The sequence below is a fragment of the Oncorhynchus masou genome, chromosome 14 (genome assembly GCF_036934945.1).
Source record: "Oncorhynchus masou masou isolate Uvic2021 chromosome 14, UVic_Omas_1.1, whole genome shotgun sequence".
Classification (NCBI taxonomy): Eukaryota; Metazoa; Chordata; class Actinopteri; order Salmoniformes; family Salmonidae; genus Oncorhynchus; species Oncorhynchus masou.
Genome location: NC_088225.1, coordinates 34,066,752 through 34,138,840, shown reverse-complemented (window position 1 = coordinate 34,138,840; position 72,089 = coordinate 34,066,752). Strand labels below are relative to the sequence as shown.

General features: G+C 41.9%; 2 protein-coding genes and 1 pseudogene across 2 annotated transcripts; all 3 read right to left on the bottom strand.

Moving 5' to 3' along the window:
* Positions 1-10,525: 10,525 nt before the first annotated feature.
* On the bottom strand, positions 10,526-14,584 carry LOC135554785 (metalloproteinase inhibitor 2-like). The gene is made up of 5 exons (XM_064987214.1): positions 14,297-14,584; positions 12,546-12,616; positions 11,662-11,764; positions 10,958-11,082; positions 10,526-10,811 (listed from the first exon to the last, which is right to left on the bottom strand). The coding sequence occupies exons 1-5, from the start codon at positions 14,424-14,426 to the stop codon at positions 10,638-10,640; spliced, it is 603 nt and encodes a 200-aa protein (XP_064843286.1). The 5' UTR covers positions 14,427-14,584; the 3' UTR covers positions 10,526-10,637.
* A 12,143-nt stretch (positions 14,585-26,727) lies between these two features.
* Positions 26,728-30,892, bottom strand: LOC135554786 (metalloproteinase inhibitor 2-like). Its single transcript, XM_064987215.1, has 5 exons — positions 30,611-30,892; positions 29,885-29,955; positions 29,208-29,304; positions 27,250-27,371; positions 26,728-27,073 (listed from the first exon to the last, which is right to left on the bottom strand). The coding sequence occupies exons 1-5, from the start codon at positions 30,738-30,740 to the stop codon at positions 26,918-26,920; spliced, it is 576 nt and encodes a 191-aa protein (XP_064843287.1). The 5' UTR covers positions 30,741-30,892; the 3' UTR covers positions 26,728-26,917.
* Positions 30,893-53,604: 22,712 nt separating this feature from the next.
* On the bottom strand, positions 53,605-57,565 carry LOC135554787 (metalloproteinase inhibitor 2-like; annotated as a pseudogene).
* Positions 57,566-72,089: the final 14,524 nt, after the last annotated feature.

The following is a 72,089-nucleotide window of genomic DNA, read 5'->3' as shown; positions in this document are numbered from 1 at the left end:
CCTCTCTTCCCTTTCTGCATCCTTTGACTCTCTATGTCCCCTATCCTCCAGGCCGGCTCGGTCCTCCCCTCCCGCTCCGTGGCTCGATGACTCATTGCGAGCTCACAGAACAGAGCTCCGGGCAGCCGAGCGGAAATGGAGGAAAACTCGCCTCCCTGCGGACCTGGCATCCTTTCACTCCCTCCTCTCTACATTTTCCTCCTCTGTCTCTGCTGCTAAAGCCACTTTCTACCACTCTAAATTCCAAGCATCTGCCTCTAACCCTAGGAAGCTCTTTGCCACCTTCTCCTCCCTCCTGAATCCTCCTCCCCCTCCCCCCTCCTCCCTCTCTGCAGATGACTTCGTCAACCATTTTGAAAAGAAGGTCGACGACATCCGATCCTCGTTTGCTAAGTCAAACGACACCGCTGGTTCTGCTCACACTGCCCTACCCTGTGCTCTGACCTCTTTCTCCCCCTCTCTCCAGATGAAATCTCGCTTCTTGTGACGGCCGGCCGCCCAACAACCTGCCCGCTTGACCCTATCCCCTCCTCTCTTCTCCAGACCATTTCCGGGGACCTTCTCCCTTACCTCACCTCGCTCATCAACTCATCCCTGACCGCTGGCTACGTCCCTTCCGTCTTCAAGAGAGCGAGAGTTGCACCCTTCTGAAAAAACCTACACTCGATCCCTCCGATGTCAACAACTACAGACCAGTATCCCTTCTTTCTTTTCTCTCCAAAACTCTTGAACGTGCCGTCCTTGGCCAGCTCTCCCGCTATCTCTCTCAGAATGACCTTCTTGATCCAAATCAGTCAGGTTTCAAGACTAGTCATTCAACTGAGACTGCTCTTCTCTGTATCACGGAGGCGCTCCGCACTGCTAAAGCTAACTCTCTCTCCTCTGCTCTCATCCTTCTAGACCTATCGGCTGCCTTCGATACTGTGAACCATCAGATCCTCCTCTCCACCCTCTCCGAGTTGGGCATCTCCGGCGCGGCCCACGCTTGGATTGCGTCCTACCTGACAGGTCGCTCCTACCAGGTGGCGTGGCGAGAATCTGTCTCCTCGCCACGCGCTCTCACCACTGGTGTCCCCCAGGGCTCTGTTCTAGGCCCTCTCCTATTCTCGCTATACACCAAGTCACTTGGCTCTGTCATAACCTCACATGGTCTCTCCTATCATTGCTATGCAGACGACACACAATTAATCTTCTCCTTTCCCCTTCTGATGACCAGGTGGCGAATCGCATCTCTGCATGTCTGGCAGACATATCAGTGTGGTTGACGGATCACCACCTCAAGCTGAACCTCGGCAAGACGGAGCTGCTCTTCCTCCCGGGGAAGGACTGCCCGTTCTATGATCTCGCCATCACGGTTGACAACTCCATTGTGTCCTCCTCCCAGAGCGCTAAGAACCTTGGCGTGATCCTGGACAACACCCTGTCGTTCTCAACCAACATCATGGCAGGGTGCCCCGTTCCTGTAGGTTCATGCTCTACAACATCCGCAGAGTACGACCCTGCCTCACACAGGAAGCGGCGCAGGTCCTAATCCAGGCACTTGTCATCTCCCGTCTGGATTACTGCAACTCGCTGTTGGCTGGGCTCCCTGCCTGTGCCATTAAACCCCTACAACTCATCCAGAACGCCGCAGCCCGTCTGGTGTTCAACCTTCCCAAGTTCTCTCACGTCACCCCGCTCCTCCGCTCTCTCCACTGGCTTCCAGTTGAAGCTCGCATCCGCTACAAGACCATGGTGCTTGCCTACGGAGCTGTGAGGGGAACGGCACCGCAGTACCTCCAGGCTCTGATCAGGCCCTACACCCAAGCAAGGGCACTGCGTTCATCCACCTCTGGCCTGCTCGCCTCCCTACCATTGAGGAAGTACAGTTCCCGCTCAGCCCAGTCAAAACTGTTCGCTGCTCTGGCCCCCCAATGGTGGAACAAACTCCCTCACGACGCCAGGACAGCGGAGTCAATCACCACCTTCCCCAGACACCTGAAACCCCACCTCTTCAAGGAATACCTAGGATAGGATAAGTAATCCTTCTCACCACCCCCCCTTAATGATTTAGATGCACTATTGTAAAGTGGCTGTTCCACTGGATGTCAGAAGGTGAATTCACCAATTTGTAAGTCGCTCTGGATAAGAGCGTCTGCTAAATGACTTAAATGTAATGTAAATGTAGTTTATTTTATTGCATTTTTAGAAGTGACCAGTAACTACTTTTATTTAATATAAATAATAATATTTTTTTAATATTAATTGCAGGCATCTTTAAATAACAAAGCAAATGGCCTGTAAAGTATAAGGTGTACAGTATATTGGTGTACAGTAATGACTAATTCCCATCACACACACCTTGCATTTGCAGCCTCTTAGGTAACGGCAAGTCAAGCTCTTCTTTTGCGCGGCACTCAAGTCCTCCCAGGGTTTATTATAGCCACACAGTGTTACATACATCCTTCCATACATCCTTCCATACATCCTTCCAGTTTGTTGCTTTCAGGGGGAATAAATCTCCTGGGGTAACTTTACAGCAGAAGAAAAAAAATGTCCTCACCACTCTGGGACCTGTGGTGCCACCTCTTTGACCAATCAGATTCACAGAAATTACAGGTTGTGCAGAGTGCGCTCTGATTTATATAGACATGTGCCATCATCTTCCCACTGGTATTATTTTAGCAAACAGGAAAATAACTCACTCCCAATAGACAAGCAAAAAGTCTTCAGAGAAATGCTGTAGCAGCCTACACCTAAACATTAGTGATCTGACCTGGAGTATCAGTCTGATCAACTGTTGGCCTCTATACGCCCTGTCCCATCTGGCCAGAAGAAACAAAGTGGTAACATTATGTATTTATGGCCTAAGACAATTTATTTGTGTTTGGAGAAAATATAACTTTTTGGTCAAAACTTGTGTTTGGAGGACAAAGAATGCTGAGTTGCATCCAAAGAACACCATACCTACTGTGAAGCATGGGGGTGGAAACATCATGCTTTGGGGCTGTTTTTCTGCAAAGGGACCAGGACAACTGATCCGTGTAAAGGAAAGAATGAATGGGGCCGTGTCGTGAGATTTTGAGTGAAAACCTCCTTCCATCAGCAAGGGCATTGAAGATGAAACGTGGCTGAGTCTTTCAGCATGACAATGATCCCAAACACACCGCCCGGGCAACGAAGGAGTGGCTTCGTAAGAAGCATTTCAAGTTCCTAGAGTGGCCTAGCCAGTCTCCAGATCTCAACCACATAGAAAATCTTTGGAGGGAGTTGAAAGTCCATGTTGCCCAGCAACAGCCCCAAAACATCGCTGCTCTAGAGGAGATCTGCATGGAGGAATGGGCCAAAATACCAGCAACAGTGTGTGAAAACCTTGTGAAGACTTACAGAAAACGTTTGACCTCTGTCATTGCCAACAAAGGGTATATAACAATGTATTGAGATAAACTTTTGTTATTGACCAAATATTCTTTTTCCACCATAATTTGCAAATAAAAAATGTTTTAAGTGGGAGAACTTGCACAATTGGTGGCTGACTAAATACTTTTTTTGACCCACTGTATGTCTTCCAATAGGAATATACAGTATATTATTCACACACCTACTGCAGTTTTGAAATATTTCCCTGAATTCCCTACCACCCCACTCAATGTGTCACTACTGAAACATAGTGAAAAAGTTGCAATAAAGGAAGAACCACATACAGTAGAGTTAATTTTAATTAACCTTCTATTACAGATGAACATATAAAAATATATTTACATACCAAATTAAAAACATGATTTTTAACCTGATTTTCAAAACCTTTACATTTCATTTAGAGAAGTATAATCTCTATTGTGTGTTAATTTGCATTTCGCTGTGAAGTGTCAATCATAGAGATAAATGGAGGACTCTAGATGGATATAACTCATTTTGGGAAAGACATTGCCATCGAGGGCTTCCCCCATTTAAAAGTGGTCAACTGGGAGGGGATTCCTATGGGTTGGGAGTAATCAGCCTATGATCAGAAAGTATTGTCTTCTTCAAATTGGGTTGCCTATGGTGTGTAAACCAAAGACTAAGATAATATCCAGGAGCGAAGACCAAGATTTATACCAGGACATTTGTCCCAAGACCCAGACCCAATAAGTTGAGACCATGACAAGTTAAAGAATGAATTGATGTGGTCTCAAGACCAAGACCACTCGATCAACAGTCCATGGGCCCTTTCTTCAATTGTAAGAAACTCAAGTACATTAGAGTAGAGTAGAGTAGAGTACAGCAGAGTAGAGTAGGGTGCAGTACAGTACAGTACAGGACAGGACAGCACAGCAGAGTAGAGTAGGGTACAGTACAGTACAGCAGTGTAGAGTAGGGTACAGTACAGTAGAGTACAGTACAGTACAGAACAGCAGAGTAGAGTACAGTACAGTACAGCAGAGTAGGGTACAGCAGAGTAGAGTAGAGTACAGCAGAGTAGAGTAGGGTACAGTACAGTACAGTACAGCACAGCAGAGTAGAGTAAAGTACAGTACAGCAGAGTAGAGTAGGGTACAGTACAGTACAGTAGAGTACAGTACAGTACAGTACAGCAGAGTAGCGTACAGCATAGTAGAGTAGAGTACAGCAGAGTAGAGTACAGCAGAGTAGGGTACAGCAGAGTAGAGTAGGGTACAGTACAGCAGAGTAAAGTACAGTACAGTACAGTACAGTACAGCAGAGTAGAGTAGGGTACAGTAGAGTAGAGTACAGAACAGTACAGCACAGCAGAGTACAGTACAGTACAGTACAGCAGAGTGGGGTACAGCAGAGTAGAGTAGAGTACAGCACAGCAGAGTAGGGTACATTACAGCAGAGTAGAGTAGAGTACAGTAGAGCACAGCAGAGTAGAGTAGAGCAGAGTAGAGTAGGGTACAGTGCAGCAGAGTAAAGTAGAGTACAGTAGAGCACAGCAGAGTAGAGTACAGCAGAGTAGAGTAGGGTACAGTACAGCAGAGTAGAGTACAGTACAGCAGAGTAGAGTAGAGTACAGTAGAGTACAGCACAGCAGAGTAGAGTATAGCAGAGTAGAGTAGGGTACAGTACAGCAGAGTAGAGTAGGGTACAGTACAGCAGAGTAGAGTAGGGTACAGTACAGCAGAGTAGAGTACAGCACAGCAGAGTAGAGTATAGCAGAGTAGAGTAGGGTACAGTACAGCAGAGTAGAGTACAGTAGAGCAGAGTAGAGTAGGGTACAGTACAGCAGAGTAGAGTACAGTACAGTAGAGTAGAGTACAGTAGAGTACAGCACAGCAGAGTAGAGTGTAGCAGAGTAGAGTAGGGTACAGCAGAGTAGAGTAGGGTACAGTACAGCAGAGTAGAGTACAGTAGAGCAGAGTAGAGTAGGGTACAGTACAGTACAATAGGGTTCAGTAGAGTAGAGCAGGCTCCTTTAGAGTACGGTACAGCAGAGTAGAGTACAGTAGGGTACCGTACAGTACAGTAGAATAGGGTTCAGTACAGTAGAGTAGGCTACAGTAGAGTAGGGTACAGCAGTGTAGAGTACAGTAGGGTACCGTACAGTACAGTAGAAAAGGGTTCAGTACAGTAGAGTAGGCTACAGTAGAGTAGGGTACAGCAGTGTAGGGTACGGTACAGTAGAGCAGGGGTTTATTCCCCAGGGTCTGCCTTTTCACATACAGTACAGTACAGCACAGCAGAGTACAGCAGAGTAGAGTAGAGTACAGCAGAGTAGAGTAGGGTACAGTACAGCACAGCAGAGTAGAGTAAAGTACAGTACAGCAGAGTAGGGTACAGCAGAGTAAAGTAGAGTACAGTAGAGCACAGCAGAGTAGAGTAGAGCAGAGTAGAGTAGGGTACAGTGCAGCAGAGTAAAGTAGAGTACAGTAGAGCACAGCAGAGTAGAGTACAGCAGAGTAGAGTAGGGTACAGTACAGCAGAGTAGAGTACAGTAGAGCAGAGTAGAGTACAGCAGAGTAGAGTAGGGTACAGCAGAGTAGAGTAGGGTACAGTAGAGTAGAGTAGAGTAGAGTACAGTACAGTACAGCAGAGTAGAGTAGGATACAGTACAGTACAGCAGAGTAGAGTAGGGTACAGTAGAGTACAGCAGAGTAGAGTAGGGTACAGTAGAGTAGAGTAGAGTACAGTACAGCAGAGTAGAGTAGGGTACAGTACAGTACAGCAGAGTAGAGTAGGGTACAGTAGAGTAGAGTAGGATACAGCAGAGTAGAGTACAACAGAGTAGAGTAGGGTACAGTAGAGTAGAGTAGAGTAGGATACAGCAGAGTAGAGTAGGGTACAGTACAGCAGAGTAGAGTACAGTAGAGCAGAGTAGAGTGGGGTACAGTACAGTTGGGTATGGTACAATAGAGTACAGTAGAGTAGGGTACAGCAGTGTAGAGTACAGTACAGCAATGTAGAGTACAGTAGGGTACAGTACAGTACAACAGGGTTCAGTAGAGTAGAGCAGGCTCCAGTAGAGTACGGTACAGCAGTGTAGAGTACAGTAGGGTACCGTACAGTACAGTAGAATGGGGTTCAGTACAGTAGAGTAGGCTACAGTAGAGTAGGGTACAGCAGTGTAGGGTACGGTACAGTAGAACAGTGGTTTATTCCCCAGGGTCTGCCTTTTCACATATTGAGATATTAATTACAACACCAGCATGATTTTGTTCAATTTGAGGGACCTTGGAAAATGTTGTTTTGAAGCTTATTTCCTGCATTTCGACATAGTTTAACAAGACTCCTAACATATTTTAGATAGGCTATTTAATAATGATGATGGATATGGGAAAATAAATCCTCGACCCGGTTTCCCCAACTATGTTTTATGGTCATTTATTTGAATCATACATACTGTATTTTATTTGGCAAAGTGAACAGATCAATTGATAGCAACATAGTCACACATTGTAGAAGATTGATGCCGTGTTCACATGCTAGTCAGAACTAGGAAACTCTGACATTTTTGACTTGCTATCTGGTTGTAGTTAATCACGTGCCACATTCAACGAATTAGCAAGTTGGATATTTCAGATTTTGCTAGTTCTGACTGAATGTTGAAGTGGCATACTTCACAAGCAACATCCAATTTCTTTGATTCTTCGACTTCAGGTCGTAGCTCAGCTTCTGAATGTCAGAGACAAACCAAAGATATTCCCATGTGCATCAGAGTTGCAGTATGCAAAAGTACAGTACACTAAAGTAGAGCACAGTACAGTATATTCCAGTACTGTATGGCACATTATAGATTTCTATGTTTTGGCCAAATACGTTTCAATGTTTGGGGTCTTGGAGGGTTGGAATCCCCCCTGCTGTCTATGCATCTCAATACTCTCCACTGGGTATGGTAGTGGGTGCCAGGCGCACCGGTTTGTGTCAAGAACTGCAACACTCCTGGGTTTTTAATGCTCAACAGTTTCCCGTGTGCATCAAGAATGGTCCACCACCCAAGACACCCAGTCAACTTGACACAACTGTGGGAAGCATTGGAGTAGACATGGGCCAGCATTCCTGTGGAACGCTTTTGACGCCCAGTAGAGTCCATGTCCACATGAATTTAGGCTGTTCTGAGGGCAAAAAAGGGGGGTGGAAATCAAAATTAGGAAGGTGTTCCTAATGTTGGGTATACTCAGCATATACAGTGCCTTGCGAAAGTTTTCGGCCCCCTTGAACTTTGCGACCTTTTGCCACATTGCAGGCTTCAAACATAAAGATATAAAACTGTATTTTTTTGTGAAGAATCAACAACAAGTGGGACACAATCATGAAGTGGAACGACATTTATTGGATATTTCAAACTTTTTTAACAAATCAAAAACTGAAAAATTGGGTGTGCAAAATTATTCAGCCCCTTTACTTTCAGTGCAGCAAACTCTCTCCAGAAGTTCAGTGAGGATCTCTGAATGATCCAATGTTGACCTAAATGTCTAATGATGATAAATACAATCCACCTGTGTGTAATCAAGTCTCCGTATAAATGCACCTGCACTGTGATAGTCTCAGAGGTCCGTTAAAAGCGCAGAGAGTATCATGAAGAACAAGGAACACACCAGGCAGGTCCGAGATACAGTTGTGAAGAAGTTTAAAGCCGGATTTGGATTCAAAAAGATTTCCCAAGCTTTAAACATCCCAAGGAGCACTGTGCAAGCGATAATATTGAAATGGAAGGAGTATCAGACCACTGCAAATCTACCAAGACCTGGCCGTCACTCTAAACTTTCAGCTCATACAAGGAGAAGACTGATCAGAGATGCAGCCAAGAGGCCCATGATCACTCTGGATGAACTGCAGAGATCTACAGCTGAGGTGGGAGACTCTGTCCATAGGACAACAATCAGTCGTATATTGCACAAATCTGGCCTTTATGGAAGAGTGGCAAGAAGAAAGCCATTTCTTAAAGATATCCATAAAAAGTGTTGTTTACAGTTTGCCACAAGCCACCTGGGAGACACACCAAACATGTGGAAGAAGGTGCTCTGGTCAGATGAAACCAAAATGTAACTTTTTGGCAACAATGCAAAACGTTATGTTTGGTGTAAAAGCAACACAGCTCATCACTCTGAACACACCATCCCCACTGTCAAACATGGTGGTGGCAGCATCATGGTTTGGGCCTGCTTTTCTTCAGCAGGGACAGGGAAGATGGTTAAAATTGATGTGAATATGGATGGAGCCAAATACAGGACCATTCTGGAAGAAAACCTGATGGAGTCTGCAAAAGACCTGAGACTGGGACGGAGATTTGTCTTCCAACAAGACAATGATCCAAAACATAAAGCAAAATCTACAATGGAATGGTTCAAAAATAAACATATCCAGGTGTTAGAATGGCCAAGTCAAAGTCCAGACCTGAATCCAATCGAGAATCTGTGGAAAGAACTGAAAACTGCTGTTCACAAATGCTCTCCATCCAACCTCACTGAGCTCGAGCTGTTTTGCAAGGAGGAATGTGAAAAAATGTCAGTCTCTCGATGTGCAAAACTGATAGAGACATAGCCCAAGTGACTTACAGCTGTAATCGCAGCAAAAGGTGGCGCTACAAAGTATTAACTTAAGGGGGCTGAATAATTTTGCACGCCCAATTTTTCAGTTTTTGATTTGTTAAAAAAGTTTGAAATATCCAATAAATGTCGTTCCACTTCATGATTGTGTCCCACTTGTTGTTGATTCTTCACAAAAAATACAGTTTTATATCTTTATGTTTGAAGCCTGAAATGTGGCAAAAGGTCGCAAAGTTCAAGGGGGCCGAATACTTTCGCAAGGCACTGTATATATATATATATATATATATATATCTTTATGGTGTCAATTGTTGCAGTTGTGAGAGTTTCGTTTTGGACAATTTTGACTTAGCCAGCTATGTGTTATCTTTCAATTGGACAGATGTACAGTACCAGTTAAAAGTTGACACTTACTAATTCCAGGGTTTCTTAATTTTTACTATTTTCTACATTGTAGAATATTTGAGAAGACAAACTATGAAATGGCAAATATGGAATCATGTAACCAATAAAACAAAAACATTAAACAAATATATTTTATGAGATTCTTCAAAGTAGCCACGCTTTGCCTTGATGACAGCTTTGCATTCTCTCAACCAGCGTCATTATATATTTCAATTAACAGGTGTGCTTTATATTAATTTGTGGAATGTCTCAATGTGTTTGAGCCAATCAGTTGTGACAAGGTAGGGGTGGTATACAGAAAAAATATATTTGGTAAAAGAGCAAGAACAGCTCAAATAAGAGAAACGATAGTCCATTACTTTTAGACATGGTCAGTCAATCCGGAACAGTATTTTTATTTCACCAATAGTCTGAACCAGTTTCCTATTAGAAATGTTAAATATACAATTGAGTATTTGCATATTACCAATTGGTGCTGAAAAGGAGGTGAATATGCATGCATTGGGGGCTCCCGGGGGGCGCAGCGGTCTAAAGGCACTACATCTGTTTTAGAGGCGTCACTACAGACCCCGGTTTGATGGCCCAGCATTGTCCAGGTTACGCCGTCATTGCAATTAAGTATTTGTTCTTACTGGCGCACCTAGTTAAATACATTACATAGCTTACAAAAATATTCTGAATGGTTATCTATAGTCTATCCACTCAGCACAGATGTCGAGATAAATAAAGGATTGAACTACTCAAATCCAAAAATTAGTTTCACTTTGATGCAAGTGTTGAATACATTGCCCAGTGGGTAGTGAGTCCGAGAAAATATTGAAAAATGTAAGAACAAACTTAGTGACAACTTAAGAATCAAGGTTCTGAAAACTCAATCTTTGTCAGCAAGTGAGAGTGTTCTCAGCAATTTCATTAAAATGCATTCAACGTGCAGAAGGGAACCACACCTGCATTTTTATCAAGGAAGACCATGTAAAAAACATTTATTCTACAATATTGTGTCCAGCTGAACACGACCCAGGCTTTAGGATGGTATTTCAGGAACAATGTTCGAGTCAGAAACACAGACATCACACTTTTGAGTTTCAATAACACCTTTGGTTTCAGCTTAAACTGATGAATGACAATAAATTAATACTTGGAGCATTATATTTGAGGAGTAGTATATTTTTATTGCACAAGTAACCAGCTTTTAAATTGCAGGCATATTTAGCCACTGAGCAGTGAGTGGAAGGCCTGTAGAGTTATGGAGTAGTCAATATCCAGGAACTACTTCTTGGATGGATCCATCTCCCTGGACCAGTAACAGGACCCATCAAAACTCATGAGACAGGCAGAGTACTTGGCCTGGGGTCCGCTTTGGCCATCATGCAACAACCAGTCTGTCCAAAGGCACTCATCTGGGGCGCTGACGGGACAGGGGAGGGAAGAGCAGCGGATGATCTGTAGCTCAGAGCAGGGAGAGAGAAAGACCCAGATCACCAACTGATCATTACCCCAATACTATAGCTCTTGTGTTTAGCCAATGTGACAAAGTAAAAATTGAACAAGTGGTGTAAAGTAATTTTACTATAATTCGTGTCACACACCGTGCAAGCACAGCCGGTTCGGTAGCGTTGAGTCAAGCTCTTCTTTTGTGTGCCATTCAAGTCGTCCCAGTACCGAATAAAGTTACACATGCCTATACGCATCCTGCCATCGGTACTTAGGCTGCCTGAAGACAGAAGACAGTGAGTCAACAACCTGTGGGGTAAAAGGTAACCCCCAGATGCTGATATTTGATAAGTTCCCCTTCTTTCCCCCACAAATGGTTAAGATTAGAATTGGGGGAGGGTGAAACAGATCCTAGATCTGTCCCTGGGGGTAACTTTACCCTGGAGCAGGAAGACATATTGATGCAGCCTGGAACACTAGAATTTAGCATAATAAATAAGTGATGCATTAGTTGTAAACATTTCTAAGCATTAAACATTTAAATTCTTAACATTAGGTATTATAAAGTGTAACAGGAAGAGCCAGGCTGTATCACATCCGGCCGTGATTGGGAGTCCCATAGGGCGGCACACAAGGGGCCCAGCCTCGTCAGGGTTTGGTCGTCATTGCAAACAAGAATTTGTTTTGAATTGACTTGCCTAGTTAAATAAACTTTAAATTAAAAAAAAGTATTTTTTCTGAAGCACTTGACTTGTACAAGATGAAGTCAATAGTTCAGAATAGGCCATGATGCTGCAAGCATAGGTTGAGCAGGTTAACCAGCGATAACAATGAACTTGGGTAACAGTGAGAACCACACCTGTGAAGAGATACTCCTTGTTGATTTCCAGGGTCACACCACACGAGGCTGAGGAGGATGAAGTGAAGATGGCGTGGATAACCCGGTCAGGACCTTTGAACATCTAGCCAATCACAAGGAGAGAACAAAGGATCTGTCAAACATCTAAATATACACTTTAACCTAACTGACTACAGCTCTCAGGCACTAAGTGTTTCCTAATTCCCTCCCTATACCCCATCCGGATGTTTGCAGATCAAAAAATATTGCTTAATCTAACCTTCATTTTTATCAGGGTGTCACACAGAGACCAAGGTAAGCAGAAAAGTCCAAAACAATTCTGAGTCGCCCTAAAGGCAACTACAAGTCACATTTAGAACATTTAAGATCGTTCCGCAAAAATATTTCAAGCAGATTCATCAAACTCAGGAGAGCCCAATGAAATATCCAGAGTTAAACATCCCTGATCTGAGAGACTAACTATAATGTCTGAAGGTCAGTAATAATGTTAGGTACAGTGAGAGTTAGTAAAAGTGCTTTATAAAAGAACATCTGGCAATTGATCAACTAAAGTAACAAAGAGCCATCCAACTTCCTGGTAGAGAATGCAGGGATGAGTACCAAACCCCCCATCACCAGTAATAAAGTGCAGTGCATGATGTCACCATAGTCTAGGACTGGTAGGAACAGCAACTGAATAATGTGCTTTCCAGCAAGAGGCATTTCTACTGAAGCTCCTTTTTATATGGTGGAAGCTCCACAACTGCACTGTTTATGCCAACCCAGATCTGCAAACACTGAAGGGGAAAGGAGAGAACTGGGCCCAGCTGTCAGACTGGGGTTCAGGGGGCTTCAATGTGTCAGTGCAGGAAGGAACAACCACTTAATAAAAAGGCTGATCATACCTTGATCTGTTGGATGTCATACTTGGTGTTACCAGACACAACTTCCACACCAACCACCTTTGCCCTGATCACTGGAAGAGAGAAACGTGGTTTAACTGACAAGCCCCATTTTCCTTTCAATGGTCAGTTAGACACTGATGATTTAAGGGTGTTATGAGATCTAAGACAACAGAACACGTCACAGACAAGATATTACAGTCTTAAAAATGTTGTGCATAAGTTCACCCTGTTTGGGCTCAACAGACAAGTCCATTATCCCTCCAGGTCCTAGATTCCTAGCTCTAGTCGTCTGCCTTTAATTCAACACGCCTAGTTTAACTAAACCCCGCCTGGTCTGCAGATGTTCAGGTGCCAACCAGGTGCTGGTAGGAAGACTGAGGCACAGACCTTATGACACCAGCTCCTCCTCCACCCACCTGTCTGGGTAGAAGGTGCTGACAGCGACAACCTCTTCACTTCAGTCTGATTCAGAAGATATTCAAACGATTCATCCTTGCCAAACAGATCAACTACTCCTGTAAGGTTAAGTTCCCTCTATTCCACAGCTGTCTATCATTAGGACCAGTACACCACAGATGCACGTGTTGCTTTATCACTGGAATTACAGTGTGTTCTGCAGACATCCTGATCTAATGAAACGACAGTAGAAAAGGTTTTTACTAACAGCTGTACCAGTTAAGGGACGTTACACTACAAAAGCCACATTGGGCAGATGTTTCCGACCTCAAGATGTGCAGAGAAATATGTGTGTCCTTAATTCAAGTACAATTCAGGTTGAAAACATTCCTTTTAAGGAGCACATGAAAGAAATTAACTGTCCAAGGTAAGTGATATACAGTGGCCAAATCTTAATTTAATCATCCCATTGCATGAACTGCAAACTTGTGTATTCAAGGTTTAAAGCCACCTAAAAAGTTCACTTAAATGCCAGACTTGATTTGCACAAATGAAAAATATATATTATTCCACATAACAATACACATTGCTGCAGGACTATGTTCCTGGTGTGAAACTGGCTCAAATTAAGTCACGGCATCTGTAGCCTACCACTAGTCGATATAAATAAGTCTACACTACAACTGAGTGCCTTGGGTTAAATGTAGAAAGAGTATTAACTTGTTTGGTGTATATAAAATTTAGCATTCAACTGTAGGCATAATGTGTAGGCCTAGAGGCAAATATAACACTTGGTGTAGCAGGAGTCTCAGGCAGTGCTACAGCCAGGGCTCTCAAACCCTGTTCCTGGAGAGCTACCCTCCTGCAGGTTTTCAATCTAAACCCAGTTGTAACAAACCTGATTCAGTTCATCAACTGGCTAATTATTAGAATCAGGTGTGCAAATTAGGGTGGGATCACAAACCTACAGGATGGCAGCTCTCCAGGAAGAGGGTTGGAGAGCCTTGTCTGTAGCCCATCTTACTGTTGCCTACTTATGTAAATACAATGATCATGTTCATGTCATGGTAATTATTATAACCACAGAATCTTTAAAACGTTTGCATGTTGCGCATTGATAGTGTAGTAGCCCAGTGTTCGCCAACTCCAGTCTTCGAGTATACCAAACAGAACTGTGTTATATCCCCAGACAAAAACACTTGATTCAACTCATTGAGGGCCTGATGATTGTTGAATCATGTGCTATTGTCCAGGGCTACAATGAAATTGTACCGTTTGAGTAACTCTAGGACCGGAGTTGAGAACCTTGGCTGTAGCCCATCTTACTGTCAGAAATATTGCCAAAATGTCCTTACCGACGTCTGAGTTGCAAAAAGCCTGTTGAAGATGCACAGGAGCGCATTTGCAAGCTTCTGCAATGTCCTCGATCCGCCAAAGGAACAAAACAACCAGAGTGATGAAACAACTGCTTACAGACACAGTCATTTTGGAAAATATATCTATAGCGTAAAATAAAATGTTTCCTTCAGGAGCTAAAGAACAGTTGTATTGTAAACTACACTAGAACATGCAAAGATGTTCCCAGACAGACTAACACCTAGAACTCTGTTTTCATTCGATGTAATCAGCCCATTTTATTGCAGGCTGTGAGCTCCTCCCACAGTCAGAACCAAGCCAGTGGTAGGCTGAGAATTATATTAATCCAGAACCATAGCAACTCCATTGGAAACAAATGCCCTCCTTAATTAAAAGGGACAACCTCAGACCAGGCTCAATTTGCACAGTTGCCATAAATTATCTGTCTTTCGCCTAAACAATGGTGATGAACCAGAAATATCAATTTTAGGATATGCCTGTTTGAATTCCTTTTCTTAAACACCTGGGGCAACTTTAAAGCAGGCTCAACTTGCTTTACTGCTCAGTTCAGTTCACTTGCCGTTAGGCCCCTCAAACTCAACTCTGGACCTCGACGTGAATCCAGCGCCACTGCATTTTTTAATTGTTCCCCTTTAATCAGGGACTGGTTTTGACCAGGGACACCAGGTGGGTGCAATCAGGAAGAACAGAAACCGAGCATGCTCCTGAGCACCGTGCACAACAAGAAGATGCCCCATACCCCGCTATTGGGCTACGTTTGCACATTTGTTATTGTATGAGTGAGGGAAATACTTTAAATCGAGAGGAGTCAATGTGTTCTGAAAGATGAGACCTTGAGGATCATAATAAATACCGCTTTGATGTCATACAAGCAAACCACATACCTTGAATCCGAATGTGCACTTCACATTTCCATATTTGAAAACTCATGTAATATACAGTGTCAACGTTCATGAGCTCTATGCTTAATCCACAGTTACTAAGGTGACATGCATTATGCCCTGGGTTGTCCTGAACAGAAGATTTGTCATGGAACACGCACTTGAATGTACTCAGGACTCCATTCTGCGTGCACCAAAATTGCTATCTGTTTGTCTGAAGTGCCATTTGAAAGCCTCCAAGCTAGGACATTTGGTTCCTTGGAAGTTGTGGGAATGTAAGTTTTTGGTTTCGCATTGGTTCTGGAAACGAAACCATACTTTCCTGACCGTTGTCTTTTTTTAAAAGTTTTTTTTACAGTCTGAGAATGGTAGTGAACATTTCACCTGTTCTGGGAATTAGATTTGTTTAGGTTGCAGGGAGGTTCTGAGAACATTTGCTGTGGAAGGTTTTATTAGAGTTCTGAGAACGCAAATTTTAGGTTATTCAAAGGTAATTAATGAACATTCTGAGAACATGTTTCCATACGATTTTTAAAATCACTGCTAGCTTAGTTTGGGTTAACTGTTGAACCAAACACAGAAAGGACACATGGAAATGAATTATGCTTAGGCATACAAACACATTTATTTTTCAATGTGGCATCTTCTGTTCTCTATCAGAGCATGTGAGTGGAATTGAGTGACAAAAAACACTCCTCAATTCTAAATTCGCTCCATTCATTAAAATCACAAAAACACATCTATTTTTATTGACTACCTGGACCTACCATTTGGTTTTGACATATCAAAACCAAACCATATGATTTGAATGAAAAGTATTCTAGTAAACAACATGAAAAGGTGACTGTAAGAAGCGTTCAGCATTTCAAATAGGCCACATGTCATATTAAACAACGCAAAAACAATCTAAACATTTCAGGAGCCAGACAGGTATTATTAGAATTAAATACAAATGAAACAAAAAATGCCTTATTAGGCTCAGCATACAGAGCCTTTGAATTAACTTTTAGAAACACGAGTTTGGCCAGAGTCTGTGGCTTCAGGCTCATGTGATGGTGCCGGTAGAGCAGGCCAGCAGTGGAGAATACCCTCTCAGACATTGCAGAGCCAATGAGGATGCTAAACACCTTTTGGGACACTCTTGCCAGGCTGGGCAGGGATGCAGATTTTTTAAATTTTTATTTTATAGGTTGGCCTAAAGATTTTATGGTAAAATAACCCTATCAAAATGGAAAGCTCATTGAAAGAGGTAACAATTGCATAATTATCGTATTTCGTCGTCCTAACGTATCTGCCCAGCAGCTAGCTAAGCAGCTAGCTAACATCCACTGTCCACTAGCACTGTAGAAACTATTACACTCTACTGAACGACTCGATTAGCGTAGTGTCAGCTAGCTACATAGTTGTCTTCGTATCCAAGATAATTGTGCAGTTTAGAGTGTGTAGACTTAGAGTGATTATCTTAAGTTACCGAGGTTAGCTAGCCAGCTATTTGTCGTCCTTAACGTAGGAAATGCTGCTAGCTAGCTAGCCAACAGCTAGCCAACCTCTACCGAATTGAACTCCAACTACCCGGTCAACATTCCGTCGCTCCACAGGTAGTATCACATTTTCATTTCACTTCATTACAGTACAACGGTTTGATTTGTTTGATCGTAGCTAGCCAGCTACATAGCCGTCTTTGTATCTAAGACAATTGTGTAGTCTAGAGCGATTTTCTAGGTTAGCTGGCCAGCTTTTGTCGTTCTTCTAACGTAGCTAGCCAGCTAGCCCCCGAATAGCAGCACTGTAGTAACTATTACAGTACAACGGTTTGTTTTGTTTGATCGTAGCTAGCTAGCTACATAGCCGTCTTTGTATCTAAGACAATTGTGTAGCCTAGAGCGATTTTCTAGGTTAGCTGGCCAGCTATTGTCGTTCTTCTAACGTAGCTAGCCAGCTAGCCCCCGAATAGCAGCACTGTAGTAACTATTACAGTACAACGGTTTGTTTTGTTTGATCGTAGCTAGCTAGCTACATAGCCGTCTTTGTATCTAAGACAATTGTGTAGCCTAGAGCGATTTTCTAGGTTAGCCAGCCAGCTATTGTCGTTCTTTTAAAGTAACGGAACGCAATCAACCTTGCTAGCTAGCCAGCTAGCCCCGAATAGCAGCACTGTAGAAACTATTACACTCGACGGAACGACTTGATTAGTGTAGTGTCAACATCGCAGCCACTACCAGCTAGCCTACTCCAGCAGTACTGTATCATTTCAATCATTTTAGTCAATAAGATTCTTGCTACGTAAGCTTAACTTTCTGAACATTCGAGACGTGTAGTCCACTTGTCATTCCAATCTCCTTTGCATTAGCGTAGCCTCTTCTGTACCCTGTTAACTATGTGTCTATCTATCCCTGTTCTCTCCTCTCTGCACAGACCATACAAACGCTCCACACCGCGTGGCCGCGGCCACCCTAATCTGGTGGTCCCAGCGCGCACGACCCACGTGGAGTTCCTGGTCTCCGGTAGCCTCTGGAACTGCCGATCTGCGGCCAACAAGGCAGAGTTCATCTCAGCCTATGCCTCCCTCCAGTCCCTCGACTTCCTGGCACTGACGGAAACATGGATCACCACAGATAACACTGCTACTCCTACTGCTCTCTCTTCGTCCGCCCACGTGTTCTCGCACACCCCGAGAGCTTCTGGTCAGCGGGGTGGTGGCACCGGGATCCTCATCTCTCCCAAGTGGTCATTCTCTCTCTCTCCCCTTACCCATCTATCTATCGCCTCCTTTGAATTCCATGCTGTCACAGTTACCAGCCCTTTCAAGCTTAACATTCTTATCATTTATCGCCCTCCAGGTTCCCTCGGAGAGTTCATCAATGAGCTTGATGCCTTGATAAGCTCCTTTCCTGAGGACGGCTCACCTCTCACAGTCCTGGGCGACTTTAACCTCCCCACGTCTACCTTTGACTCATTCCTCTCTGCCTCCTTCTTTCCACTCCTCTCCTCTTTTGACCTCACCCTCTCACCTTCCCCCCTACTCACAAGGCAGGCAATACGCCGACCTCATCTTTACTAGATGCTGTTCTTCCACTAACCTCACTGCAACTCCCCTCCAAGTCTCCGACCACTACCTTGTATCCTTTTCCCTCTCGCTCTCATCCAACACTTCCCACACTGCCCCTACTCGGATGGTATCGCGCCGTCCCAACCTTCGCTCTCTCTCCCCCGCTACTCTTTCCTCTTCCATCCTATCATCTCTTCCCTCTGCTCATACCTTCTCCAACCTTTCTCCTGACTCTGCCTCCTCAACCCTCCTCTCTTCCCTTTCTGCATCCTTTGACTCTCTATGTCCCCTATCCTCCAGGCCGGCTCGGTCCTCCCCTCCCGCTCCGTGGCTCGATGACTCATTGCGAGCTCACAGAACAGAGCTCCGGGCAGCCGAGCGGAAATGGAGGAAAACTCGCCTCCCTGCTGACCTGGCATCCTTTCACTCCCTCCTCTCTACATTTTCCTCCTCTGTCTCTGCTGCTAAAGCCACTTTCTACCACTCTAAATTCCAAGCATCTGCCTCTAACCCTAGGAAGCTCTTTGCCACCTTCTCCTCCCTCCTGAATCCTCCTCCCCCTCCCCCCCCTCCTCCCTCTCTGCAGATGACTTCGTCAACCATTTTGAAAAGAAGGTCGACGACATCCGATCCTCGTTTGCTAAGTCAAACGACACCGCTGGTTCTGCTCACACTGCCCTACCCTGTGCTCTGACCTCTTTCTCCCCTCTCTCTCCAGATGAAATCTCGCTTCTTGTGACGGCCGGCCGCCCAACAACCTGCCCGCTCGACCCTATCCCCTCCTCTCTCCTCCAGACCATTTCCGGGGACCTTCTCCCTTACCTCACCTCGCTCATCAACTCATCCCTGACCGCTGGCTACGTCCCTTCCGTCTTCAAGAGAGCGAGAGTTGCACCCCTTCTAAAAAACCTACACTCGATCCCTCCGATGTCAACAACTACAGACCAGTATCCCTTCTTTCTTTCTCTCCAAAACTCTTGAACGTGCCGTCCTTGGCCAGCTCTCCCGCTATCTCTCTCAGAATGACCTTCTTGATCCAAATCAGTCAGGTTTCAAGACTAGTCATTCAACTGAGACTGCTCTTCTCTGCATCACGGAGGCGCTCCGCACTGCTAAAGCTAACTCTCTCTCCTCTGCTCTCATCCTTCTAGACCTATCGACTGCCTTCGATACTGTGAACCATCAGATCCTCCTCTCCACCCTCTCCGAGTTGGGCATCTCCGGCGCGGCCCACGCTTGGATTGCGTCCTACCTGACAGGTCGCTCCTACCAGGTGGCGTGGCGAGAATCTGTCTCCTCGCCACGCGCTCTCACCACTGGTGTCCCCCAGGGCTCTGTTCTAGGCCCTCTCCTATTCTCGCTATACACCAAGTCACTTGGCTCTGTCATAACCTCACATGGTCTCTCCTATCATTGCTATGCAGACGACACACAATTAATCTTCTCCTTTCCCCCTTCTGATGACCAGGTGGCGAATCGCATCTCTGCATGTCTGGCAGACATATCAGTGTGGATGACGGATCACCACCTCAAGCTGAACCTCGGCAAGACGGAGCTGCTCTTCCTCCCGGGGAAGGACTGCCCGTTCCATGATCTCGCCATCACGGTTGACAACTCCATTGTGTCCTCCTCCCAGAGCGCTAAGAACCTTGGCGTGATCCTGGACAACACCCTGTCGTTCTCAACCAACATCAAGGCGGTGGCCCGTTCCTGTAGGTTCATGCTCTACAACATCCGCAGAGTACGACCCTGCCTCACACAGGAAGCGGAGCAGGTCCTAATCCAGGCACTTGTCATCTCCCGTCTGGATTACTGCAACTCGCTGTTGGCTGGGCTCCCTGCCTGTGCCATTAAACCCCTACAACTCATCCAGAACGCCGCAGCCCGTCTGGTGTTCAACCTTCCCAAGTTCTCTCACGTCACCCCGCTCCTCCGCTCTCTCCACTGGCTTCCAGTTGAAGCTCGCATCCGCTACAAGACCATGGTGCTTGCCTACGGAGCTGTGAGGGGAACGGCACCGCAGTACCTCCAGGCTCTGATCAGGCCCTACACCCAAGCAAGGGCACTGCGTTCATCCACCTCTGGCCTGCTCGCCTCCCTACCATTGAGGAAGTACAGTTCCCGCTCAGCCCAGTCAAAACTGTTCGCTGCTCTGGCCCCCCAATGGTGGAACAAACTCCCTCACGACGCCAGGACAGCGGAGTCAATCACCACCTTCCGGAGACACCTGAAACCCCACCTCTTCAAGGAATACCTAGGATAGGATAAGTAATCCTTCTCACCACCCCCCTTAATGATTTAGATGCACTATTGTAAAGTGGCTGTTCCACTGGATGTCAGAAGGTGAATTCACCAATTTGTAAGTCGCTCTGGATAAGAGCGTCTGCTAAATGACTTAAATGTAAATGTAAATGTAACATGTCAGGTCTATTGGGCCAAAATCAGTTATAGCCTATAGTAAAGATAATAGAACAAAAATGAAATACATTTTTAAGAGATCTTATTTTTAGTTTATAAATATTTTTGCTATAATGACACACTTAGCTAGCTACCCACCACATTCCTTTCTGTAAGAATGTGCACATAGTACACCATCATGCTTTCCGGATGTCTTTTCAGATTTCACAATGATTCTTTAGTTGTGGACGCTACATCACCCCACTCCCTCTCTTCTTTAGTTGTGGACACTACATCACTTCAATCCCTCTCTTCTTTAATTGTGGATACTACATCACCACACTCCCTCTCTTCTTTAGTTGTGGACACTACATCACCACACTCCCTCTCTTCTTTAGTTGTGGGCACTACATCACCACCACACTCCCTCTCTTCTTTAGTAGTGGACACTACATCACCACACTCCCTCTCTTCTTTAGTTGTGGACACTACATCACTGCACTCCCTCTCTTCTTTAGTTGTGGACACTACATCACCACACTCCCTCTCTTTCTCTTGGTCCTCATCTTTGTAAGTCACCTTGATTTCACACCTGTGTGTTTATCAGTTTCTTTATGAAAATATTTAGTGAACTCCACGACAGTAGCTAAAGCAAGAGGCTAAAGCAGCACACAAGTAGCCTACAGATGCATGCTGGTCCGGGCATGCCCTGAGCTGGTGAAGTGAGCGGTACTGGAGTGGTAATGGAGCAAAATTGGAGGCGGTCGAGAAGGCCGATGCTCCAGCCTTTGGGCAACTTGCTCTGCGCTTCAGTCAGATTTAAGAACGCTTTAACTCCGCTCCAGCTGTCCACTGCACCACCAGGATGGAGCTAACATGCCATGTATCTTTAACTCATACGTAGCTGTTCATTTTAGTCCATTCAAACAGACCCCATTTCAAATGAAAAACGCACTCATTAAGATCAGGTGTGGTACGGGCAACACACCTAAACACACACACAGGATAGATGAAGTTTTGTTGACGCTGAGAACAGAATGTATATGTTTTTAAATAACATTCTTAGAACGTTCTTTGAGCATTACCAATGTTTTCTTGTGGTTTTTATAGAACGTTTTCTTAATGTGCTGAGAACATGACTTTATAAAGAACCACAAGGAAGCCTGTAGAAAATGTTATGTTGAAGTACTGCAATTCCCACAGGAAAATGTTGTTTCTTAATGTTCCCTGGAAAATTTGAGAACATTACTTTACATAGAACCATGAGCAAACCCGTAGGAAACATTATGCGGAAGTACTGAAATTCAAACCTAAGAAACATATGGTTCTCAGAACGTTATGTGCTTGCTGGGTATCCTGCACCATTCCCATAAAGTTGTGGCAGGGCCAGCGCGAGAAGGAATCAGTTGGAAGGGCATTTGATTTCTATATGCAGGCACGCATTTTTAATGGGTGTAAGAGTAAAGACCATTAGCCACTCGTGAGTTTCAATTTTGGGGAGGCTTACAACTTATCCTACTATTACTACCGATCTGCCGACCAGTTGATTATTTTCATAACAGCATTTCATGGAACAGTTTCATTTCTATAATAACCATTTTGTTTTTCTAAATGTTTTTTACTTGGTTAATCATAAAAATCAGAATTAAAATTCACCTAATGCAAGAGTACTAGCCTCTGCCATATGGACACATTAATACACCGTGATTCATTCATTGGTGGCTAAATAAATTAACGCATGGAACTCAGAGATGGCCTATAGGCCAATGCAGAATGAGGCCTATAGAGTAACTTCCATCTTCAACTAAGGAACATACATAGTCCTAAACCCAACAAATAAAAACAGAAGAAAATATCCTGATGAAAATGCAGGTTCTATCAATCACATGAATCTATCTTCTCTGCCTATCTGCCCCCCTTTCTATCTGTCTTGACTTGAGCCATCGTTGGTGAAGTGCAACATTGTATCAACTAGACTAGGCTTATTCTGAGCCTTCAGAGTATCCCGAACCAGTGAGCTCGGATGTTTTTAAATTTCGTTTCCACTGGATATATGGGATCATCCATGGCTGGATCATCAGATCATGATATTTTCACATCGAGGCTTGGTGATTATCGGGTGTTGGAAAGATTTTTCAAACACTGTGAGGAACAATTCTTATTTGTAATGGATGTTTAAAAAAACAGACTTCATTGACTCAGGTCTACTGTGTGAGGTGAAGAAACAAATACTGAGAAGCTCAGCTTATCAGTGGTCGACGTGGTGAGTTAAGACAATCAGAAATCCGATATCCCCTAATGGACACTTTCCTACATTTGCCCACAGCAGGTCAGTTCGGCTTGCTTTATGCACGCTCAGGTGCGCGCTCACTCGACATTATCAGGAGAGAGAAACCAGACACATGCTCATTGCACACATCGGGCACTCCAAACAAAGGTTAATGGGAAAATGACAAAACTCGTAAATGATGGTTATGAAATAAAGTGTAGCAGGTTGAACTCTGCAAATAATGTTTCCATTCGGAAAGTGAGAACGGTAAATGAATGTAATTAATACCTGAATTAACAGAAATCTATGTAACCAAACGATGGGTATTAACAGTACAATTACTAGGCCTACTGGTACATATGTAACGGGGAATGTATCAAAATTAACAAAGGGCAAACAATTTACACAATGAAACAATGAATGTGAAAGAATTGTTGGGAGAGCTGAGCACATTCTAGAGAGCTGAGTGCATATGCATTCTGGACTGAAACGCGCCATATCCTCGCCCCACCCCCCCCTTCTCATCTCAATATTTTAAATGATAGTCAAAACACGTTATCTTCACACATATTTTAGTTGCTTTTCACTGACAGCCACAACTCAATAATCAAGTATTTCTATTGCCACGCGTGCGAACACAATTTCGGGCTTCCCAATAAAATAGGCCTGGCCTCCACACTTGTAATTTGAACAATACAGAGCTTTTTTTTAAAGAAGCTAATTATACTCTATGGTTAAGTCATGGTCTCTGGTGAAGTATTTTCAATTATTTTATTTAGACAGGAGTAATTATATAATTTTGCCAAAAAATACATTTCATTTAGGGGAACCCAGCATCCAAACAGTGCACTGTGCACCCACCAACGTTCCTTTCCAATTCGCAACTGTACTGGAACTAGATATCTGTTGTAATGACTGGATGCTCATGTCTCCGCCCTAACAATGGGAGTCGTTCCAACGGCAGGAAGGCAGGCAGGCGACAAGCTTAGTTCTGCTTTTAATGCCCATAGAAACGCATTGGGCTCATTCTGCACAGATCTTTTTGTGAGAGTGTGTCCTCTCGCTTTGACTCTTTCTCTCTGCTGAAACTATCATACCAGAGAAAACATCTGTGCGAGCAAAACAGCGCCACTCTGTCTTACTATACGTGACCCATGTATCTGATGCTGTCTGGCCAGAAATAGAATGACATGCCGTACTATTTTTGTCCAGACAACGTCAGATACATCTTTCTATCTGCATGCATGTCTGTCAAATAGAGCTATAAATATAAAAATATTGATAATTTAAGAAAGAAATGGTTCTCAGAATGTTATGTGCTAGCTGGGCTAACACTGCCTTGTTGGCAATAGAATACCTTTCAAATGATGCACACCCACCTAACCCAGATTGCGATTTATAATGGAATGTTTTTGGATTGGAAACCACAAGTGTGCTTGATTTAGTTCCTCAATGGCAAGCTGGGAGCGCTCAAAAAGCACCTTATAGTTTAAGGCTCTTTTCTTGAGTCATAATAGAGCATTGAAATGATTTAGGAACGGTCTACAGTTTGGAGAGTTGTGTTGCCACTTGGAAACACCAGTGCGACCTCTCACTCAAACCCTTGTAATCGTTCTTTCTTATCTTGCACCTAATCCAAAATGTGAATGAATATTCTTATGTTACTTAACGTTTACAGAGTGTTTTCAGATTTCGTTATTGACAAATGCTGTAAATAGTGCAGTAAATGTAAAATGCACATAAATTCAACAGTGTAATGTTTGGATTCAGTCTTGTGTCAGGTGAACTGTGTTGTCCTCACCTTTGGTGTTCCTTTCCAATTGCTACCACGTCTTGCATATCCTTTTAATAGTTCTTCTGTTGGCAAAATAAAAATGTTTCTCAATCCATACAGGCCAATTTTCACTAGATTAAGGAGTTAAGGCCCCTGCTACAACTAGGTTCCAAAATGTTACCTGGTTACCATCAGGAGACAAAAAATGGCCACTGCCACCTCTGTGTCCAATCAGATTCCCAGAAATCGTAGGTCAGGCATGGCACAAGTCTATAGAAAGCAGAGTGCACATTCCACTTTCATAAGGTATTATTTTAGCAAACAGAAAATAACTCACTCCCGAAAGACAAAAGCAAAAAGTCTTTAGAGAAATGTTGTAGCAGCCTACACCTAAACATTAGTGATCTTACATGCTGTATCAGTCTGATCAACTGTAGGCCTCTATACACCTTGTCCCATCTGGCCAGGGGAAACAAAGTGGTGGTAACAATGTTGTAGCAGCCTACACCTAAACATTAGAGATCTGACCTGCAGTATCAGTCTGATCAACTGTAGGCCTCTATACACCTTGTCCCATCTGGCCAGGGGAAACAAAGTGGTGGTAACAATGTTGTAGCAGCCTACACCTAAACATTAGTGATCTGACCTGCTGTATCAGTCTGATCAACTGTTGGCCTCTATACACCTTGTCCCATCTGCCCAGGGGAAACAAAGTGGGAAAGTTATGTACTTACAGCCGAAGACAATGTATTTGTCTTGTGAGAAAATGTGAATGTGATCAACGTCTTTAATCCAAAATTCAAATAGTGATGACATAAGTGACAGGTCCATTAACACAGTCTAGCCTAATTACAAATGTATATAGGCCTACACAGGGATAGAATTTAAGGATTTGGGGCATTGGCTGTTTCCATCCATGGGCCTACATGATGCAACCCTGCCTAAAGCAAGCTCAGTCCTGTTAGTTCTATTGTCTAATCACAGTTGTCTGTGTAACGAAACCCCCTTTTAAAATATAATTCATATGAACAAGTACAAGGTTTTACTATAACTACTGCTCTCCACACCTTTTCTATGCATTTACTATCCAGACTGTCTATATTTCAGACTCTGATATTGCTCGTTCTGATAATTATTCATGGTTTTACTTTTTAGATTATTTGTGTGTTGTTTTTTAATTTATAGATGTTACTTCACTTTTGGAGCTAGAAAACACAAGCATTTCGCAGCACATCGATGTACACAACCAAACAAACTTTGATTTGAAGGTTGCTGCAGTTTGACAGAGTTTTCATCCTCCCTATAGGGCCAGGAGTTTAAAACTGTGATTAATCACTCATATCCTATCCAGAGATTTAATTTCAGGTCTAAAAGGCACTTTCCCATCGGCCAAGTCAGCAGTATCTATTGGTTGCTCAAAGATTATGGTCACTTAACCGAAAAAGTGAGTAAAGTCTCAGAGAGGTCAGAGAGTAGTTTGGCCAAAGAGGAACTCATACCGTTTAACCCAATTCAGCCTCCACAAGGAGTATTTACAACTGAATATGATTGAAGGAATGACCCCATCTAGTGGAGAAATAATAGACATGGTTCATGAGGGCTTTTAGAGGAGGGTAAGTACTGTACAGAGAAACACAGTAGACCTAGATAGGCATGGTTCATGAGGGCTTTTAGAGGAGGGTAAGTACTGTACAGAGAAACACAGTAGACCTAGATAGACATGGTTCATGAGGGCTTTTAGAGGAGGGTAAGTACTGTACAGAGAAACACAGTAGACCTAGATAGACATGGTTCATGAGGGCTTTTAGAGGAGGGTAAGTACTGTACAGAGAAACACAGTAGACCTAGACAGACATGTATGTATAGAACATACCATCTGAACTTTATACATTACACCCTGTTGAACGCGTCCCAGGCTTTATGGTATTTCAGGAACACTGTTCCATTTACAGACAAGCATATCAAACGATTTGGGGTTTCAATAACACCTTTGGTTCCAGTTTAAAAACAAGCGACAAATGAATGAATGACATAAGAAATTATTACCTTGAGTGATATATATATATTTATTTTAAATTGCACTTGTAGAAGTGACCAGTAAACAATTCAAAATCACAACAACTTGCATTTGTAGCTGTGTTTCCTCATGTATTAATTGCAGGCATCTTTAGTCACTGAGCAGTGAGTGGATGGCCTGAGTTTAGGAGTCTCCAATATCCAATCGAGGAACTACTTCTTGGGTAGTGCCATCCCCTTGTACCAGGCACAGGACCCATCTTGCCTCTTGATACAGGCAAGGGTTTGGCCATTGTCGGTTCCCAAGTCTGTCCACAGGCATGTATCCGAGGTGCTGATTGGACAGGGGAGGGAAGTGCAGCGGATGATCTGTGGATCAGAGTAGAGAGATAAGACCAAGATCACGGACTGTCCATTACCTCAATACTCAAGCATTTGCAAATGTGACCAGAATAGTATACTCCCTTTAAGAAAATGTGCCATGTAACTATTTAACAAAACTGGTGTATAGTAATTACTATAATTCCCAACACACACACACACACCTTGCAATCACAGCCGCTTTGGTAGCGGTGAGTCAAGCTGTTCTTTTGTGCAGCACTCAAGTCCTCCCAGGGCGGATTATAGCCACACAGTGTTACAGACATCCTTCCAGTCTTCAGCTTGCCTACAGACAAGAGATAGTGAGTCAATGTACTGTGGGGAAAACATGGTGTAGGGTACAGTTGCTAAACTGAGCCAAGATCAGCATGCATTTGCTCCACTAATGGTTAGGATACATCACCCTGGAGCATGAAGATACTGATGCAGCCCAGAACAGATTTATCATCATAAGTGTACACACATGTATTAACTAATGCATTAGTTGTATACATTTACAGTGCCTATAGAAAGTCTAAGCGCCTTGAACTTGTCACATTGTTGTGTCCGTCTCATGCATTTACACTGAAATATAAAAATGCAACATGTAATGTGTTGGTCCCATGTTTCATGAGCCACAATAAAAGATGACAGATATTATCCAAACACACAAAAAGCTTATTTACCTCAAATTGTGAACAAATTTGTTTACATCCATGTTAGTGAGCACTACTCCTTTACCAAGATAATCCATCCACTTGACAGGTGTGGCATTTATCAAGAAACGGATTAAACAGAATAATCATTATCCAGGTGCACCTTGTGCTGGGGACAATAACATGCACAGTTCTGTCACAATGCCACAGATGTCTCAAGTAGAGGGAGCGTGCAATTGGCATACTGACTGCAGGAATGTCCACCAGAGCGGTTTCCAGAGAATTGAATGCTGATTTCTCTACCATAAGCCACCCCCATTTTAGAGAATTTAGCAGTACCTCCAAACCGATCAACGGCAGACCACGTGTATGGCATTGTGTGCAAGCGATTTGCTGATGTAAACGTTGTGGTCAGAGTGCCCCATGGAGGCGGTGAGGTTATGCTATGGGCAGACATATGCTACGGACAATGACAACTGCCTTTTATCAATGGCAATTTCAATGCACAGCGATACTTTTCACCCACCTCCATCACCTCATGTTACAGCGTGATAATGCACAGCCCCATGGCGCAATGATATTCACACAATTCCTGGAAGCTGATAATGTCCAGTTCTCCCATACCCTGTATACTCAAGACACTATTGAGCATGTTCGGGATGCTCTGGATCAACATGTTCCAGTTCCTGCCAATATCCAGCAACTTCACAGCCATTGAAGAGGAACGAGACAACATTCAACAGTCTAAACTACTAAGCGAAGGAGATGTGTTGCGCTGCACGGGGAAAATGGTTGGAACACCAGATACAGACAGCCCTACATTTTTGTAAAGGTACATTATCTGCGACCAACAGATGCATATCTTTATTCCCAGTCATGTGAAATCCCTAGATAAAGGCCTTATTAATATATTTCTATTAACCGATTTACTTATTATACAAACTGTAACAAAGTACAATCTTTGGAATTGTTGGATTAGATTTTTGTTAAGTAATTTATGAAAAGCCGAGACTCACGAACATGTAACATGTTTTAGTCTATGACACTCACAAGCTAATCAAGAGTCATTTGAAGGTAACGAGGTTCCTCTCCAGAGAAGATAGGAAATCCAAGGACATAATGTCTTTGGTAATGTAATACGCTTACATAGCCTTTTACAAACTAACAGTAGTCACTGATTAACTGGATATTAGTTTCTCACCGAGCAAACAATTTCTGTACTTACAGCATTCATATAAATTCATTTTTAGCTAGTATTTGCCTCATGTTAACATTTATTAATAAAACGCAGGTAACCGTTTGTCCACTTGTTTTGTGGTCTACTTGTAGCCCTGGTTGTCCTGGAAAGAAAAATGGTAAAACACTAAGGCAACAAGTCAGGGCTGGACATGCAGATAAATGAAGAGCTGATCTCTGCTGGGGTCTCAGGACTGATAGGCTTAACCAGTGTTGGCAACAGAACGTGGGTAACGTAGTGAGAACCGCACCTGTGAAGAGATACTCCTTGTTGATCTCTAGAGTCACGCTGCACGAAGTGGTGTAAGTGAAGATGGCGTGGATAACCTGGTCACAGCCTTTGAACATCTAGCCAATCACAAGGAGAGAAAGGAAGATCTGTCAACCAGCTACATATATAGTTTAGAACCTCACTGACTGCAGCACACAGGCACTGTCAGTCTTTACCCTTTAATGTCAACAGATCTGTAATGTGCAAGCAATCATTATTTAACCCAGATCTATTTTACAGATGAGCCCTGAATTATAAAATAAAACATAGAACTCAAAATAAACTCCGAAATGAGCCAGCTTTCTGCTTTTTTGTATGCATTTTCTTCCAAAATGTAAAATATTTTATCAAGGCTCCACAAATCAGGTGCAAAAAAAACACAATAAAAGCTGGTTTACCTAACTCCATAAGGAACTTCCAGTTACCACAGTTTCAGGCATGGCTAACTTGTCTTAATAATGATGTAAGGCAGTGGAAGTCTTAGTAAAAGGGCCAACCAACTCTGGTAGAGAATGTAGTGATATCTTTAACGAAGTAGCAGCTGAGTTCATAGGGGATGTCACCATAGTCTAGGACCAGTAGGAAGAGCGACTGAATCATTACAGAACTATTTAGAGACAGACATTTTTATAGAACCACTTCAAATGAGAATCATACCTTGATCTGTTGGATGTCATACTTGATGGTGTTCGACACCGCTTCCTTTCCAATCACCTTCGCCCTGATCACTAGAAGAGGGAGACAAGGTTTAACTAACGTTATTGAAATATATTCCGGTATACTAGTCAGTCACTGATGGTTTAAGGGTGATATGGAGAGAGAAGAGTGTAGAATGCTTCTTTAACCTGCCTCTCCTTAATCGACACTGATTGAAGAGGATTTAACAGGTGACGTCAATAAGGGATCATAGTTTACAGCTGGCCAGTCCATGTCATGGAAAGAGCAGGTAATATTATGTAAACACATACATCTCAAATAATTCATTTGTAGGCATACTTCATACCTTAAGCAAAATATAGTGTAGCAGGGCTCTATCCTGTTCCTGGAGAGCTGCAGTCCTGTAGGTTTCCTCCAACCCTAAACTAGCGCACCTAATTCTAATTATTAACTGGTTGATAAACAGAACAAGGTTCATTACAACAAGGAGTTGGCTTGAAAACCTACAGGAAGGCAGCTCTCCGGGAACAGGGTTGGAGAGTCCTGGCTGTAAACCATCTTACTGTCACCTACTTAACTATGTAAATAACTGTGTGAGAAGATGTAGATAGGCTTAATGATCATGTCCAAATCATTTATACTACGACCACAGACAATCCATAAAATGTTCATCTTGCGTATTGATAGCTCTCATCTGAAAAGTAAAATGTTGCCAAATTACCTTACCAACTTCTGCATTGCAAAAAGCCTGTTGAGGATGCTGAGGGAAGCATCTGCAAGCGTCTGCGATGTCTTCGACCCGCCAAAGGAACAGAACGAGTAGAGTAATGAAACAACTGCTTACATACCGAGTCATTTGGAATCGAATTACGGGGTCGCCAAAATATCACAAAATGATTTGACGAATATAAGCGTGAGGCGTAAAGTACACTGGACTCTAATTTCCTGCGAGACTGTTCCCAGACCGATGGATACCTCTTCGAAATATTTTCCCCTCAACGTCATCATCCGCTGTTTATTGCAGGCTGTGAGCTCCTCCTCCAGCCAGAACCCAGCCTGTGGTAGGCTGAGCATTCTATTAATCCAGAACTGTAACCATTCCATTTCAAAAAAAATCATCCGCCAAACGGGACGACCACAGACCAGGCTCAACATGCCCGGCTGCCATAAATGCCATAAATTGGGAATTCAACTGAAAGCTCGGGTTTTGTTTTTTTGGCGCTCCGGAGCGATCTTAGGCACTGCATTATCAGGGCTCGAGGCGTCACTACAGACTCTGTGATTGGGAGTCCCATAGGGCGGCGCACAATTGGCCCAGCTGAGTCCGGGATTGGACGGGGTATGCCGTCATTGTAAATAAGAATTTGTTCTTAAACTGGATTTGTCTAGTTAAATAAAAGGTTCAATAGAAAAAATGGCTAAGCCTACTGGAATTCCTTAAAGTTGTAGTTTCAGTAAAAAAAAATTAAAACACCTGGGGAAATTTCAGAGCAGGTTCAATTTGCCCAACTGCTCAGTTCACTTGCCCCGGTCACCCCATATATGAGATGAAAATGGCAGATTGTTGTTGTTGATAAGTACAGTAACACGCTATACATAACATAAGAGCTCAGGTTCTCCACTTCACAGCACTGGTAGGGGTTGACTGACCGCCGTTATAAACTTGAGCACCACAAGAGACAAGAAGATAACACCATCCCTCCCTCTAATTGGGCTACTTTTGCACATTTGTTGTTGTCTGAGTGAGGGAAATGCGTTAAATTGAGAAGAGTCGATGTGTTATGAAAGATACGACATTAAGGATTATAATAAATACCACTTTAATGTCATACAAGCAAACCACACACATTTCTATATTTAAAAATTAATGTAATTTACCGTACCAATGTTTATGATCTCTTTTTTTATCCACAGGGATGACATCTGGTGTAGCCTGGGTTGTCCTGAACAGAATGAGCCTATCTGAGTCATATTGTGAAGAAATAGCAACAGAACATACATTTGAATGCACTCATGATACCATTCTATGCGTACCAAAAATACAATCTGTTTGTGTGAAGTGCTGTTTGAAAGCCTTCCAGCAAGCACATTTGGTTGTGGGAATGCAGGTTTTTGGTTTCCCATTGGTTCTGGGAACAAGCCATCAGCTTCCTGACTGGTAAAACGTATTGTTTTTTAAACATTCTGAGAACTGAAGTGTGAACTTCACCTGTTCCGGGAACATTTATTTTTAGGTTGCATGGAGGTTCTGAGAATGTTTTACTATGGTTTCCTAAAAGTTTTCCTGGGTAGTTTTATTAATGTTCTATTAACAGAAATTATAGGTTATTTGAAGATAATTCAATAACATTCTGAGAACATGTTTCACATAAGACTTTAAATAATACTGCTAGCTTAGTTTGGGTTGACTGTTTCCAACTCTAAGCAGACAGGGCACATGGAAATTAATTTGCTTTGGAATTCATTTTTTGTTGTTGAATCTTCTGTTCTCTATCCATGGAAATAGTCCACTGTCCCACCAGGATGGAGCTAGAATGCTAAGTCATATGAAGCTGTAAATGTGAGTCTATGCAAACACACCATTTCAAAGGAAACAAGCACTCATTCGTTCAGTAGTAAGTTCAGTAGTAAAAATGTGCTTAACAAGTCACATAGTCAGTTGCATGGACCTACTTTGTGTACAATAATAGTGTTTAACATGATTTTTGAATGATGACCTCATCTCTGTACCCCTCACATACAATTATCTGTAAGGTCCCACAGTCAAACAGTGAATTCCAAACACAGATTCAACCACAAAGACCAGGAGGTTTTCCAATGCATGACAAAGAAGGGCACCCATTGGTAGGTGGGTAAACAAAAAGCAGACATTGAATATCCATTTGAGCCTGGTGTAGTTATTAAATATACATTGGGTGGTGTATCAATACACCCAGTCACTACAAAGATACAGGCATCCTTCCTAACTCAGTTGGCGGAGAGGAAGAAAACAGCTCAGGGATTTCACTATTAGGCCAGTGGTGGCTTGAATCACTATTAGGCCAGTGGTGGCTTGAATCACTATTAGGCCAGTGGTGGCTTGAATCACTATTAGGCCAGTGGTGGCTTGAATCACTATTAGGCCAGTGGTGGCTTTAATCACTATTAGGCCAGTGATAGCTTTAAAACAGCAACATAGTTTAATGGCTGTGATAAGAGAAAACTGACGATGGGTCAACATTGTAGTTACTCCACAATACTAACCTAATTGACAGAGTGAAAAGAAGGAACCCTGTACAGAATAAAACATATTCCAAAACATTCATCCATTTTACAATAAAGAACTAAAGTAATTCTGCTAAAAATGTTACAATGCAATTCACTTTTTGTTCTGAATACAACGTGTTATGTTTGGGGCAAATCCAATACAACACATTACTGAGTACCACTCTACATAGTTTCAAGCATAAGGGTGGTTGCATCATGTTAGGACTGAGGAGTTTTTGGGATAAAAAAAAGAAACCAAATTTAGCACAGCACAGGCTTTCCACCAGACACTGGGAGATGAATTTTATTTTCAGCTGGACAATAGCCTAAAAGTCAAGGCCAAATCAACACTGGATTTTCTTACCAAGAAGACAGTGAATGTTCCTGAGTGGCCGAGTTACAGCTTTGACTTAAATCTGCTAGAAAATCATTGACAAAACTTAAAAATAGTCTAGCAATGATCAACAACACATTTGACAGAGCTTTAAGCGTTTTGAAAAGAATAATAGGTAAATGATGTACAATCCAGGTGTGGAAAGCTCTTAGAGACTTAACGAAAGATACCCACAGCTTTAATCGTGGCCAAAGTTGCTTCTACAAAGTATTGACTCAGGGGTGTGAAAACTTATGTAAAAACGGGTATTCACTATGGGGTACTCTGTATAGATGGGTGAAGAAAAAACAAATGTAATACATTTTGAATTAAGACTATAACACAACTAAATGTGGAATAAGTCAAGTGGTATGAATACACAGGGATGGAATTGAAGGATTTTGGACACAGGCCATTTCTATCCCTGGGCCTACATGATGCAACACTGCATAAAACAAGCTCTGTCCTGTTAGTTGTATTGTCTATTCACAGTTGTCTCTGTGTCTGTGTAAGGGAAACTCCCCTGTTATTCCAGTTTTAAAATATAATTCATATGAGAAAGGTTGCTGCAGTATGACAGGGTTTTCATCCTCCCTATAGGGCCAGGAGTATTCCAGGAGTTTAAATCTGTGTGACCTGATTAGAAAAGGCCACCATAGCCCATATAAAACCATTCTGCTACTGATTCATCACTATGTCATTACTCTACACACAGAGACTTTAAGGTCTGAAAGGCACTTTCCCATCAGCCAAATCAGCAGTATTTTACGGTTGCTGAAGATAATGGTCGCTTACCCGATAGTTGTTAACACGCAGAAATGCCAGAACTTGTCGGTCCCTTAATTAAACGACAGGGAGGAAGCAGAACATCTGTTTTTCTGGACTGCTACATCGGACACATACTACAAACTTTTGCAGGGCGTGATTTCAAGATTTCAACGTGCAGCTCACGTCTGACAGGGCAAATACAATAGAGACTGTATCACATGGTGAAACAACAGCTTCCCATTAATTTTCAATTAATGTAAAGCGGTGAGAAGCAGAGTGGCCAGGGACCATTAGGAGATGCGAGCATGGGAGAGGGAGCTGAACAGGGCGGGACTAAAGTTGGGCCAAGCTGATCATCATGCAAATCTTTGGTGATATTGCTTGCGGGTAAACAATCGAACCTCACCAGAGCTTCCAACCTCTACTTGATTGGTTGACAATGGCTGTTGATACCTAACACTGCTTAGCATGCTTGTTAACACCCACATGAGGGCGAAGCTAGCATGGCAAGGTGAGTTACCGCTGTAGCGACCCGCACAGACAGCTGTGTGTTATGTGTTAGGCTAGGAGGTGGTTGTGTTGTACTGACCAGTACCCGGTGTTCGGGGGTCCGACATGTCAAACAACCTGCTATCTGCCAATCACGGGAATGCCTGGAATGTTCTGATGCCGGGCATCCTGGTGGTTGGCGGTGTGGCGTGGAGGGGGGTTGGGCAGGGGGGTGGAGCATTGGAAGTTAAGACCAGGTTCAGCCTTTGGTTCTCTCTCTCTTACGTCTGGGCTTCCCAAGAGAAGGTCACGATTGGCTTGTGGGTTATCTGTCATCTTTTTGGCGTGTGCTACGGCCCAAACAGTAGCCTGTGTAAAGTTGGTTTAATAAACCGTCAATTCGCAAACTCAAGCCTCTGTCTGGACAATTGTTCATTTATGATCTAGTCAGGTCATTACAATAGTGTATCTCAGCTGGAGTAGCAGGATAAAGTGGCTCACGCTCTGCTCACTCTGACTAAAAGTTACACTTCCAGTGTAACAGGTAAAAATATATTTTGCGAAGCTCCTACGGAAATGACTTACAGTTCGGGTGTATTCAGTTTAACAAATAATCTGCCTAATGGGACAACCACACAGCAGGCTCAACATGCCCGGCTGCAATACATGTCATAAACTGTCCGTCTTTCACTTAAACAATGGGGACGAACCAGACATATCTGTTTTAGGCTACGCCTACTAGAATTACTTACATTGTTGTTGTTTTCAGTAAAATAGAAATCACGAGAGCTGGAGAAAAAAAAACCTCCTTGACCAATCAGATTCACGGAAATCACAGGTCATGTGGGTCGGGTGTGGAACATATTTTGAAGCAGCCCAATTGATGACCACGCCCCTTGGAAATCTAATTGGCATAATACACAAATCTCCATCAAAATCTGTCTGTTCAAACTCGAGATATCAGTTTATTTGCATGGTGTGGTGGAGATTCAACACCAGGGACACCTGATGTCAATATGAAATTAATCACTCTTTATTATGATGTCTGGAGAGGTTCACAAACTCAGTCCAAGCTTGATGAAAACTCTGCCAAGGGTGTTCCCTTTCAGTCCGTATGTAATGCTACACAAACCAGTCATACAATAATTAACATTATTCATTATTAACATTGGTTCCTGCATGTGACTGAGTGACACCTCACAAGGCTTCTTCTCTCAAAGCTGAGACCTTGAAACTGAGATACTCCTTTTGGTTCTGGGCGTACTGTGTTGCATACGCAATGTTCTGGGCCTACTGTGTTGCATACGCAATGTTCTGGGCGTACTGTGTTGCATACGCAATGTTCTGGGCGTACTGTGTTGCATACGCAATGTTCTGGGCGTACTGTGTTGCATACGCAATGTTCTGGGCGTACTGTGTTGCATACGCAATGTTCTGGGCGTACTGTGTTGCATACGCAATGTTCTGGGCGTACTGTGTTGCATACGCAATGTTCTGGGCGTACTGTGTTGCATATGCAATGTTCTGGGCGTACTGTGTTGCATACGCAATGTTCTGGGCGTACTGTGTTGCATACGCAATGTTCTGGGCGTACTGTGTTGCATACGCAATGTTCTGGGCGTACTGTGTTGCATACGCAATGTTCTGGGCGTACTGCCAATTGGTCTGAAGAGGTCACAGTCAAAAATGTTCCCTCACACTCCCTCCTTTTACCACTTCTGTGGTAACGATTGTAACATTTTAAGGTAATCATTAATTTATGGCTTAAACTATCAAATGAGGTTCTATCGCAATACCTCTATTAAAGTAAGCTAAATCAACACATAAAACCTGATCATTTATCCTTTCAAAACCTTCATTCTAGTAAGTCAATCAGTTACATACATGCTTCATTACACAATTTAATTTATGGAAATACTATCATCATAATGAAGGTAAAATCTACAGGCAAGTTTGTACTTCTATCAACAGGAGTGAATATATTAAAAAAACACACACACAAGGGATCCGTAGACTCAGAGGTAAATACATCTCTCAATGTTTAATCATTGTTTCCATAGCTCTTAACACAAGCAGGTGTATCTTTAACCCTAAACACCAGATGGCAGCCTTTCATTTAATATCAGTCCCAAGGCTCAATCCCACTATGTACCATGTGGCCTTGTATTGAAACTTTAGATTCTTCAAATGACTCAAATATTGCATTATTAGACTGCTATCTGAAAGCCACTAATAACACATACTGTCAACACTGAGGAAATTGGACGTCAACTGATAGACCACTGTCTTTATTACTTTCAACGAGGACCCTTCTACTCTTTCTTGCAGGGAAACCCTCAACCACTACTGCTAATACACACAGATCACTCTCAAACAATGTTCTGCTTTTAAAAATAAAACAATAATGAGAAAGTTTCCATGTTTGGAGGGCATTGTTAACGGGTTAACGTAATTAACATGAACACATTCAGCATCTCCTGGCTTCCACATATAGCCTGCAAGCCACAGATCTTTGGAACATTTACATTAGAAAAATAATAATACATCCATGTAATGTAGGCTACACCTTCACATTAAATACATAATTTATTTCAGATAGGTCTAAAGTAACATGAAATTAAGAAAATGTAGCCTATTTCAGAAGAACAGTGTAGCTTACTGAGTTGTCTTTATGTCAGGTCCTGATCTGGCTATGCCATATGGTTGTGGGCTGCACTAGTTCTTTTAGCAGACAAGATTTGCTTAGAATTCCGTGGCATTATTTTATAGTATAAAGAATCAAATTTAACAATGCTGAATGAAATAGAAAGGATATTTTCTCCAAACGATTTGAGTGCGCACGTGCGGCAATTCTGTGTTGAGCGGTTAACAAAGAAATAGGTACTCCTATATACTTAATTTAGAGGTACTACTGAAACTGTAGTTGTTCAACAAACGTTGGGCTATATGTTTTGATTCTTAATACATTGTAAGCTTGCACGATGCAACTCTAATGATGATTTGAAAAAGTCGCTTGAAAGGCATGAGATCTGCTTTGTTTTGTTGCGCCGGCTGTAAACACTTTGTCACTCTCTCATTCACAATTTGAGAAGCTATAGATAATGCCTTATATTTCCCAGAGGCATCCCCTTTGTGTGGCCATAATGCACACAAAAAAGCCATGCCTTTTATACAGCCCTTCTCCCTAAATGCTGCCCGCTCTGAAGCACCTCTCATTCACACGCCTCTCCATCAAATGATCGGGTCTTTCTCATAGGATACAGGAGGCAGACACATCGGGGACGCAACTGTGCACGTCCTTATCCAATTCCGAGGTGCATATTGAAGATATTGGAACAATTAGGCTATTTATTCACATTATAAGTGCAGCAATGTGCACACGGCAGTATGCTTTAAGCGCAAACGTTCCATTAGCGGAAAACACAATTCTCAAAAGTGACCACAAATGCATTTATGCGTTTAATGCTTTTATTATAAAGGTGCATTTTATGGTAAAATTATCTGCCCCAAACTTGAAACTCACTCGCTGCATACAGTATGTATGCCAGTTAGGCTCTACACTCGTTGTAAAGCGAATTAATGTACTTAATTTTAGACATTTTTGGGCCACTTTAGTTGTGATACAAACCTTATCAAAACATATAGGCCTATGGGCTCGGTTACTACTGTCACACCCTGACCATAGAGAGCTTTTTATTCTCTATGTTGGTTAGGTCGGGGTATGATTAAGGGTGGGTTATCTAGGTTAATTATACTTCTATGTTGGCCTAGTATGATTCCCAATCAGATGCAGCTGTTTATCGTTGTCTCTGATTGGGGATCATATTTCGGTCGCCATTTTCCCATTGTGCTTTGTGGGAGCTTGTCTAGGTATAGTTGCCAGTATCAGTGTCACAGTTCGTTAGTGCCCGTTATTGTTTTTGGTCTTTTAGTTTTTCTCTTCCTAATTAAAAGCATGGAAACATACCATGCTGCATCTTGGTCCACTCCTTATAACGTTTGTGACAACTAAATGAGGTGTGCTACTATGAATCAAAAAAGACCCCCCCCCAAAAAAAGCTTTGTTTCTTGCCTTAAGATGGGCATCATTCACAAGTGAAAGGCTAATTTTGTCACTCATCAGGCTATTCTTGATTTGATCTTTTCTTTAAATATACTAAATATATGTGTGAAATTTGTTTTGATTTAGACCATTTTCATGCACCTGTTTCGAAAAACAAGGTCAGGAGAAAAAATACATTTCTGCACTTGAGTTTGAGTTTATTTTATTTTTACAGGGACAGTGGACATTAATCAACGTTTCAGTAAAAGTGCCGGTTTTAGCCAGCCGGCAAATTTTCAACCGCAGTCCCTGGAAAGGTTATTAAAAACAATTACAATATAGACAATCATTGAGCAGTGAGCACACAGAGCAACATAGGACAAGCAAGATGTGGCATACAGACAGAGCAACATATGACAAGCAAGACGTAGCATACAGACAGAGCAACATAGGACAAGCAAGACGTAGCATACAGACAGAGCAACATAGAACAAAAAGCAGCAAGACAAAATTCATAAAAGCAACAAAGTGTTTCCACACCTCACAAGCTACAGACAACATGGAAAGCGGCAATACACAGCTTGGGATTATGATCACAAATCTGATTGACCTTTAGCCATGTATTCATACATTTTGTGAAAGTGTGATATGTGGTGCAGTTATGTGTGTCTTAAGGCAGTGTATTCCAGACATGGGAAGCTCTCACAGAGAAAGCGGATTTACTGAAGGTGCTTTTCCTTAAGGGAACTATACAGTCACCTCTCATGGCAGACCTTGTGGATCTGCTGCCATATGTTTGGGTTTTTTGATTAACAAAAATACTGAGTGGAGGGGGAGCCAGGCCATTTAGGATCTTGAATACAAGACATGTGTCGGTGTATTGCACAAGATTTTCCCAACTCAGGAGCTCATGCTTTCTGAGGATGTACCAGTGATGATGGCTATTGGGCTTCCTATCAAGCACGTTGAGAGCCTGTTTGTAGACAGACTGAATAGGTTTTAATGTTGTACAGCAAGCTTGGGCCCAACTAGTCAAGCAGTATGTTAAGTGGGTGAGTATCATAGATTTGAAGTACAGTTTTGTTACCTCTGTAGTCAAACAATTTCATATAAATCGGAAATTAGCTAGGTTGAATTTGGTTATCTGAATGACCTTTTTCACATGCTTTTTAAAAGAGAGGTTGGAATCAAGTATGATGCCAAGGTACTTACAATCAGATACCACCTGGAGCTTCTCCCCTGACACAGAGACATCTGGTTCAATAGCATCTGTTGCCCACTTTGTGAAGAACATACAAAGAGTTTTTTTCACATTGAGATGCAAACACGAGTCACTGAGCCACTTTGTAACCTGGACCATTACTGTAGTGAGTGCACTTAAATAGCAAACGGAGGACGCTTTTCCTGTTGTCCATTTTCATGCCAGCCAGGTAGGCTATACTCCTGTTGTAAAGATAAGCAAAGTGCTTAATATTTGCTTGATATTAGGAAAGTTGAGAAATAAATATAGTAGGCCTAGCCTATAGAAACCTGATGGGAACCTCCTCTTTTTAATAGAGGCCATTACATGTTTTCATGTGCAATTGTATATCCTATAGAAATGTTGTGCAACATGAGCTCATGGGCTCTCATGAAGTGTTTGATTAGATTTACGATTACACTTGCATTGATGTCAGAGTGATTAGAGGGACAATATATTGCAGAGTACCAGGCAGTTAGCACGTTTGGTAGTCTACTAATGACCATCAGCTGCATCAGTTCTTGGAGAAGTCTAATTTGACTGCCTTCATGCCGGTTGGCAATGATACAGTACTTGTACCATTGTACTTATTAGCACTCCTGTGCTAATGCAGGGGGCCACACTGCACCACCGTAACTGGCGAGGCCCCATCTTCTCCTGGATCATCTGCAGTGTGACACGTGGATCCAGGTATCTCTCAGCAACCTTCACCGCAGTGGGGATGGTTAGAAGAACTTGGTACGACCCTCTCCAACGGGGGTTCTGACAACTCTTTCTCCTGAAGTCTTTGACCACCACGAGATCACCTGGGATCAAACAGTGCCCAGGTCCACCTTCCAGGTTCGGCAAAGACGCCTTCACCCAGGGGAGAGTGGAGGCTCTGGACCGCAGACCGTCGCTGGAGGCTCTGGACCGCAGACCGTCACAGGCAACTATACCTAGACAAGATCCCACAAAGCACAATGGGGAAATGGCTGCCTAAATATGATCCCCAATCAGAGACAACGATAAACACCTGCCTCTGATTGGGAACCATACCAGGCCAACATTGATCATTAATCACCTAGATAACACACCCAAGTCACTGTCACGTCCCAACCAATATAGAGAATAAACAGCTCTCTATGGTCAGGGCGTGACAGTTGACTTACTGAAATTCAGTAGACGTGTCCCTCAGAGGTTTGCCGGATCAGGTATCTTCCCCCGGGCACCTCTCAGGAAAAGTCTGGTCTGGGCGGGTCCAGGTCGTCTTTGGTCAGACAGGAATCTCCCTCACGCTGTCACACGGAATGCGCCACCAGTGTTCCCTCACAGACCTTCACTGACGCCAAGATCGTGACAAGATTTAGATGAGGTTTAGGGGTTTTAGATGAGGTTTAGGGGTTTTAGATGAGGTTCAGGGTTTTAGATTAAGTTTAGGGTTTTAGATGACGTTTAGTTCTACCTGGTTTATGTTAGAGGCATCCATTAAAGAACAGGCTGTGTTCTATTAGACAGCTAACTCCCAATCCACGATATAGCAGATAATGTAAAGACATAACACATATGTTTTTTATAACACCAGACTAATTGATAATGTAATAAGCTGCACTGGTCAACCAAAACAGCTCCCACAATCTTATTATTATCAATTAATTTCAGCCAATCATCATTCATTTGTTTCAGTGCCATACATGTTGAGTGCCCTTCCCCCTTAAATGTACACAAAGGGCTAATATCAATAACGTGCATGTCAATCTCTCCTGGCTCAAAGTAGAGGAGAGATTGACTGCATCACAACTTGTCTTTGTGAGAGGTATTGACGTGCTGTGAGGACACATGTGCACAGACACACACCCACACACTCTCTCTCACACACACACACACTAAGATTGTAGTATTGTACATTTTATATTGTAAATGTGTAATATTAGAGTAATAACGTAGTAATTTATTGTATGATGTATTGGTTTATTTATGATGTAGGGTGTTTTGTTGTGATGTAATTGTTTTGTTCCTGTTTGGACCCCAGGAAGAAGAGCTGCTAAATACTCTAAATACTAAATACTTTTGCCGAGCGTCAGACACTCCTATTCATTTCAAGTCAAATCAAATGTTATTCGTCACATGAGCTGAATACAACGGGGATCAACTTTACCGTGAAATGCTTGATTACAAGCCCTTCCCAACAAAACAGAGTAAAACAATTATTATGAAAATAGTAACACAAAAGGAATAAAATACACAAGATTGGAGCTATATACAGGGGTACTAGTACCAGATCAATGTGCAGAGGTACGAGGTATTTATGTACATACATGAAGACAGGGTAATGTGACTAGGCATCAGGATAGATAATAATAAGGTATTTGAGGTAGATATGTACATGAAGACAGGGTAATGTGACTAGGCATCAGGATAGATAATAATAAGGTATTTGAGGTAGATATGTACATGAAGGCAGGGTAATGTGACTAGGCATCAGGATAGATAATAATAAGGTATTTGAGGTAGATATGTACATGAAGGCAGGGTAATGTGACAAGGCATCAGGATAGATAATAATAAGGTATTTGAGGTAGATATGTACATGAAGGCAGGGTAATGTGACTAGGCATCAGGATAGATAATAATAAGGTATTTGAGGTAGATATGTACATGAAGGCAGGGTAATGTGACTAGGCATCAGGATAGATAATAATAAGGTATTTGAGGTAGATATGTACATGAAGGCAGGGTAATGTGACTAGGCATCAGGATAGATAATAATAAGGTATTTGAGGTAGATATGTACATGAAGGCAGGGTAATGTGAGTAGGCATCAGGATAGATAATAATAAGGTATTTGAGGTAGATATGTACATGAAGGCAGGGTAATGTGACGAGGCATCAGGATAGATAATAATAATAGTCAAACAAAGAGCAGAGTAGCAGCATATGATGTGTGAAAGTGTGTGTGTGTAGTGTATGTCAACATGTGTGAGTTTTGTGTGAGAGTGTACGTTCAGTGTGCGTATACAGTACGTGCTGTGTATTTATTTGGAGTTGTGTGGGTGTGAATATAGTCACTGTAAGATAGGGTCAATGCATGTAGTCCGAGTCACCAATTAATTTACTATTTAGTCGTCTTATGCCTATTAAGCAGTTTTATGACTTGGGGGTAGAAGCTGTCTCAGAGCCCGTTGGTCCAAGAGCTGATGCAGGGACTTTAAGGCTTACAGGGTTAGAGTTGACCCAAGTGGTTTCTTCTACAGAAAACCACAAAATTGTAAGGAATTCCAGTAAAAAACCTGATCTTTCTGGTTTATACCCATTTTTAGTGAAAGATGGACAATTTATGTCCATTATGGCAGCAAGGCAAGTTGAGCCTGCTCTGTTGTTGTCCCATTAGGCAGGGAACTTTTAACAGAAAACAACCAAACTGCAAAGAATTCCAGGGGCGTCACAAAATACATTTTTTTAAGCCTCCTACACTGGAACTGTAACTTTTAGTCAGGGCGAGCAGAGACACATTTATCCTATTACTCAGGCCGAGATACACTATTTAGCGGTAACTAACCAGCCTAACCACACCAGCTTCGCCCTCATGTGGGTGATAACAAGCTAGCAAGCATGCTAGGTAGTGCTACACATAGTCAGAAAACTAGATTTTTCAGCTTCTTTCCTGTTGTTTAATTAAGAGACCGACAAGTTCTGGCATTTCTGTGTGTAAACAACTATTTTTCCCTTTTTCAGGCAAGTTACCAAAATCATCAGTTAACCAAGAAAGACTGCAGGCTTGGCCAATAGGGATGTCCCTTTCAGACCTTATCAATCTCTGTGTAGGGTAAGACAGTGATTAATCACTTGCAAAACGGTTTTATATGGGCCATAATGAGAACAGAGTTTGTCTAATCAGAACACCTATGAAATGTATTTAAAAAACTAGAAAAGGACATTTACAGAAGTAAATGTGGTATGCTTGCTAGTCTAGAAGTATTTATTGTGAAGTAGTAGTAGTAGTATTGGTAGTGATGGCAGTAGTAATGGTAGTAATATAGTGTTTTATAGGCTACGTGTTCTATATAGTGAGATATTTTGGGGTGGTTGAAACTTTAAACAAGATTACAGGGTTTTCTCTTAATGCAACTCTGTGCAGTCAACGGCAATATGTGGCCCCTTCTGTTTTAGCTATAATTCCAGGAGCCACTTGTGGATTTAACAGCTCTGACACGACACCGCCAAAACAACTGCTATGCGGATGTTGGCTAAAGAGGATCTGATTGAATAGACCCCTAAGTCTCTGAGAGCTTTGCACACCTAGATTGGGCAATATTTGCTCGACAGCAATTTTCAAGGACATTTCAGTCAAAACTGACGTGACCAGTCAGGAACTTTGTAGATTATTGTATTTCTGAAAGGTGCATTCCTCTCCCAGTGTCTGGTGTAAGCAGACTGAAGCAGGTTTTTCTTTGGGATTTTACCTGTGCTTAGCTCCATCCTGTATCTTCTTATCCTGAAAAACTCCCCAGTCTTTGCCAAGGTCGGGGATACACATACCATGATGCAAATCAAATTCAAATCAAATGTATTTATATAGCCCTCCAAGATGCTTGAAAATAAGGAGGCAGTAACTCAGTGATATGTTGTTGGATTTGCCCCCAACTTAATGCTTTGCATTTAAACCAAAAAGTGTATCATTCAAGATGTTTTTTGCAGTATTACTTTAGTGCCTTGTTACATACAAGATGAATATTTTTATTTTCACTGTCATTTAGGTCATTATTGTAGATTCACTACGATGTTGATCCATTCTCGGTTTTCTCCCATCACAGCCATTGAAGTCCGTAGTCATTTTAACATCCCCATTGGCCTTGTGGTGACACCCCTGAGCAGTTTCCTTCCTGTCCTGCAGCTCAGTTCAGAAAGATGACTATCTTTTATGTCTGGGTGGTGTTATACATAATCCACAGCATAATTGTTAACTTTGTTACCCATCTACCAATCACTGCCCTTCTTTATAAGCCTTTCAAAAAGCTCCCTGGTCTTTGAGGAACCTTGCAGATGTATAAGGAACAGAGGAAGGGTAGTCGCTCAAAAATCATGTAAACCACTATTTCAGTCCATGTCATTTATGTGATTAAAGCCAAATGCTTTTCCTTAACCTAATTTAGGCCTAAAGGCAGTTAATACTTTACGACTAGTTTTTGTTCATTTGTCTGTATTTTTGGGGGATCCCTATTTTTTATTCGTTTGTCTGTATTTTTGGGGGGGATCCCTATTTTTGTTAATTTGTCTGTATTTTGGGGGGGGATCCCTATTTTTTTATTCATTTGTCTATATTTTTTTTGGGGGGGATTCCTATTTTTTTATTCATTTGTCTATATTTTTTGGGGGATCCCTATTTTTTTCAAAATCGATTTCAATCCCGCTAAAAAAAAGAAAGAAAAAAATCCAAGGGGTGGTGAATGAATACTCACTGTAAACATTACACTGATCAGGTTGATGTTTGTCATGAGTCTTGTCCTGGAGGCAGACCTGGGCGATTTCCCCTTAGGCCAGCTGCACAGTCAAAATTATAACAATTCATTAAGGAAATTTGCTTTTTTATCTTAATTTAAGGTTAGCAGTGTGGTGATTTTATGCCTGTGCCCATCTGCAATGTGGACTCCAGTACAAGATTAAAGAGAAACGCTAACCTGCACTGTGAACCAAATCAACCAGGTTTACCATCTACGTTGCAGAGAAACTGAATATTTTTGTCCATAGTAAGATAAGCAGAGAAGCCATTCAATTGAATAAAACAGTTATAGTGAATTCAACCCAGTGATGTCAGTCAGTGTGGCACTTGTACCACTCCTGTGCTAATCAAATAATAATCCAACTGGCTGAATATGGCAATTGTATAACAACCAGTTTGCAAGACATCCTCAGTTTCCTAATTCTATTAGCACAGGAACATACCATTGTGCATAAGAATGAACAGAATATTCATCCACTGAAGAATATACACCAAGAATAATGTTCTGGCTTATAAAGCAAGGAAGTAAGAATCAAAGTGGTTTAATTTGGTCAATGTCATTACATAGCTAAAGCCCTGGTTTAGACCCAAACTACTAAAGGGCCACAATCAGTAGACAAATGTTGAACGTAGCTGATAGAAATGCCATTCGAGCCGACATGATTCCTGTCTTCCTGTCAGAGAAGACAGTTTGTTATTCATCTGAACTTTCTACATTGTGCTCTGTTGAACAAACCCCAGGATTTAGGATGGCATTTTTCAGGAACTGTTCTATTTCGAAACAACCACATGGGCCAACAACACAGAACCATTCTGGGTTTCAATAACACCTTTTGTTTGTTTAAAAGACGTGTAACAAATGAACGGCAGAAGAAATTAACACTTGGAGCACTATAATTAACACTTGGAGCACTATAATTAACACTTGGAGCACTATAATTAACACTTGGAGCACTATAATTAACACTTGGAGCACTATAATTAACACTTGGAGCACTATAATTAACACTTGGAGCACTATAATTAACACTTGGAGCACTATAATTAACTTGTAGTTTATTTTATTGCATTATTAGAAGTGACCAGTAAGCACTTTTATTTAATATAAATCATAATATTTTTTTAAATTAAGGCATCTTTAAATAACAAAGCAAATGGCCTGTAAAGTATAAGGTGTACAGTATATTGGTGGACAGTAATGACTAATTCCCATCACACACACACACCTTGCAATTGCAGCCTCTTTGGTAACGGCAAGTCAAGCTCTTCTTTTGTGCGACACTCAAGTCCTCCCAGGGTTTATTATAGCCACACAGTGTTACATACATCCTTCCAGTCGCATCCTTCCAGTCGCATCCTTCCAGTTTGTTGCTTTCAGGGGGAATAAATCTCCTGGGGTAACTTTACAGCAGAAGAAAAAAAATGTTCTCACCACTCTGGGACCTGTGGTGCCACCTCTTTGTCCAATCAGATTCACAGAAATTACAGGTTGTGCAGAGTGCGCTCTGATTTATATAGACATGTGCCATCATCTTCCCACTGGTATTATTTTAGCAAACAGTAAAATAACTCACTCCCAATAGACAAGCAAAAAGTCTTCAGAGAAATATTGTAGCAGCCTACACCTAAACATTAGTGATCTGACCTGGAGTATCAGTCTGATCAACTGTTGGCCTCTATACGCCCTGACCCATCTGGCCAGAAGAAACAAAGTGGTAACATTATGTATTTATGGCCTAAGACAATTTATTTGTGTTTGGAGAAAATATAACTTTTGGTAAAAACTTTGTTTGGAGGACAAAGAATGCTGAGTTGCATCCAAAGAACACCATACCTACTGTGAAGCATGGGGGTGGAAACATCATGCTTTGGGGCTGTTTTTCTGCAAAGGGACCAGGACAACTGATCCGTGTAAAGGAAAGAATGAATGGGGCCATGTGTCGTGAGATTTTGAGTGAAAACCTCCTTCCATCAGCAAGGGCATTGAAGATGAAACGTGGCTGAGTCTTTCAGCATGACAATGATCCCAAACACACCGCCCGGGCAACGAAGGAGTGGCTTCGTAAGAAGCATTTCAAGGTCCTGGAGTGGCCTAGCCAGTCTCCAGATCTCAACCACATAGAAAATCTTTGGAGGGAGTTGAAAGCCCCAAAACATCACTGCTCTAGAGGAGATCTGCATGGAGGAATGGGCCAAAATACCAGCAACAGTGTGTGAAAACCTTGTGAAGACTTACAGAAAACGTTTGACCTCTGTCATTGCCAACAAAGGGTATATAACAATGTATTGAGATAAACTTTTGTTATTGACCAAATATTCTTTTTCCACCATAATTTGCAAATACATTTTTTTTAAGTGGGAGAACTTGCACAATTGGTGGCTGACTAAATACTTTTTTGACCCACTGTATGTCTTCCAATAGGAATATACAGTATATTATTCACACACCTACTGCAGATTTGAAATATTTCCCTGAATTCCCTACCACCCCACTCAATGTGTCACTACTGAAACATAGTGAAAAAGTTGCAATAAAGGAAGAACCAACTACAGTAGAGTTAATTTTAATTAACCTTCTATTACAGATGAACATATAAAATATATTTACATACCAAATTAAAAACATGATTTTTAACCTGATTTTCAAAACCTTTACATTTCATTTAGAGAAGTGTAATCTCTATTGTGTGTTAATTTGCATTTCGCTGTGAAGTGTCAATCATAGAGATAAATGGAGGACTCTAGATGGATATAACTCATTTTGGGAAAGACATTGCCATCGAGGGCTTCCCCCATTTAAAAGTGGTCAACTGGGTGGGGATTCCTATGGGTTGGGAGTAATCAGCCTATGATCAGAAAGTATTGTCTTCTTCAAATTGGGTTGCCTATGGTGTGTAAACCAAAGACTAAGATAATATCCAGGAGCGAAGACCAAGATTTATACCACGACATTTGACCTAGACCCAATAAGTTGAGACCATGACAAGTTAAAGAATGAATTGATGTGGTCTCAAGACCAAGACCACTCGATCAACAGTCCATGGGCCCTTTCTTCAATTGTAAGAAACTCAAGTATATTAGAGTAGAGTAGAGTACAGCAGAGTAGAGTAGGGTACAGTACAGTACAGTACAGTACAGCAGAGTAGAGTAGGGTACAGTACAGTACAGTACAGCAGTGTAGAGTAGGGTACAGTACAGTAGAGTACAGTAGAGTAGAGTACAGTACAGTACAGAACAGCAGAGTGGAGTACAGTACAGCAGAGTAGGGTACAGCAGAGTAGAGTAGAGTACAGCAGAGTAGAGTAGGGTACAGTACAGTACAGTACAGCACAGCAGAGTAGAGTAAAGTACAGTACAGCAGAGTAGAGTAGAGTAGGGTACAGTACAGTACAGTAGAGTATAGTACAGTACAGAACAGCAGAGTGGAGTACAGTACAGTACAGCAGAGTAGGGTACAGCATAGTAGTGTAGAGTACAGCAGAGTAGAGTACAGCAGAGTAGGGTACAGCAGAGTAGAGTAGGGTACAGTACAGGACAGGACAGCACAGCAGAGTAGAGTAAAGTACAGTACAGTACAGCAGAGTAGAGTAGGGTACAGTACAGTACAGTAGAGTACAGTACAGTACAGCAGAGTAGGGTACAGCAGAGTAGAGTAGGGTACAGTACAGCAGAGTAAAGTACAGTACAGTACAGCAGAGTAGATTAGGGTACAGTAGAGTAGAGTACAGTACAGCACAGCAGAGTACAGTACAGTACAGTACAGCAGAGTAGGGTACAGCAGAGTAGAGTAGAGTACAGCACAGCAGAGTAGGGTACATTACAGCAGAGTAAAGTAGAGTACAGTAGAGCACAGCAGAGTAGAGTAGAGCAGAGTAGAGTAGGGTACAGTGCAGCAGAGTAGAGTACAGTAGAGCACAGCAGAGTAGAGTACAGCAGAGTAGAGTAGGGTACAGTACAGCAGAGTAGAGTACAGTACAGCAGAGTAGAGTAGAGTACAGTAGAGTACAGCACAGCAGAGTAGAGTATAGCAGAGTAGAGTAGGGGACAGTACAGCAGAGTAGAGTACAGTAGAGCAGAGTAGAGTAGGGTACAGTACAGCAGAGTAGAGTACAGTACAGCAGAGTAGAGTAGAGTACAGTAGAGTACAGCACAGCACAGCAGAATAGAGTATAGCAGAGTAGAGTAGGGTACAGCAGAGTAGAGTAGGGTACAGTACAGCAGAGTAGAGTACAGTAGAGCAGAGTAGAGTAGGGTACAGTACAGTACAATAGGATTCAGTAGAATAGAGCAGGCTCCAGTAGAGTAGGGTACAGCAGTGTAGAGTACAGTAGGGTACCGTACAGTACAGTAGAATAGGGTTCAGTACAGTAGAGTAGGCTACAGTAGAGTAGGGTACAGCAGTGTAGGGTACGGTACAGTAGAGCAGGGGTTTATTCCCCAGGGTCTGCCTTTTCACATACAGTACAGTACAGCACAGCAGAGTACAGCAGAGTAGAGTAGAGTACAGCAGAGTAGAGTAGGGTACAGTACAGCACAGCAGAGTAGGGTACATTACAGCAGAGTACAGTAGAGCACAGCAGAGTAGAGTAGAGCAGAGTAGAGTAGGGTACAGTGCAGCAGAGTAAAGTAGAGTACAGTAGAGCACAGCAGAGTAGAGTACAGCAGAGTAGAGTAGGGTACAGTACAGCAGAGTACAGTAGAGCAGAGTAGAGTACAGCAGAGTAGAGTAGGGTACAGTACAGCAGAGTAGAGTAGGATACAGTACAGTACAGCAGAGTAGAGTAGGGTACAGTAGAGTAGAGTAGAGTACAGTACAGCAGAGTAGAGTAGGGTACAGTACAGTACAGCAGAGTAGAGTAGGGTACAGTACAGTACAGTAGAGTAGAGTAGGATACAGCAGAGTAGGATACAGCAGAGTGGGATACAGCAGAGTAGAGTAGGGTACAGTACAGCAGAGTATAGTAGGGTACAGTACAGCAGGGTAGAGTACAGTAGAGCAGAGTAGAGTGGGGTACAGTACAGTTGGGTATGGTACAGTAGAGTACAGTAGAGTAGGGTACAGCAGTGTAGAGTACAGTACAGCAATGTAGAGTACAGTAGGGTACAGTACAGTACAATAGGGTTCAGTACAGCAGTGTAGAGTACAGTAGGGTACCGTACAGTACAGTAGAATAGGGTTCAGTACAGTAGAGTAGGCTACAGTAGGGTAGTGTACAGTACAGTAGAGTAGGCTACAGTAGAGTAGGCTACAGTAGAGTAGGGTACAGTTGAGTAGGGTACAGTAATGTACAGTACAGTAGAATAGGGTTCAGTACAGTAGAGTAGGCTACAGTAGAGTAGTGTACAGTACAGTAGAGTAGGCTACAGTAGAGTAGGGTACAGTAGAGTAGGGTACAGTTGAGTAGGGTACAGTACAGTAGAGCAGGGGTTTATTCCCCAGGGTCTGCCTTTTCACATAATGAGATAGCCTATATTAATTACAACACCAGCATGATTTTGTTCAATTTGAGGGACCTTGGAAAATGTTGTTTTGAAGCTTATTTCCTGCATTTCGACATAGTTTAACAAGACTCCTAACATATTTTAGATAGGCTATTTAATAATGATGGATATGGGAAAATAAATCCTCGACCCGATTTCCCCAACTATGTTTTACGGTCATTTATTTGAATCATACATACTGTATTTTATTAGGCAAAGTGAACATATCAATTGATAGAAACATAGTCACACATTGTAGAAGATTGATGCCGTGTTCACATGCTAGTCAGAACTAGGAAACTGACATTTTTGACTTGCTATCTGGTCGTAGTTAATCACGTGCCGCATTCAACGAATTAGCAAGTTGGATATTTCAGATTTTGCTAGTTCTGACTGAATGTTGAAGTGGCATACTTCACAAGCAACATCCAATTTCTTTGATTCTTCGACTTCAGGTCGTAGCTCAGCTTCTGAATGTCAGAGACAAACCAAAGATATTCCCATGTGCATCAGAGTTGCAGTAAGCAAAAGTACAGTACACTAAAGTAGAGCACAGTACAGTATTCCAGTACTGTATGGCACGTTATAGATTTCTATGTTTTGGCCAAATACATTTCAATGTTTGGGCTCTTGGAGGGTTGGAATCCTCCCTGCTGTCTATGCATCTCAATACTCTCCACTGGGTATGGTAGTGGGTGCCAGGCGCACCGGTTTGTGTCAAGAACTGCAAAGCTCCTGGGTTTTTAATGCTCAACAGTTTCCTGTGTACATCAAGAATGGTCCACCACCCAAGACACCCAGCCAACCTGACACAACTGTGGGAAGCATTGGAGTAGACATGGGCCAGCATTCCTGTGGAACGCTTTTGACGCCCAGTAGAGTCCATGTCCACATGAATTTAGGCTGTTCTGAGGGCAAAAAAGGGGGGTGGAAATCAAAATGAGGAAGGTGTTCCTAATGTTGGGTATACTCAGCATATATATGTCACGATTCTCGTCTGTAGAAGGAGAGGCGGACCAAAATGCAGCGTGGTTGTTATTCATTGTACTTTAATAAAGAAACTATACACGAGTAAACTAACATAACAACAAACGTGCAAAAACCTAAACAGTCCTATCTGGTGCAAGAGACAGAGACAGGGACCATCACCCACAAACACACAGTGAAACCCAGGCTACCTAAATATGGTTCCCAATCAGAGACAATGACTAACACCTGCCTCCGATTGAGAACCATATCAGGCCAGACAGAAATAGACAAACAAGACATCCAACATAGAATGCCCACTCAGATCACACCCTGACCAACCAAAACATAGAAACATACAAAGTAAACTATGGTCAGGGTGTGACAATATATCTACTATCTTTATGGTGTCAATTGTTGCAGTTGTGAGAGTTTCGGTTTGGACAATTTTGACTTAGCCAGCTATATGTTATCTTTCAATTGGACAGATGTACAGTACCAGTCAAAAGTTGACTTACTAATTCCAGGGTTTCTTAATTTTTACTATTTTCTACATTGTAGAATATTTAAGACAAACTATGAAATAGCAAATATGGAATCATGTAACCCACAAAAAAAGCATTATACAAAAATATTTGAGATTCTTCAAAGTAGCCACCCTTTGCCTTGATGACAGCTTTGCATTCTCTCAACCAGCTTCATGATATATTTCAATTAACAGGTGTGCTTTATATTAATTTGTGGAATGTCTCAATGTGACAAGGTAGGGGTGGTATACAGAAAAAATATATTTGGTAAATGAGCAAGAACAGCTCAAATAAGAGAAATGATAGTCCATTACTTTTAGACATGGGCAGTCAATCCGGAACAGTATTTTTATTTCACCAATAGTCTAAACCAGTTTCCTATTAGAAATGTTAAATATACAATTGAGTATTTGCATATTACCAATTGGTGCTGAAAAGGAGGTGAATATGCATGCATTGGGGGCTCCCGGGGGGCGCAGCGGTCTAAAGGTACTACATCTGTTTTAGAGGCGTCACTACAGACCCCGGTTTGATGGCCCAGCATTGTCCAAGTTACGCCGTCATTGCAATTACGTATTTGTTCTTACTGGCGCACCTAGTTAAATACATTACATAGCTTACAAAAATATTCTGAATGGATATCCATGGTCTACCCACTCAGCACAGATGTCTAGATATCAAATAAAGGATTGAACTACTCAAATCCAAAATTAGTTTCACTTTGATGCAAGTGTTGAATACATTGCCCAGTGGGTAGTGAGTCCGAGAAAATATTGAAAAACTTAAGAACAAACTTAGTGACAACTTAAGAATCAAGGTTCTGAAACTCAATCTTTGTCAGCAAGTGTGAGTGTTCTCAGCAATTTCATTAAAATGCATTCAACGTGCAGGAGGGAACCACACCTGCATTTTTATCAAGGAAGACCATGTAAAAAACATTTATTCTACAATATTGTGTCCAGCTGAACACGACCCAGGCTTTAGGATGGTATTTCAGGAACAATGTTCTAGTCAGAAACAGACATCACACTTTTGAGTTTCAATAACACCTTTGGTTCCAGCTTAAACTGATGAATGACAAATTAATACTTGGAGCACTATATTTGAGGAGTAGTATATTTTTATTGCACAAGTAACCAGCTTTTAAATTGCAGGCATATTTAGCCACTGAGCAGTGAGTGGAAGGCCTGTAGAGTTATGGAGTAGTCAATATCCAGGAACTACTTCTTGGATGGATCCATCTCCCTGGACCAGAAACAGGACCCATCAAAACTCATGAGACAGGCAGAGTACTTGGCCTGGGGTCCGCTTTGGCCATCATGCAACAACCAGTCTGTCCAAAGGCACTCATCTGGGGCGCTGACGGGACAGGGAGGGAAGAGCAGCGGATGATCTGTAGCTCAGAGCAGGAGAGAGAAAGACCCAGATCACCAACTGATCATTACCCCAATACTAAAGCTCTTGTGTTTAGCCAATGTGACAAAGTAAAAATTGAACAAGTGGTGTAAAGTAATTTTACTATAATTCCTGTCACACACCGTGCAAGCACAGCCGGTTCGGTAGCGTTGAGTCAAGCTCTTCTTTTGTGTGCCATTCAAGTCGTCCCAGTACCGAATAAAGTTACACATGCCTATACGCATCCTGCCATCGGTACTTAGGCTGCCTGAAGACAGAAGACAGTGAGTCAACAACCTGTGGGGTAAAAGTTAACCCCCAGATGCTGATATTTGATAAGTTCCCCTTCTTTCCCCACAAATGGTTAAGATTAGAATTGGGGGAGGGTGAAACAGATCCTAGATCTGTCCCTGGGGGTAACTTTACCCTGGAGCAGGAAGACATATTGATGCAGCCTGGAACACTAGAATTTAGCATAATAAATAAGTGATGCATTAGTTGTAAACATTTCTAAGCATTAAACATTTAAATTCTTAACATTAGGTATTATAAAGTGTAACAGGAAGAGCCAGGCTGTATCACATCCGGCCGTGATTAGGAGTCCCATAGGGCGGCACACAAGGGGCCCAGCGTCGTCAGGGTTTGGTCGTCATTGCAAACAAGAATTTGTTTTGAATTGACTTGCCTAGTTAAATAAACTTTAAATTAAAAAAGTATTTTTTCTGAAGCACTTGACTTGTACAAGATGAAGTCAATAGTTCAGAATAGGCCATGATGCTGCAAGCATAGGTTGAGCAGGTTAACCAGCGATAACAATGAACTTGGGTAACAGTGAGAACCACACCTGTGAAGAGATACTCCTTGTTGATTTCCAGGGTCACACCACACGAGGCTGAGGAGGATGAAGTGAAGATGGCGTGGATAACCGGTCAGGACCTTTGAACATCTAGCCAATCACAAGGAGAGAACAAAGGATCTGTCAAACATCTAAATATACACTTTAACCTAACTGACTACAGCTCTCAGGCACTAAGTGTTTCCTAATTCCCTCCCTATACCCCATCCGGATGTTTGCAGATCAAAAAATATTGCTTCATCTAACCTTCATTTTTATCAGGGTGTCACACAGAGACCAAGGTAAGCAGAAAAGTCCAAAACAATTCTGAGTCGCCCTAAAGGCAACTACAAGTCACATTTAGAACATTTAAGATCGTTCCGAGCCCAATGAAATATCCAGAGTGAAACATCCCTGATCTGAGAGACTAACTATAATGTCTAAAGGTCAGTAATAATGTTAGGTACAGTGAGAGTTAGTAAAAGTGCTTTATAAAAGAACATCTGGCAATTGATCAACTAAAGTAACAAAGAGCCATCCAACTTCCTGGTAGAGAATGCAGGGATGAGTACCAAACCCCCCCATCACCAGTAATAAAGTGCAGTGCATGATGTCACCATAGTCTAGGACTGGTAGGAACAGCAACTGAATAATGTGCTTTCCAGCAAGAGGCATTTCTACTGAAGCTCCATTTCATATGGTGGAAGTTCCACAACGACACTCCTTATACCTATCCAGATCTGTAGACATTGAAGGGCTGGAGCCAAGGGGAAGAGAGAACTGGGACCATCTGTCAGACTGGTGTTCAGGGGGCTTCAATGTGTCAGTGCAGGAAGGAACAACCACTTAATAAAAAGGCTGATCATACCTTGATCTGTTGGATGTCATACTTGGTGTTACCAGACACAACTTCCACACCAACCACCTTTGCCCTGATCACTGGAAGAGAGAAACGTGGTTTAACTGACAAGCCCCATTTTCCTTTCAATGGTCAGTTAGACACTGATGATTTAAGGGTGTTATGAGATCTAAGACAACAGAACACGTCACAGACAAGATATTACAGTCTTAAAAATGTTGTGCATAAGTTCACCCTGTTTGGGCTCAACAGACAAGTCCATTATCCCTCCAGGTCCTAGATTCCTAGCTCTAGTCGTCTGCCTTTAATTCAACACGCCCTAGTTTAACTAAACCCCGCCTGGTCTGCAGATGTTCAGGTGCCAACCAGGTGCTGGTAGGAAGACTGAGGCACAGACCTTATGACACCAGCTCCTCCTCCACCCACCTGTCTGGGTAGAAGGTGCTGACAGCGACAACCTCTTCACTTCAGTCTGATTCAGAAGATATTCAAACGATTCATCCTTGCCAAACAGATCAACTACTCCTGTAAGGTTAAGTTCCCTCTATTCCACAGCTGTCTATCATTAGGACCAGTAAACCACAGATGTACGTGTTGCTTTATCACTGGAATTACAGTGTGTTCTGCAGACATCCTGATCTAATGAAACGACAGTAGAACAGGTTTTTACTAACAGCTGTACCAGTTAAGGGACGTGACACTACAAAAGCCACATTGGGCAGATGTTTCCGACCTCAAGATGTGCAGAGAAATATGTGTGCCCTTAATTCAAGTACAATTCAGGTTGAAAACATTCCTTTTAAGGAGCACATGAAAGAAATGAACTGTCCAAGGTAAGTGATATACAGTGGCCAAATCTTTAATTTAATCATCCCATTGCATGAACTGCAAACTTGTGTATTCAAGGTTTAAAGCCACCTAAAAAGTTCACATAAATGCCAGACTTGATTTGCACAAATGAAAAATATATATTATTCCACATAACAATACACATTGCTGCAGGACTATGTTCCTGGTGTGAAACTGGCTCAAATTAAGTCACGGCATCTGTAGCCTACCACTAGTCGATATAAATAAGTCTACACTACAACTGAGTGCCTTGGGTTAAATGTAGAAAGAGTATTAACTTGTTTGGTGTATATAATTTAGCATTCAACTGTAGGCATAATGTGTAGGCCTAGAGGCAAATATAACACTTGGTGTAGCAGGAGTCTCAGGCAGTGCTACAGCCAGGGCTCTCAAACCCTGTTCCTGGAGAGCTACCCTCCTGCAGGTTTTCAATCCAAACCCAGTTGTAACAAACCTGATTCAGTTCATCAACTGGCTAATTATTAGAATCAGGTGTGCAAATTAGGGTGGGATCACAAACCTACAGGATGGCAGCTCTCCAGGAAGAGGGTTGGAGAGCCTCGTCTGTAGCCAATCTTACTGTTGCCTACTTATGTAAATACAATGATCATGTTCATGTCATGGTAATTATTATAACCACAGAATCTTTAAAACGTTTGCATGTTGCGCATTGATAGTGTAGTAGCCCAGTGTTCGCCAACTCCAGTCTTCGAGTATACCAAACAGAACTGTGTTATATCCCCAGACAAAAACACTTGATTCAACTCATTGAGGGCCTGATGATTGTTGAATCATGTGCTATTGTCCAGGGCTACAATGAAATTGTACCGTTTGAGTAACTCTAGGACCGGAGTTGAGAACCTGAGATGTCAGAAATATTGCCAAAATGTCCTTACCAACGTCTGCGTTGCAAAAAGCCTGTTGAAGATGCACAGGAGCGCATTTGCAAGCTTCTGCAATGTCCTCGATCCGCCAAAGGAACAAAACAACCAGAGTGATGAAACAACTGCTTACAGACACAGTCATTTTGGAAAATATATCTATAGCGTAAAATAAAATGTTTCCTCCAGGAGCTATAGAACAGTTGTATTGTAAACTACACTAGAACATGCAAAGATGTTCCCAGACAGACTAACACCTAGAACTCTGTTTTCAATCAATGTAATCAGCCCGTTTTATTGCAGGCTGTGAGCTCCTCCCACAGTCAGAACCAAGCCAGTGGTAGGCTGAGAATTCTATTAATCCAGAACCATAGCAACTCCATAGGAAACAAATGCCCTCCTTAATTAAAAGGGACAACCTCAGACCAGGCTCAATTTGCCCGGTTGCCATAAAATATCTGTCTTTCGCCTAAACAATGGTGATGAACCAGAAATATCCATTTTAGGATATGCCTGTTTGAATTCCTTTTCTTAAACACCTGGGGCAACTTTAAAGCAGGCTCAACTTGCTTTACTGCTCAGTTCAGTTCACTTGCCGTTAGGCCCCTCAAACTCAACTCTGGACCTCGACGTGAATCCAGCGCCACTGCATTTTTTAATTGTTCCCCTTTAATCAGGGACTGGTTTTGACCAGGGACACCAGGTGGGTGTAATCAGGAAGAACAGAAACCGTGCACAACAAGAAGATGCCCCATACCCCGCTATTGGGCTACTTTTGCACATGTGTTATTGTATGAGTGAGGGAAATGCTTTAAAATCGAGAGGAGTCAATGTGTTCTGAAAGATGAGACCTTGAGGATCATAATAAATACCGCTTTGATGTCAATCAAGCAAACCACATACCTTGAATCCGAATGTGCACTTCACATTTCCATATTTGAAAACTCATGTAATATACAGTGTCAACAAAAATGAAATACATTTTTAAGAGATCTTATTTTTAGTTTATAAATATTTTTGCTATAATGACACACTTAGCTAGCTACCCACCACATTCCTTTCTGTTAGAATGTGCACATAGTACACCATCATGCTTTCCGGATGTCTTTTCAGATTTCACAATGATTCTTTAGTTGTGGACGCTACATCACTTCAATCCCTCTCTTCTTTAGTTGTGGACACTACATCACTGCACTCCCTCTCTTCTTTAGTTGTGGACACTACATCACCACACTCCCTCTCTTCTTTAGTTGTGGAAACTACATCACTGCACTCCCTCTCTTCTTTAGTTGTGGACACTACATCACCACACTCCCTCTCTTCTTTAGTTGTGGACACTACATCACCACACTCCCTCTCTTCTTTAGTTGTGGGCACTACATCACCACCACACGCCCTCTCTTCTTTAGTAGTGGACACTACATCACTGCACTCCCTCTCTTCTTTAGTTGTGGACACTACATCACCGCACTCCCTCTCTTCTTTAGTTGTGGACACTACATCACTGCACTCCCTCTCTTCTTTAGTTGTGGACACTAAATCACCACACTCCCTCTCTTCTTTAGTTGTGGACACTACATCACCACACTCCCTCTCTTCTTTAGTTGTGGGCACTACATCACCACCACACTCCCTCTCTTCTTTAGTAGTGGACACTACATCACCACACTCCCTCTCTTCTTTAGTTGTGGGCACTACATCACCACCACACTCCCTCTCTTCTTTAGTAGTGGACACTACATCACCACACTCCCTCTCTTCTTTAGTTGTGGACACTACATCACTGCACTCCCTCTCTTCTTTAGTTGTGGACACTAAATCACCACACTCCCTCTCTTCTTTAGTTGTGGACACTAAATCACCACACTCCCTCTCTTCTTTAGTTGTGGACACTACATCACCACACTCCCTCTCTTTCTCTTGGTCCTCATCTTTGTAAGTCACCTTGATTTCACACCTGTGTGTTTATCAGTTTCTTTATGAAAATATTTAGTGAACTCCACGACAGTAGCTAAAGCAGCACACAAGTAGCCTACAGATGCATGCTGGTCCGGGCATGCCCTGAGCTGGTGAAGTGAGCGGTACTGGAGTGGTAATGGAGCAATTTTGGAGGCGGTCGAGAAGGCCGATGCTCCAGCCTTTGGGCAACTTGCTCTGCGCTTCAGTCAGATTTAAGAACGCTCTAACTCCGCTCCAGCTGTCCACTGCACCACCAGGATGGAGCTAACATGCCATGTATCTTTAACTCATACGTAGCTGTTCATTTTAGTCCATTCAAACAGACCCCATTTCAAATGAAAAACGCACTCATTAAGATCAGGTGTGGTACGGGCAACACACCTAAACACACACACAGCATAGATGAAGTTTTGTTGACGCTGAGAACAGAATGTATATGTTTTTAAATAACATTCTTAGAACGTTCTTTGAGCGTTACCAATGTTTTCTTGTGGTTTTTATAGAACGTTTTCTTAAATGTGCTGAGAACATGGCTTTTTAAAGAACCACAAGGAAACCTGTAGAAAATGTTATGTTGAAGTACTGCAATTCCCACAGGAGAACGTTGTTTCTTAATGTTCCCTGGAAAATTTGAGAACATTACTTTACATAGAACCATGAGCAAACCCGTAGGAAACATTATGCGGAAGTACTGAAATTCAAACCTAAGAAACATATGGTTCTCAGAACGTTATGTGCTTGCTGGGTATCCTGCACCATTCCCATAATGTTTTGGCAGGGCCAGCGCGAGAAGGAATCAGTTGGAAGGGCATTTGATTTCTATATGCAGGCACGCATTTTTAATGGGTGTAAGAGTAAAGACCATAGGCCACTCGTGAGTTTCAATTTTGGGGAGTCTTACAACTTATCCTACTATTACTACCGATCTGCCGACCAGTTGATTATTTCCATAACAGCATTTCATGGAACAGTTTCATTTCTATAATAACCTTTTTGTTTTTCTAAATGTTTTTTAATTGGTTAATCATAAAAATCAGAATTAAAATTCACCTAATGCAAGAGTACTAGCCTCTGCCATATGGACACATTGATACACCGTGATTCATTCATTGGTGGCTAAATAAATTAACGCATGGAACTCAGAGATACTCTATAGGCCTCATTCTGCATTGGCCTATAGGCTAACTTCCATCTTCAACTAAGGAACATACATAGTCCTAAACCCAACAAATAAAAACAGAAGAAAATATCCTGATGAAAATGCAGGTTCTATCAATCACATGAATCTATCTTCTCTGCCTATCTGCCCCCCTTTCTATCTGTCTTGACTTGAGCCATCGTTGGTGAAGTGCAACATTGTATCAACTAGACTAGGCTTATTCTGAGCCTTCAGAGTATCCCGAACCAGTGAGCTCGGATGTTTTTAAATTTCGTTTCCACTGGATATATGGGATCATCCATGGCTGGATCATCAGATCATGATATTTTCACATCGAGGCTTGGTGATTATCGGGTGTTGGAAAGATTTTTCAAACACTGTGAGGAACAATTCTTATTTGTAATGGATGTTTAAAAAAACAGACTTCATTGACTCAGGTCTACTGTGTGAGGTGAAGAAACAAATACTGAGAAGCTCAGCTTATCAGTGGTCGACGTGGTGAGTTAAGACAATCAGAAATCCGATATCCCCTAATGGACACTTTCCTACATTTGCCCACAGCAGGTCAGTTCGGCTTGCTGTATGCACGCTCAGGTGCGCGCTCACTCGACATTATCAGGAGAGAGAAACCAGACACATGCTCATTGCACACATCGGGCACTCCAAACAAAGGTTAATGGGAAAATGACAAAACTCGTAAATGATGGTTATGAAATAAAGTGTAGCAGGTTGAACTCTGCAAATAATGTTTCCATTCGGAAAGTGAGAACGGTAAATGAATGTAATTAATACCTGAATTAACAGAAATCTATGTAACCAAACGATGGGTATTAACAGTACAATTACTAGGCCTACTGGTACATATGTAACGGGGAATGTATCAAAATTAACAAAGGGCAAACAATTTACACAATGAAACAATGAATGTGAAAGAATTGTTGGGAGAGCTGAGCACATTCTAGAGAGCTGAGTGCATATGCATTCTGGACTGAAACGCGCCATATCCTCGCCCCCCCCCCTTCTCATCTCAATATTTTAAATGATAGTCAAAACACGTTATCTTCACACATATTTTAGTTGCTTTTCACTGACAGCCACAACTCAATAATCAAGTATTTCTATTGCCACGCGTGCGAACACAATTTCGGGCTTCCCAATAAAATAGGCCTGGCCTCCACACTTGTAATTTGAACAATACAGAGCTTTTTTTTAAAGAAGCTAATTATACTCTATGGTTAAGTCATGGTCTCTGGTGAAGTATTTTCAATTATTTTATTTAGACAGGAGTAATTATATAATTTTGCCAAAAAATACATTTCATTTAGGGGAACCCAGCATCCGAACAGTGCACTGTGCACCCACCAACGTTCCTTTCCAATTCGCAACTGTACTGGAACTAGATATCTGTTATAATGACTGGATGCTCATGTCGCCGCCCTAACAATGGGAGTCGTTCCAACGGCAGGAAGGCAGGCAGGCAGGCGACAAGCTTAGTTCTGCTTTTAATGCCCATAGAAACGCATTGGGCTCATTCTGCACAGATCTTTTTGTGAGAGTGTGTCCTCTCGCTTTGACTCTTTCTCTCTGCTGAAACTATCATACCAGAGAAAACATCTGTGCGAGCAAAACAGCGCCACTCTGTCTTACTATACGTGACCCATGTATCTGATGCTGTCTGGCCAGAAATAGAATGACATGCCGTACTATTTTTGTCCAGACAACGTCAGATACATCTTTCTATCTGCATGCATGTCTGTCAAATAGAGCTATAAATATAAAAATATTGATAATTTAAGAAAGAAATGGTTCTCAGAATGTTATGTGCTAGCTGGGCTAACACTGCCTTGTTGGCAATAGAATACCTTTCAAATGATGCACACCCACCTAACCCAGATTGCGATTTATAATGGAATGTTTTTGGATTGGAAACCACAAGTGTGCTTGATTTAGTTCCTCAATGGCAAGCTGGGAGCGCTCAAAAGCACCTTATAGTTTAAGGCTCTTTTCTTGAGTCATAATAGAGCATTGAAATGATTTAGGAACGGTCTACAGTTTGGAGAGTTGTGTTGCCACTTGGAAACACCAGTGCGACCTCTCACTCAAACCCTTGTAATCGTTCTTTCTTATCTTGCACCTAATCCAAAATGTGAATGAATATTCTTATGTTACTTAACGTTTACAGAGTGTTTTCAGATTTCGTTATTGACAAATGCTGTAAATAGTGCAGTAAATGTAAAATGCACATAAATTCAACAGTGTAATGTTTGGATTCAGTCTTGTGTCAGGTGAACTGTGTTGTCCTCACCTTTGGTGTTCCTTTCCAATTGCTACCACGTCTTGCATATCCTTTTAATAGTTCTTCTGTTGGCAAAATAAAAATGTTTCTCAATCCATACAGGCCAATTTTCACTAGATTAAGGAGTTAAGGCCCCTGCTACAACTAGGTTCCAAGATGTTACCTGGTTACCATCAGGAGACAAAAAATGGCCACTGCCACCTCTGTGTCCAATCAGATTCCCAGAAATCGTAGGTCAGGCATGGCACAAGTCTATAGAAAGCAGAGTGCACATTCCACTTTCATAAGGTATTATTTTAGCAAACAGAAAATAACTCACTCCCGAAAGACAAAAGCAAAAAGTCTTTAGAGAAATGTTGTAGCAGCCTACACCTAAACATTAGTGATCTGACCTGCTGTATCAGTCTGATCAACTGTAAGCCTCTATACACCTTGTCCCATCTGGCCAGGGGAAACAAAGTGGTGGTAACAATGTTGTAGCAGCCTACACCTAAACATTAGTGATCTGACCTGGAGTATCAGTCTGATCAACTGTAGGCCTCTGTACACCTTGTCCCATCTGCCCAGGGGAAACAAAGTGGTGGTAACAATGTTGTAGCAGCCTACACCTAAACATTAGTGATCTGACCTGGAGTATCAGTCTGATCAACTGTAGGCCTCTATACACCTTGTCCCATCTGCCCAGGGGAAACAAAGTGGGAAAGTTATGTACTTATAGCCGAAGACAATGTATTTGTCTTATGAGAAAATGTGAATGTGATCAACTTCTTTAATCCAAAATTCAAATAGTGATGACATAAGTGACAGGTCCATTAACACAGTCTAGCCTAATTACAAATGTATATAGGCCTACACAGGGATAGAATTTAAGGATTTGGGGCATTGGCTGTTTCCATCCATGGGCCTACAGGATGCAACCCTGCCTAAAGCAAGCTCAGTCCTGTTAGTTCTATTGTCTAATCACAGTTGTCTGTGTAACGAAACACCCTTTTAAAATATAATTCATATGAACAAGTACAAGGTTTTACTATAACTACTGCTCTCCACACCTTTTCTATGCATTTACTGTCCAGACTGTCTATATTTCAGACTCTGATATTGCTCGTTCTGATAATTATTCATTGTTTTAGTTTAGATTATTTGTGTGTTGTTTTTTAATTTATAGATGTTACTTCACTTTTGGAGCTAGAAAACACAAGCATTTCGCTGCACATCGATGTACACAACCAAACAAACTTTGATTTGAAGGTTGCTGCAGTTTGACAGAGTTTTCATCCTCCCTATCGGGCCAGGAGTTTAAAACTGTGATTAATCACTATGTCATATCCTATCCAGAGATTTACTTTCAGGTCTAAAAGACACTTTCCCATCTGCCAAGTCAGCAGTATCTATTGGTTGCTCAAAGATTATGGTCACTTAACCGAAAAAGTGAGTAAAGTCTCAGAGAGGTCAGAGAGTAGTTTGGCCAAAGAGGAACTCATACCGTTTAACCCAATTCAGCGTATTTACAACTGAATATGATTGAAGGAATGACCCCATCTCGTGGAGAAATAATAGACATATGAGGGCTTTTAGAAGGAATGAGTACTACACAGAGAAACAGGAGAAATGATAGACATGGTTCATCAGGGCTTTTAGAGGAGGGTAAGTACTACACTGAGAAACACAGTAGACCTAGATAGACATGGTTCATGAGGGCTTTTAGAGGAGGGTAAGTACTACACAGAGAAACACAGTAGACCTAGATAGACATGGTTCATGAGGGCTTTTAGAGGAGGGTAAGTACTATACAGAGAAACACAGTAGAACTAGATAGACATGGTTCATGAGGGCTTTTAGAGGAGGGTAGTACTGTACAAACACAGCAGACCTAGACAGACATGTATTATAGAACATACCATCTGAACTTATACATTACACCCTGTTGAACGCGTCCCAGGCTTTATGGTATTTCAGGAACACTGTTCCATTTACAGACAAGCATATCAAACGATTTGGGGTTTCAATAACACCTTTGGTTCCAGTTTAAAAACAAGCGACAAATGAATGAATGACATGAGAAATTATTACCTTGAGTGATATATATATATTTATTTTAAATTGCACTTGTAGAAGTGACCAGTAAACAATTCAAAATCACAACAACTTGCATTTGTAGCTGTGTTTCCTCATGTATTAATTGCAGGCATCTTTAGTCACTGAGCAGTGAGTGGATGGCCTGAGTTTAGGAGTCTCCAATATCCAATCGAGGAACTACTTCTTGGGTAGTGCCATCCCCTTGTACCAGGCACAGGACCCATCTTGCCTCTTGATACAGGCAAGGTTTTGGCCATTGTCGGTTCCCAAGTCTGTCCACAGGCATGTATCCGAGGTGCTGATTGGACAGGGAGGGAAGTGCAGCGGATGATCTGTGGATCAGAGTAGAGAGATAAGACCAAGATCACGGACTGTCCATTACCTCAATACTCAAGCATTTGCAAATGTGACCAGAATAGTATACTCCCTTTAAGAAAATGTGCCATGTAACTATTTAACAAAACTGGTGTATAGTAATTACTATAATTCCCAAACACACACACACACACCTTGCAATCACAGCCGCTTTGGTAGCGGTGAGTCAAGCTGTTCTTTTGTGCAGCACTCAAGTCCTCCCAGGGCGGATTATAGCCACACAGTGTTACAGACATCCTTCCAGTCTTCAGCTTGCCTACAGACAAGAGATAGTGAGTCAATGTACTGTGGGGAAAACATGGTGTAGGGTACAGTTGCTAAACTGAGCCAAGATCAGCATGCATTTGCTCCACTAATGGTTAGGATACATCACCCTGGAGCATGAAGATACTGATGCAGCCTAGAACAGATTTATCATCATAAGTGTACACACATGTATTAACTAATGCATTAGTTGTATACATTTACAGTGCCTATAGAAAGTCTAAGCGCCTTGAACTTGTCACATTGTTGTGTCCGTCTCATGCATTTACACTGAAATATAAAAATGCAACATGTAATGTGTTGGTCCCATGTTTCATGAGCCACAATAAAAGATGACAGATATTATCCAAACACAAAAAGCTTATTTACCTCAAATTGTGAACAAATTTGTTTACATCCATGTTAGTGAGCACTACTCCTTTACCAAGATAATCCATCCACTTGACAGGTGTGGCATTTATCAAGAAACGGATTAAACAGAATAATCATTATCCAGGTGCACCTTGTGCTGGGGACAATAACATGCACAGTTCTGTCACAATGCCACAGATGTCTCAAGTAAGAGGGAGCGTGCAATTGGCATACTGACTGCAGGAATGTCCACCAGAGCGGTTTCAGAGAATTGAATGCTGATTTCTCTACCATAAGCCACCCCATTTTAGAGAATTTAGCAGTACCTCCAAACCGATCAACGGCAGACCACGTATGGCATTGTGTGCAAGCGATTTGCTGATGTAAACATTGTGGTCAGAGTGCCCCATGGAGCGGTGAGGTTATGCTATGGGCAGACATATGCTACGGACAATGACAACTGCCTTTTATCAATGGCAATTTCAATGCACAGCGTACTTTTCACCCACCTCCATCACCTCATGTTACAGCGTGATAATGCACAGCCCCATGGCGCAATGATCTTCACACAATTCCTGGAAGCTGATAATGTCCAGTTCTCCCATACCCTGTATACTCAAGACACTATTGAGCATGTTCGGATGCTCTGGATCAACATGTTCCAGTTCCTGCCAATATCCAGCAACTTCACAGCCATTGAAGAGGAACAGAGACAACATTCAACAGTCTAAACTACTAAGCGAAGGAGATGTGTTGCGCTGCACGGGAAAATGGTTGGAACACCAGATACAGACGGCCCTACATTTTTGTAAAGGTACATTATCTGCGACCAACAGATGCATATCTTTATTCCCAGTCATGTGAAATCCCTAGATAAAGGCCTTATTAATATATTTCTATTAACCGATTTACTTACTATACAAACTGTAACAAAGTACAATCTTTGGAATTGTTGGATTAGATTTTTGTTAAGTAATTTATGAAAAGCCGAGACTCACGAACATGTAACATGTTTTAGTCTATGACACTCACAAGCTAATCAAGAGTCATTTGAAGGTAACGAGGTTCCTCTCCAGAGAAGATATTATGTCCAAGGACATAATGTCTTTGGTAATGTAATACGCTTACATAGCCTTTTACAAACTAACAGTAGTCACTGATTAACTGGATATTAGTTTCTCGAGCAAACAATTTCTGTACTTACAGCATTCATATAAATTCATTTTTAGCTAGTATTTGCCTCATGTTAACATTTATTAATAAACGCAGGTAACCGTTTGTCCACTTGTTTGTGGTTTACTTGTAGCCCTGGTTGTCCTGGAAAGAAAAATGGTAAAACACTAAGGCCAAAAGTCAGGGCTGGACATGCAGATAAATGAAGAGCTGATCTCTGCTGGGGTCTCAGGAATGATAAAGGGTTAACCAGTGCTGGCAATTGAACTTGGGTAACGTAGTGAGAACCGCACCTGTGAAGAGATACTCCTTGTTGATCTCTAGAGTCACGCTGCACGAAGTGGTGTAAGTGAAGATGGCGTGGATAACCTGGTCACAGCCTTTGAACATCTAGCCAATCACAAGGAGAGAAAGGAAGATCTGTCAACCAGCTACATATATAGTTTGGAACCTCACTGACTGCAGCACACAGGCACTGTCAGTCTTTACCCCTTTAATGTCAACAGTTCTGTAATGTGCAAGCAATCATTATTTAACCCAGATCTATTTTACAGATGAGCCCTGAATTATAAAATAAAACAAAGAACTCAAAATAATAAACTCGAGGAAATGAGCCAGCTTTCTGCTTTTTTTTGTATGCATTTTCTACCAAAATGTAAAATATTTTATCAAGGCTCCACAAATCAGGTGCAAAAAAAACACAATAAAAGCTGGTTTACCTAACTCCATAAGGAATTCCAGTTACCACAGTTTCAGGCATGGCTAACTTGTCTTAATAATGATGTAAGGCAGTGGAAGTCTTAGTAAAAGGGCCAACCAACTCTGGTAGAGAATGTAGTGATATTTTTAACGAAGTAGCAGCTGAGTTCATAGGGGATGTCACCATAGTCTAGGACCAGTAGGAAGAGTGACTGAATCATTACAGAACTATTTAGAGACAGACATTTTTATAGAACCACTTCAAATGGGAATCATACCTTGATCTGTTGGATGTCATACTTGATGGCGTTCGACACCGCTTCCTTTCCAATCACCTTCGCCCTGATCACTAGAAGAGGGAGACAAGGTTTAACTAACGTTATTGAAATCTATTCCAGTATACTAGTCAGTCACACTGATGGTTTAAGGGTGATATGGAGAGAGAACAGTGTAGAATGCTTCTTTAACCTGCCTCTCCTTAATCAACACTGATTGAAGAGGATTTAACAGGTGACGTCGATAAGGGATCATAGTTTACAGCTGGCCAGTCCATGTCATGGAAAGAGCAGGTATCCTTAATGTTATGTAAACACATACATCTCAAATAATTCATTTGTAGGCACACTTCATACCTTAAGCAAAATATATAGTGTAGCAGGGCTTTATCCAGTTCCTGGAGAGCTGCAGTCCTGTAGGTTTCCTTCAACCCTAAGAAAGCGCAACTAATTCTAATAATTAACTGGTTGATAAACAGAACAAGGTTCATTACAACTAGGGGTTGGCTTGAAAACCTACAGGAAGGCAGCTCCGGGAACAGGGTTGGAGAGTCCAGGCTATAAACCATCTTACTGTCACCTACTTAACTATGTAAATAACTGTGTGAGAAGATGTAGATAGGCTTAATGATCATGTCCAAATCATTTATACTACGACCACAGACAATCCATAAAATTTTCATTTTGCGTATTGATAGCTCTCATCTGAAAAGTAAAATGATGCCCAAATTACCTTTACCAACTTTCTGCATTGCAAAGCCTGTTGAGGATGCTGAGGGAAGCATCTGCAAGCGTCTGCGACGTCTTCGACCCGCCAAAGGAAGAGAACGAGCAGAGTAATGAAACAACTGCTTACATACCGAGTCATTTGGAATCGAATTACGGGGTCGCAAAATATCACAAAAGGATTTGACGAATGATAAGCGTGAGGCGTAAAGTACACGGGACTCTAATTTCTGCGAGACTGTTCCCAGACCGATGGATACCTCTTCGAAATATTTTCCCTCAACGTCATCATCCGCTGTTTATTGCAGGCTGTGAGCTCCTCCTCCAGCCAGAACCCAGCCTGTGGTAGGCTGAGCATTCTATTAATCCAGAACTGTAACCATTCCATTTCAAAAAATCATCCGCAAACGGGACAACCACAGACCAGGCTCAACATGCCCGGCTGCCATAAATGCCATAAATTGGGAATGAAACTGAAAGCTCGGGTTTTGTTTTTTTGGCGCTCCGGAGCGATCTTAGGCACTGCATTATCAGGGCTCGAGGCGTCACTACAGACTCTGTGATTGGGAGTCCCATAGGGCGGCGCACAATTGGCCCAGCTGAGTCCGGGATTGGACGGGGTATGCCGTCATTGTAAATAAGAATTTGTTCTTAAACTGGATTTGTCTAGTTAAATAAAAGGTTCAATAGAAAAAATTGGCTAAGCCTACTGGAATTCCTTAAAGTTGTAGTTTCAGTAAAAAAATTAAAAACACCTGGGGAAATTTCAGAGCAGGTTCAATTTGCCCAACTGCTCAGTTCACTTGCCCCGGTCACCCCATATATGAGATGAAAATGGCAGATTGTTGTTGTTGATAAGTACAGTAACACGCTATACATAACATAAGAGCTCAGGTTCTCCACTTCACAGCACTGGTAGGGGTTGACTGACCGCCGTTATAAACTTGAGCACCACAAGAGACAAGAAGATAACACCATCCCTCCCTCTAATTGGGCTACTTTTGCACATTTGTTGTTGTCTGAGTGAGGGAAATGCGTTAAATTGAGAAGAGTCGATGTGTTATGAAAGATACGACATTAAGGATTATAATAAATACCACTTTAATGTCATACAAGCAAACCACACACATTTCTATATTTAAAAATTAATGTAATTTACCGTACCAATGTTTATGATCTCTTTTTTATCCACAGGGATGACATCTGGTGTAGCCTGGGTTGTCCTGAACAGAATGAGCCTATCTGAGTCATATTGTGAAGAAATAGCAACAGAACATACATTTGAATGCACTCATGATACCATTCTATGCGTACCAAAAATACAATCTGTTTGTGTGAAGTGCTGTTTGAAAGCCTTCCAGCAAGCACATTTGGTTGTGGGAATGCAGGTTTTTGGTTTCCCATTGGTTCTGGGAACAAGCCATCAGCTTCCTGACTGGTAAAACGTATTGTTTTTTAAACATTCTGAGAACTGAAGTGTGAACTTCACCTGTTCCGGGAACATTTATTTTTAGGTTGCATGGAGGTTCTGAGAATGTTTTACTATGGTTTCCTAAAAGTTTTCCTGGGTAGTTTTATTAATGTTCTATTAACAGAAATTATAGGTTATTTGAAGATAATTCAATAACATTCTGAGAACATGTTTCACATAAGACTTTAAATAATACTGCTAGCTTAGTTTGGGTTGACTGTTTCCAACTCTAAGCAGACAGGGCACATGGAAATTAATTTGCTTTGGAATTCATTTTTTGTTGTTGAATCTTCTGTTCTCTATCCATGGAAATAGTCCACTGTCCCACCAGGATGGAGCTAGAATGCTAAGTCATATGAAGCTGTAAATGTGAGTCTATGCAAACACACCATTTCAAAGGAAACAAGCACTCATTCGTTCAGTAGTAAGTTCAGTAGTAAAAATGTGCTTAACAAGTCACATAGTCAGTTGCATGGACCTACTTTGTGTACAATAATAGTGTTTAACATGATTTTTGAATGATGACCTCATCTCTGTACCCCTCACATACAATTATCTGTAAGGTCCCACAGTCAAACAGTGAATTCCAAACACAGATTCAACCACAAAGACCAGGGAGGTTTTCCAATGCATGACAAAGAAGGGCACCCATTGGTAGGTGGGTAAACAAAAAGCAGACATTGAATATCCATTTGAGCCTGGTGTAGTTATTAAATATACATTGGGTGGTGTATCAATACACCCAGTCACTACAAAGATACAGGCATCCTTCCTAACTCAGTTGGCGGAGAGGAAGAAAACAGCTCAGGGATTTCACTATTAGGCCAGTGGTGGCTTGAATCACTATTAGGCCAGTGGTGGCTTGAATCACTATTAGGCCAGTGGTGGCTTGAATCACTATTAGGCCAGTGGTGGCTTGAATCACTATTAGGCCAGTGGTGGCTTTAATCACTATTAGGCCAGTGATAGCTTTAAAACAGCAACATAGTTTAATGGCTGTGATAAGAGAAAACTGACGATGGGTCAACATTGTAGTTACTCCACAATACTAACCTAATTGACAGAGTGAAAAGAAGGAACCCTGTACAGAATAAAACATATTCCAAAACATTCATCCATTTTACAATAAAGAACTAAAGTAATTCTGCTAAAAATGTTACAATGCAATTCACTTTTTGTTCTGAATACAAAGTGTTATGTTTGGGGCAAATCCAATACAACACATTACTGAGTACCACTCTACATATTTTCAAGCATAAGGGTGGTTGCATCATGTTTGGACTGAGGAGTTTTTGGGATAAAAAAAGAAACCAAATTTAGCACAGCACAGGCTTTCCACCAGACACTGGGAGATGAATTTTATTTTCAGCTGGACAATAGCCTAAAATTCAAGGCCAAATCAACACTGGATTTTCTTACCAAGAAGACAGTGAATGTCCCTGAGTGGCCGAGTTACAGCTTTGACTTAAATCTGCTAGAAAATCATTGACAAAACTTAAAAATAGTCTAGCAATGATCAACAACACATTTGACAGAGCTTTAAGCGTTTTGAAAAGAATAATAGGTAAATGATGTACAATCCAGGTGTGGAAAGCTCTTAGAGACTTAACGAAAGATACCCACAGCTTTAATCGTGGCCAAAGTTGCTTCTACAAAGTATTGACTCAGGGGTGTGAAAACTTATGTAAAAACGGGTATTCACTATGGGGTACTCTGTATAGATGGGTGAAGAAAAAACAAATGTAATACATTTTGAATTAAGACTATAACACAACTAAATGTGGAATAAGTCAAGTGGTATGAATACACAGGGATGGAATTGAAGGATTTTGGACACAGGCCATTTCTATCCCTGGGCCTACATGATGCAACACTGCATAAAACAAGCTCTGTCCTGTTAGTTGTATTGTCTATTCACAGTTGTCTCTGTGTCTGTGTAAGGTAAACTCCC

What these genes read in the sequence shown, in the direction of transcription:
- LOC135554786 (XM_064987215.1), bottom strand. Translation starts at nt 30,740, where the DNA reads ATGACTCGGTATGTAAGCAGTTGTTTCATTACTCTACTCGTTCTGTTC. An exon ending in TTTTTGCAATGCAGAAGTTG is followed by an intron (nt 29,956 to 30,610) that starts GTAAGGTAATTT and finishes TCCCTCTTCTAG; the next exon opens with TGATCAGGGCGAAGGTGATT. An exon ending in AAAGCGGCTGTGATTGCAAG is followed by an intron (nt 27,074 to 27,249) that starts GTGTGTGTGTGT and finishes TCTGATCCACAG; the next exon opens with ATCATCCGCTGCACTTCCCT.
- LOC135554785 (XM_064987214.1), bottom strand. Translation starts at nt 14,426, where the DNA reads ATGACTGTGTCTGTAAGCAGTTGTTTCATCACTCTGGTTGTTTTGTTC. An exon ending in ATGACATCCAACAGATCAAG is followed by an intron (nt 11,765 to 12,545) that starts GTATGATCAGCC and finishes GTGATTGGCTAG; the next exon opens with ATGTTCAAAGGTCCTGACCG. An exon ending in CAAGGAGTATCTCTTCACAG is followed by an intron (nt 11,083 to 11,661) that starts GTGTGGTTCTCA and finishes TTCTGTCTTCAG; the next exon opens with GCAGCCTAAGTACCGATGGC.